The sequence below is a fragment of the Oncorhynchus masou genome, chromosome 23, assembly GCF_036934945.1.
Source record: "Oncorhynchus masou masou isolate Uvic2021 chromosome 23, UVic_Omas_1.1, whole genome shotgun sequence".
Lineage (NCBI taxonomy): Eukaryota > Metazoa > Chordata > Actinopteri > Salmoniformes > Salmonidae > Oncorhynchus > Oncorhynchus masou.
Window position 1 is genome coordinate 11125706 of NC_088234.1, and position 72089 is coordinate 11197794.

A 72089-nucleotide genomic window follows, 5' to 3' on the forward strand; every position below is an offset into this window, starting at 1 on the left:
TTTTGTGAACGTAATGAGACAACACCAGAATACTATTTTACCCTAGAACCCAGACCAAGTCGACCCCCAACTCTCTGAATGTCCCGATAGGACTATCTAAGTGGATGAACTTGGACTATCCACAACGAGAAAACACCTTTTAACCCCCAACCAAGCCAATCCCAAGTATCCTGATGACCTGTGGGCCTCTGGGTGGGTCCACTGCCCCCCTCTGGTGGTGACTGGGGTGTAGTCCAGGTCCAGCCAGGACCTCCAGACCCCAGGGGACCATCCCAGGATGGGAACCCCAGGAGGAGTAGCCTTACTGGGGGGCTTTGGTTCTTCCACCACGCCCTCTCTGGAGATGGGGGGCTGGATGGTCTGGCCAGGGGGGAATAACTCCACCTACCGTGGACTAAACCAGAGTCTACCCTGGGGTCCGGGGACGGGGGAGCGGACACCAACCTGTCATTGGGATCACCGGCGGAGGCGGTGTTGAGAGCATCGCCCATGAAGGTCAGACGGTTTAACTGTGTTTTTGTATTGTTTTTATTTGTCTCTGTTATTAATATTATTATTATAGATTGTTAATGCTGTTGCTACGGAATGTGCTATATATAGAAAAACTATCACTTCAATACCAGGGTAGGTATTTTGAGTGTACCCATTAGTTTACCAGTTATCTGCCATGGTCAAAGGTTCAGATGTTCTATGACTGCTCTCGTCATCACATCAAATCAAATCACATTTTATTTGTCACATACACATGGTTAGCAGATGTTAATGCGAGTGTAGCGAAATGCTTGTGCTTCTAGTTCCGACAATGCAGTAATAACCAACGAGTAATCTAACCTAACAATTTCACAACAGCTACCTTAAACACACAAGTTTAAAGGGATGAAGAATAAGTACATAAAGATATATGAATGAGTGATGGTACAGAACGGCATAGGCAAGATGCAGTAGATGATATAGAGTACAGTATATACATATGAGATGAGTAATGTAGGGTATATAAACATTATATTAAGTGGCATTATTTAAAGTGGCTAGTGATACATCTATTACATAAAGATGCAGTAGATGGTATAGAGTACAGTATATACATATGAGATGAGTAATATAGGGGATGTAAACCTTATATTAAGTGACATTGTTTAAAGTGGCTAGTGATACATTTTTTACATGTATTGGCAGCAGCCACTCAATGTTAGTGATGGCTGTTTAACAGTCTGATGGCCTTGTGATTGAAGCTGTTTTTCAGTCTCTCGGTCCCTGCTTTGATGCACCTGTACTGACCATTCTAGTCATTCTATTTCTATGGTGCAAGCTATACAAATGAAGTTTGGTTGTATTTTGAAGGAGAAGAACTGGCCGGCGCTTCTCATCCTCGTCATCATCGCGCTGACGGTGGGCGGAAACATCCTGGTGATTCTGGCCGTCTCACTGGAGAAGAAGCTTCAGAACGCTACAAACTTCTTCCTGAGGTCGTTGGCCGTGGCCGACATGCTGGTGGGGATACTGGTGATGCCAATATCACTGATCAACATACTCTATGGTGAGTACAACTACTTCAGTCATAAACCCATCAGCCCTTATCTTGGGGAAACTACAGTACCCATAGACATGCTGGTGGGGATACTAGTGATGCCAATATCACTGATCTATATACTATATCCCCCATACTCACTGGTGGGGATACTAGTGATGCATACATCACTGATCTATATACTATATCCCCCATACTCACTGGTGGGGATACTAGTGATGCCAATATCACTGATCTATATACTATATCCCCCATACTCACTGGTGGGGATACTAGTGATGCATACATCACTGATCTATATACTATATCCCCCATACTCACTGGTGGGGATACTAGTGATGCCAATATCACTGATCTATATACTACATCCCCCATACTCACTGGTGGGCAGCGGTCCGGATCTGGACCCAGAACCCCGGTCCCGACTATTTTTTTTTTTGTTGGGGGCAGGGGGGACTGGGTCGGGCTTCGACCCCTGGTATCATATAAACACACACGTGTGTCGAACTGCAGGAAATGAGCTTTAAAACTGCACCATTTTCTCTGCGCCAACAAGAGGTGTGTGAACAGTTTGGCGTGCCATGGGTTGTGAGGTGGGGGTTTGGTACTAGGCCGATAAATTACAATATCCATCCGGGCCTTCTCAAATAGTACTTGAGAATCCCTGTAATACATGGTTAGAAGGACTACAATACCCATAATCCCTGTAATATATGCTTAAGGACTACAATACCCATAACCCCTGTATTATATGGTAAAGAGGACTACAATGCCTAGAACCCCTGTACTATACGGTAAAGATGGACTACAATACCCACATACTGTATGGTAAAGGACTACAATACCCATACTCCCTGGACTATATGACAGAGAAGGACTACAATACCCATAACCCCTGTACTATATGGTAAAGAAGGACTACAATACCCATAACCTCCTATCTCTCTCATCTGATGGTACATTCACATTGTCCTTGGTCCATCTCGTATTTTCCAGTTGGGGGATTTGTAAATGCAAGATGAGCTCGTTGAAGTGCTTTTGAAGTTGGAACAACTAACATCGTAAGTTAGCTAGCTTGCTCTCCTTGTCAATATGTCAAACCAACTTCCGTCAATACTTGGACGCAGTGTGGGTGAGTAAAGGTCGTTACCCTAGCCATATCTCTTAATCTCAGCCAAGACCATTAGGCTACATTAGGATGTGATCCTTTGCCTAGTCAAAACAGATCAGTCTGTTGGAGGATTACCCGTGGTGGCCCTGCTAAATGTTAGACTTGGGAGTACTCTGTTGTGTGTTGACTGTCTGTCTGTGTCTCTCTCAGTATCCCCCTGTCTGTCTGTCTGTCTGTCTGTCTGTCTGTCTGTCTGTCTGTCTGTCTGTCTGTCTGTCTGTCTGTCTGTCTGTCTGTGTCTCTCTCAGTATCCCCCTGTCTGTCTGTCTGTCTGTCTGTCTGTCTGTGTCTCTCTCAGTATCCCCCTGTCTGTCTGTCTGTCTGTCTGTCTGTCTGTCTGTCTGTCTGTCTGTCTGTCTGTGTCTCTCTCAGTATCCCCCTGTCTGTCTGTCTGTCTGTCTGTCTGTCTGTCTGTCTGTCTGTCTGTCTGTGTCTCTCTCAGTATCCCCCTGTCTGTCTGTCTGTCTGTCTGTCTGTCTGTCTGTCTGTCTGTCTGTGTCTCTCTCAGTATCCCCCTGTCTGTCTGTCTGTCTGTCTGTCTGTCTGTCTGTCTGTCTGTCTGTCTGTCTGTCTGTCTGTCTGTCTGTGTCTCTCTCAGTATCCCCCTGTCTGTCTGTCTGTCTGTCTGTCTGTCTGTCTGTCTGTCTGTCTGTCTGTCTGTCTCTCTGTCTGTCTGTCTGTCTGTCTGTCTGTCTGTCTGTCTGTGTCTCTCTCAGTATCCCCCTGTCTGTCTGTCTGTCTGTCTGTCTGTCTGTATGTCTGTCTGTCTGTCTGTCTGTCTGTCTGTGTCTCTCTCAGTATCCCCCTGTCTGTATGTCTGTCTGTCTGTCTGTCTGTCTGTCTGTCTGTCTGTCTGTCTGTATCTCTCTGTATCTCTCTCTCTCTCTGTATCTCTCTCTCTCTGTATCTCTCTGTCTGTGTCTCTCTCTCTCAATTGAATTCAATTGAATTCAAGGGCTTTATTGGCATGGGAAACATGTGTTAACATTGCCAAAGCAAGTGAGGTAGATAATATATAAAGTGAATATATAAAGTGAAATAAACAATAAAAATTAACAGTAAACATTACACATACAGAGGTTTCAAAACAATAAAGACATTACAAATGTCATATTATATATATACAGTGTTTTAACAATGTACAAATGGTTAAAGGACACAAGATAACATAAATAAGCATAAATATGGGTTGTATTTACAATGGTGTTTGTTCATCACTGGTTGCCCTTTTCTCGTGGCAACAGGTCACAAATCTTGCTGCTGTCATGGCACACTGTGGAATTTCACCCAGTAGAAATGGGAGTTTATCAAAATTGGATTTGTTTTCAAATTCTTTATGGATCTGTGTAATCTGAGGGAAATATGTCTCTCTAATATGGTCATACATTGGGCAGGAGGTTAGGAAGTGCAGCTCAGTTTCCACCTCATTTTGTGGGCAGTGAGCACATAGCCTGTCTTCTCTTGAGAGCCATGTCTGCCTACGGCGGCCTTTCTCAATAGCAAGGCTATGCTCACTGAGTCTGCACATAGTCAAAGCTTTCCTTAATTTTGTGTCAGTCACAGTGGTCAGGTATTCTGCCACTATGTACTCTCTGTGTAGGGCCAAATAGCATTCTAGTTTGCTCTGTTTTTTTGTTAATTCTTTCCAATGTGTCAAGTAATGATCTTTTTGTTTTCTCATGATTTGGTTGTGTCTAATTGTGCTGCTGTCCTGGGGCTCTGTAGGGTGTGTTTGTGTTTGTGAACAGAGCCCCAGGACCAGCTTGCTTAGTGGACTCTTCTCCAGGTTCATCTCTCTGTAGGTGATGGCTTTGTTATGGAAGGTTTGGGAATTGCTTCCTTTTAGGTGGTTATAGAATTTAACGTCTCTTTTCTGGATTTTGATAATTAGTGGGTATCGGCCTAATTCTGCTCTGCATGCATTATTTGGTGTTCTACGTTGTACACGGAGGATATTTTTGCAGAATTCTGCGTGCAGAGTCTCAATTTGGTGTTTGTCCCATTTGGTGAAGTCTTGGTTGGTGAGCGGACTCCAGACCTCACAACCATAAAGGGCAATGGGCTCTATGACTGATTCAAGTATTTTTAGCCAAATCCTAATTGGTATGTTGAAATTTATGTTCCTTTTGATGGTACAAAATGCCCTTCTTGCCTTGTCTCTCAGATCGTTCACAGCTTTGTGGAAGTTACCTGTGGCGCTGATGTTTAGGCCAAGGTATGTATAGTTTTTTGTGTGCTCTAGGGCAACAGTGTCTAGATGGAATTTGTATTTGTGGTCCTGGTGACTGGACCTTTTTTGGAACACCATTATTGTGGTCTTACTGAGATTTACTGTCAGGGCCCATGTCTGACAGAATCTGTGCATAAGGTCTAGGTGCTGCTGTAGGCCCTCCTTGGTTGGTGACAGAAGCACCAGATCATCAGCAAAACATTTGACTTCGGATTCTAGTAGGGTGAGGCCGGGTGCTGCAGATTTTTCTAGTGCCCGCGCCAATTCGTTGATATATATGTTGAAGAGGGTGGGGCTTAAGCTGCATCCCTGTCTCACCCCACCCACAACCCTGTGTGAAGAAATTTGTGTGTTCTTTGCCAATTTTAACCGCACACTTGTTGTTTGTGTACATGGCTTTTATAATGTTGTATGTTTTCCCCCAACACCACGTTCCATCAGTTTGTATAGCAGACCCTCATGCCAAATTGAATCGAAGGCTTTTTTTAAATCAGCAAAGCATGAGAAGACTTTGCCTTTATTTTGGTTTGTTTGGTTGTCAATTAGGGTGTGCAGGGTGAATACATGGTCTGTTGTACGGTAATTTGGTAAAAAGCCAATTTGACATTTGCTCAGTACATTGTTTTCATTGAGGAAATTTTAGAGTCTGCTGTTAATGATAATGCAGAGGATTTTCCCAAGGTTACTATTGATGCTGTTAGTTATTGGGGTCAAATTTGTCTCCACTTTTGTGGATTGGGGTGATCAGTCCTTTGTTCCAAATATTGGGGAAGATGCCAGAGCTAAGGATGATGTTAAAGAGTTTTAGTATAGCCAATTGGAATTTGTTGTCTGTATATTTGATCATTTCATTGAGGCTACCATCAACACCACAGGCCTTTTTGGGTTGGAGGGTTTTTATTTTGTCCTGTAACTCATTCAAAGTAATTGGAGAATCCAGTGGGTTATGGTAGTCTTTAATAGTTGATTATAAGATCTGTATTTGATCATGTATATGTTTTTGCTCTTTATTCTTTGTTATAGAGCCAAAAAGATTGGAGAAGTGGTTTACCCATACATCTCCATTTTGGATAGATAATTCTTCGTGTTGTTGTTTGTTTAGTGTTTTCCAATTTTCTCTCTCTCTCTCTCTCTCTCTCTCTCTCTCTCTCTCTCTCTCTCTATCTCTCTCTGTATCTCCCTGTCTGTGTCTCTCTCTGTCTGTGTCTCTTGCTGTCTGTCTCTCTGTCTTTCTCAGTATCCCCCTGTCTGTCTCTCTCTCTCTCTCTGTATTTCTCTCTGTTTCTCTCAGTATCTCTGTCTGTCTTTCTTTCTCTCAATTCAATTCAATAGGTTTCCCTGGCATGGGAAACATATGTTAACATTGCCAAAGCAAGTGAAGTAGATACAGAGAGAGAGACAGAGAGATCTCTCTCTCTCTCTCCCTCTGTCTCTGTCTGTTTCTCTCTGTCTGTGTGTCTGTCTCTGTAGGACTATATTAGTGAAGTAGTGCATGTACATGTGTGTTGAAGGATTACCTGGTGGCCCAACTAGCTGCTAGACTTGGGGTGCTACAGTATGTCAGGTTGTAGTGCTCAATGGTCTATGAGTACCCTATCTAAATAATCTGTTAGTGCTAAACATTATATTAGTGCTATGTACCCTGTCTAAACATTATGTTAGTGATATGTACCCTGTCTAAACATTATGTTAGTGCTATGTACCCTGTCTAAACATTATGTTAGTGCTATGTACCCTGTCTAAACATTATGTTAGTGATATGTACCCTGTCTAAACATTATGTTAGTGCTATGTACCCTGTCTAAACATTATGTTAGTGATATGTACCCTGTCTAAACATTATGTTAGTGCTATGTACCCTGTCTAAACATTATGTTAGTGCTATGTACCCTGTCTAAACATTATGTTAGTGCTATGTACCCTGTCTAAACATTATGTTAGTGATATGTACCCTGACTAAACATTATATTCGTGATATGTACCTTATCTAAACATTCTGTTATGTTAGTGATATCTACCCTGTCTAAACATTCTGTTAGTGATATGTACCCTGTCTAAACATTATATTAGTGATATGTACCCTGTCTAAACATTATGTGCGTGCTCTGTGCCCTATCTAAACAGTATGTTATTTCTATGTAATAGTAGTGATATGTACCCTATCTAAACATTATGTTGGTGATATGTACCTGGTCTAAACATTCTGTTAGTGTAGTGTACACTATCTAAATGTTCTGTTAGTGTAGTGTACACTATCTAAATGTTCTGTTAGTGTACACTATTTAAATGTTCTGTTAGTGTACACTATCTAAATGTTCGGTTAGTGCAGTGTACACTATCTAAATGTACTGTTAGTGTAGTGTACACTATCTAAATGTTATGTTAGTGTAGTTTATACTATCTAAATGTTCTGTTAGTGTAGTGTACACTATCTAAATGTTCTGTTAGTGTAGTGTACACTATCTAAATGTTCTGTTAGTGTACACTATCTAAATGTTCTGTTAGTGTACACTATCTAAATGTTCTGTTAGTGTAGTGTACACTATCTAAATGTTCTGTTAGTGTACACTATCTAAATGTTCTGTTAGTGTACACTATCTAAATGTTATTTTAGTGTAGTGTACACTATCTAAATGTTCTGTTAGTGTACACTATCTAAATGTTCTGTTAGTGTAGTGTACTCTATCTAAATGTTCTGTTAGTGTAGTGTACACTATCTAAATGTTCTTTTAGTGTAGTGTACACTATCTAAATGTTCTTTTAGTGTAGTGTACACTATCTAAATGTTCTGTTAGTGTACACTATCTAAATGTTCTGTTAGTGTAGTGTACACTATCTAAATGTTCTTTTAGTGTAGTGTACAGTATCTAAATGTTCTGTTAGTGTAGTGTACACTATCTAAATGTTCTGTTAGTGTACACTATCTAAATGTTATTTTAGTGTAGTGTACACTATCTAAATGTTCTGTTAGTGTACACTATCTAAATGTTCTGTTAGTGTAGTGTACACTATCTAAATGTTCTGTTAGTGTACACTATCTAAATGTTCTTTTAGTGTAGTGTACACTATCTAAATGTTCTGTTAGTGTAGTGTACACTATCTAAATGTTCTGTTAGTGTAGTGTACACTATCTAAATGTTCTGTTAGTGTAGTGTACACTATCTAAATGTTCTGTTAGTGTAGTGTACACTATCTAAATGTTATGTTAGTGTAGTGTACACTATCTAAATGTTCTGTTAGTGTAGTGTACACTATCTAAATGTTCTGTTAGTGTAGTGTACACTATCTAAATGTTATGTTAGTGTACACTATCTAAATGTTCTTTTAGTGTAGTGTACACTATCTAAATGTTCTGTTAGTGTACACTATCTAAATGTTCTGTTAGTGTAGTGTACACTATCTAAATGTTCTGTTAGTGTAGTGTACACTATCTAAATGTTCTGTTAGTGTAGTGTACACTATCTAAATGTTCTGTTAGTGTACACTATCTAAATGTTCTGTTAGTGTAGTGTACACTATCTAAATGTTCTGTTAGTGTACACTATCTAAATGTTCTTTTAGTGTAGTGTACACTATCTAAATGTTCTGTTAGTGTACACTATCTAAATGTTCTGTTAGTGTAGTGTACACTATCTAAATGTTCTGTTGGTGTAGTGTACACTATCTAAATGTTCTGTTAGTGTCGTTTGTGTAAACTGTCTCTGTCTCTGTGAGTGCATTAAGGTGTTGGTGTCACTTTGGGATATTGGATCATTATTTCTGTACTGTCTGTCTCTCTCTCTGTTGCTCTATTCAATTCAATTTGCTTTATTGGTATGACGTAAGAATGTACATATTGCCAAAGCGTACATTGTCAATGGGACAGTCAGTAACAATAGTAATCAATAGTCTCTGTTCCTCTCCCTCTGTTTCTCTCTTGTTTTTTCTCCCTCTGTTCTCTCTCTTGTTTTCTCTCCCTCTGTTTTCTCTTATTTTCTCTCCCTCTGTTCTCTCTCTTGTTTTCTCTCCCTCTGTTCTCTCTTGTTTTCTCTCCCTCCATTTCTCTCTCTTGTTTTCTCTCCCTCTGTTCTCTCTCGTTTTCTCTCCCTCTATTTATCTTTCTTGTTTTCTCTCCCTCCATTTCTCTCTCTCTTGTTTTCTCTCTGTTCTCTCTTGTTTTCTCTCTATTTCTCTTTCTTGTTTTTTCTCTCTCTCTGTTCTCTCTTGTTTTCTCTCCCTCCATTTCTCTCTCTTGTTTTCTCTCCCTCTGTTCTCTCTTGTTTCCTCTCCCTCCATTTCTCTCTGTTTTTTCTCCCTCGATTTCTCTTTCTCGATTTCTATCTCTGTGTTTCTGTCTGTCAGTCTCTCCCTGTTTCTCTCTCTGTTTGTTTGTTTCTCTCTCTGTTTCTGTCTGTCAGTCTCTCCATGTTTCTCTCTCTGTTTGTTTGTTTCTCTCTCTCTGTTTCTGTCTGTCAGTCTCTCCCTGTTTCTCTCTCTGTTTGTTTGTTTCTCTCTCTCTGTTTCTGTCTGTCAGTCTCTCCCTGTTTCTCTCTCTGTTTGTTTGTTTCTCTCTCTCTGTTTCTGTCTGTTATTCTCTCCCTGTTTCTCTCTCTCTCTCTGTTTCTCTCTCTCTCTGTTTCTGTCTGTTATTCTCTCCCTGTTTCTCTCTCTCTCTCTGTTTCACTCTCTCTCTGTTTCTCTCTCTCTCTGTTTCTCTCTCTGTTTCTGTCTGTTATTCTCTCCCTGTCTCTCTCTCTCTGTTTCTCTCCCTGTCTCTCTGTTTCTCTCTCTCTCTCTCTCTCTCTCTCTCTCTCTCTCTGTTTCTCTCTCGCTGTTTCTCTCGCTGTTTCTCTCTCTGTGTTTCTGTCTGTTAGTCTCTCCCTGTCTCTCTGTTTCTCTCTGTTTATGTCTGTTTCTCTCTATGTTTCTCTCTCTCGTCTCCCCCTATCTCTCTCTCTCTCTCTCTCTCTCTATCTCTGTCTGTCTATCCCTGTCTGTCTATCTATCTACCCGTTGGATGGATAATGTATCTAGGATGGATAATGTACCTAAAATGGTAGTGTGGGAGCTATGGGAGAACAGAACACACACACACACACACACACACACACATACACATACGCACACACACACTATGTCTTGTAACACACACACTGAAACACAGACACATACAGCATTGCAATCCACCTGCTACGACTTCAATTGAAAAACAAAACAAATTAAATTAAATTATCACATGCAGTATCACATCACAGTATCACATCACAGTATCACATCACAGTATCACATCACAGTATCACATCACAGTATCACATCACAGTATCACATGCAGTATCACATCACAGTATCACATCACAGTATCACATCATAGTATCACATCACAGTATCACATGCAGTATCACATCACAGTATCACATCACAGTATCACATCACAGTATCACATCACAGTATCACATGCGCCGATACAAGAGGTTCAGACCTGACCGTGAAATGCTTATTACAAACCCTTAACCAACAATTCAGTTCAAGAAATAGAGTTAATAAAATATTTACGAAATAAACTAAAGTTAAAAAAAAATCAAATCAATCAAAAAGTAAAACAAGAAATGTACATAACATTAACGAGGCTAAATTCAGGTGGGTGCTGGTACCGTGTCAATATGCGGGGGTGCAGGTTAATCAAGGTCATTTGTAAAGTGACTATGCATAGATAATAAAAAGCAAGTAGCATCAGTGTAAAAACAAAGGGGGTAGTGGCCATTTGATTAGTTTAGTAATTCAGCAGTCTGATGGCCTGGGGGTAGAGGCTGTTAAGGAGTCTTTTGGTCTTAGACTTGGCGCTCCGGTAGCCATAAGGGCTTCATAGCATATTGATGTTAACCACTGTACCATGTCCTGCAGACACCCCTAACACACACACACACACACACACACACAGCTCGTCCTGCAATGACCCAGGCAGATGTGTGTTATCCCATCATCCATATTAAATGGTCTTACATGGCTGATTACTAAAATGGCCCGTGTGTGTGTGTGTGTGTGTGTGTGTGTGTGTGTGTGTGTGTGTGTGTGTGTGTGTGTGTGTGTGTGTGTGTGTGTGTGTGTGTGTGTGTGTGTGTGTGTGTGTGTGTGTGTGTGTGTGTGTGTGTGTGTGTGCGTGCGTCTTTCTCTCTCTGCTCAGCCACTCAGCCAAAGCCTTGATTAAATAATGACTTTAATTAGGAAATTATGTTTCTGTCTGAACAAATGGAGGGACAAAGAGAGTTCACAGTGTGTGTCTGTGTGTGACAGGTGGTTGTACACACACACACTGTGTAGGTTAGTTCATTAGGATCCACATTGGCACATGCAGCATCTTCCTGGTGTCCAGATAAAGCATATAAACACATGACAGAGTCCAGACAAGTTGTAGATGAGAACAACATCAGATATTACATTAACTTCTTGGATTACCCATCCCGTTAGCGGGATCATTTTCATTAACATCCGCTGAATTGCAGAGCGCCAAATTCAAATTAAATTACCAAAAATATTTTAATTTTCATGAAATCACAAGTGGAATATACCAAAACACTGTTTAGCTTGTTGGTAATCAAATCAAATCACATTTATTTATATAGCCCTTCGTACATCAGCTGATATCTCAAAGTGCTGTACAGAAACCCAGCCTAAAACCCCAAACAGCAAGCAATGCAGGTGTAGAAGCACGGTGTCTAGGAAAAACTCCCTAGAAAGGCCAAAACCTAGGAAGAAACCTAGAGAGGAACCAGGCTATGATTGGTGGCCAGTCCTCTTCTGGCTGTGCTGGCTGGAGATTATAACAGAACATGGCCAAGATGTTCAAATGTTCATAAATGACCAGCATGGTCAAATAATAATAATCACAGGCAGAACAGTTGAAACTGGAGCAACAGCACGGCCAGGTGGACTGGGGACAGCAAGGAGTCATCATGTCAGGTAGTCCTGAGGCATGGTCCTAGGACTCAGGTCCTCCGAGAGAGAGAAAGAAAGAGAGAAAGAGATAATTAGAGAGAGCATACTTAAATTCACACAGGACACCGGATAGGACAGGAGAAGTACTCCAGATATAACAAACTGACCCGAGCCCCCCCCGACACATAAACTACTGCAGCATAAATACTGGAGGCTGAGACAGGAGGAGTCAGGAGACACTGTGGCCCCATCCGAGGACACCCCCGGACAGGGCCAAACAGGAAGAATATAACCCCACCCACTTTGCCAAAGCACAGCCCCCACACCACTAGAGGGATATCTTCAACCACCAACTTACCATCCTGAGACAAGGCCGAGTATAGCCCACAAAGATCTCCGCCATGGCACAACCCAAGGGGGGGCGCCAACCCAGACAGGAAGATCACATCAGTGACTCAACCCACTCAAGTGACACACCCCTCCTAGGGACGGTATGAAAGAGCCCTAGTAAGCCAGTGACTCAGCCCCTGTAATACGGTTAGAGGCAGAGAATCCCAGTGGAAAGAGGGGAGAGACAGCAAGGCGGTTCGTTGCTCCAGAGCCTTTCCGTTCACCTTCCCACTCCTGGGCCAGACTACACTCAATCATTTGACCCACTGAAGAGATGAGTCTTCAGTGAAGACTTAAAGGTTGAGACCGAGTTTGCGTCTCTCACATGGATAGTTAGACCATTCCATAAAAATGGAGCTCTATAGGAGAAAGCCCTGCCTCCAGCTGTTTGCTTAGAAATTCTAGGGACAATTAGGAGGCCTGCGTGTTGTGACCGTAGTGTACGTGTAGGTATGTACGGCAGGACCAAATGAGAGAGATAGCTAGGAGGAAGCCCATGTAATGCTTTGTAGGTTAGCAGTAAAACCTTGAAATCAGCCCTTGCCTTGACAGGAAGCCAGTGTAGAGAGGCAAACACTGGAGTAATATGATAAAAAAATGGGTTCTAGTCAGGATTATAGCAGCCGTATTTAGCACTAACTGAAGTTTATTTAGTGCTTTATCCAGGTAGCCGGAAAGTAGAGCATTGCAGTAGTCTAACCTAGAAGTGACAAAAGCATGGATTCATTTTTTTGCATCATTTTTGGACAGAAAGTTTCTGATTTTTGCAATGTTACATAGATGGAAAAAAGCTGTCCTTGAAAAAGTCTTCATATGTTCTTTAAAAGAGAGATCAGGGTCCAGAGTTACGCGTCTCTCACATGTTAATCCACCTGGCCTGTCAGATTTCAAAAAAGCTTTACAGCGAAAGAAAACCAAACATTTATGTGAGGACATCGCTCTCAGCAGACAACATTACAAACAGCAAAGTAGATTGGTCACGAAAGTCCGAAAAGCAATAAAATGAATCACTTACCTTGGATTATCTTCGGATGTTTGCACTCACGAGACTCCCAGTCACACAATAAATGTTCCTTTTGTTCGATAAAGATTATTTTTTATATCCAAAAACCTCCATTTGGTTGGCACGTTTTGTTTAGGAATCCTGAGGCTCGTGCAGATCACGACGGGCAGAAGAAAATTCCAAATAGTAAAGTTCGTAGAAACATGTCAAACGTTTTTTATAATCAATCCTCAGGTTGTTTTTACAATAAATAATAAATAATATTTCAACCGGACGGTAGCTTTTTCAATAGGAGAGAGAGAGAGAAAAGGTCTGCTCCATGCTGCTCGTGCATGCAAAACTCTGGGTACACCCAGCTATCTACTGACGCAATGTGATCATTCTCGCTCATTTTTCAGAATAAAAGCCTGAAACTATGTCTAAAGACTGTTCACACCTTGTGGAAGCTATAGGGAAAGTAATCTGGTTGATATCCCTTTAAATGGAGGGAAGGCATGCAATGGAACAGAGAGTTTTCAGATTAACAGCACTTACTGGTTGGATTTTCCTCCGATTTTTGCCTGCAATATCAGTTCTGTTATACTCACAGACAATATTTTGACAGTTTTGGAAACTTTAGAGTGTTTTCGATTCTAATCTGCCAATTATATAAATATTCTAGCTTCTGGGCCTGAAAAATAGGCAGTTTCATTTGGGCATGTTTTTCATCCAAACATCAAAATACTGCCCCTTAGTCTCAAGAAGTTAAATACAAATAAGAAAATGATAGTTATGTATTGGAAATACACCAAAATTATGACATACATATTCATATAGTTATATGCATAGTAATATTGTTATATTTAAATTAAATTAGAACTTTAGAGAGAGGAGAGGTGCTGTTTTTAAAGCGAAACTTGTTTTTTGCCTCTGGTGACAGAGCATTCCACCATGACATGGCTCTATACATAATTAAGCAACGCATTAAGTCTGTTTTTGTTTTGGGTACCGTGAAGAAACCCATAGTGGCCTGTCTGGTGGGGTATCTATGTCTGTTTTGAATGTATGCAAATAGATTGTACAAGTTGTTAGGCATTTTTCAATACACAAATGTTTCTTAAAAAGACTAGGAGAGAAGCAGTTAGTTTCTCCTCAACCCTCAACCATGAAAGACTATCATGCATGTTCAAATCAAATCAAACTTTATTTGTCAAATGCGCTGAGAACAACCTTACTGTGAAATGCTTACTTACAAGCCCTTAACCAACAATGCAGCTCAAGGAAGTGTGGAGGCTATATACAGGGGGTACCAGTACCGAGTCAGTGTGGAGGCTATATACAGGGGGTACCGGTATCGAGTCAGTGTGGAGGCTATATACAGGGGGTACCGGTACCGAGTCAGTGTGGAGACTATATACAGGGGGTACCGGTACTGAGTCAGTGTGGAGGCTATATACAGGGGGTACCGGTAGTGAGTCAGTGTGGAGACTATATACAGGGGGTACTGGTACCGAGTCAGTGTGGAGGCTATATACAGGGGGTACCGGTACCGAGTCAGTGTGGAGGCTATATACAGGGGGTACTGGTACCGAGTCAGTGTGGAGGCTATATACAGGGGGTACCGGTAGTGAGTCAGTGTGGAGGCTATATACAGGGGGTACCGGTACTGAGTCAGTGTGGAGGCTATATACAGGGGATACCGGTAGTGAGTCAGTGTGGAGGCTATATACAGGGGGTACCGGTACTGAGTCAGTGTGGAGGCTATATACAGGGGATACCGGTAGTGAGTCAGTGTGGAGGCTATCAAAGTCATTTGTACTTGTAGGTAGGGGTGAAGTGACAATGCATAGACAATAAACAGTGAGTAGCAGCAGTGTAAAAACAAATGTAAATAGTCCAGGTGGCCATTTGATTAATTGTTCAGCAGTCGAATGACTTGGGGGTAGAAGCTGTTAAGGAGCCTTTCGGCCCTATACTTGGCGCTCCGGTACCGCTTGCCGTGTGTTAGCAGAGAGAACAGTCTATGACTTGGGTGACTGGAGACAAATTTTGGGTGTTTCTTCTGACACCGTCTAGTGTATAGGTTCTGGATGGCAGGAAGCTTGGCCCCAGTAATGTACTGGGCCGTGCGCACAACCCTCTGTAGCGCCAAGCAGTTGTCATACCAGGCAGTGATGCAACCGATCAGGATGCTCTCGATGGTGCAGCTTCAGAACTTTTTGAGGATCTGGGGACCCATGCCAAATCTTTTCAGTCTCCTGAGGGGGGAAAAGTGTTGTCGTGCTCCTCTTCACAACGGTCTTGGTGTGTTTGGACCATGAAAGTTTCTTGGTGATGTGGACACCAAGGATGATGTGTTTGCTGTTAAGGGCAAAGCATGCTGCTTGGTTTTGAGCCAGCTGCAGCTTTGCAAGGTCTTTCTTTGTTGCACCTGACCATATTACTGGACAGATGATGGGACAAGATCCTGAACAACTGTTGATCTTTGTGTCAAAAAACACAGAATATAATTTTTGTTCCAGACGTACCTCTCCCCGTCTTCACAACGTCTTTGTCAATATGACTTGACCAATGATAACTCACCATCCAATGTTACTCCTGGGAGTTCAGCTTCTTCAACTTGGTCAATGGTCACGCCCTTTTATCTACAACTCCAGTTGAGGTTTAGGTCTTAGAGAATGTTTTGAACCAATCACAATGCTTTTGGTTTTCGATGTTTTTAAGACCAGTGTATTGTTAATGACCCATTCTGATACTGACTGTAACTCCTTGCTAAGAGTCTCAGTGAGCGCACTGGCTGTAGGTGCTGATGTGTATAGTGTACAATCATAAGCATACATAGTCATTTTATCTTCTTGAAAGACAAGTGGAAAATCATTTGTTAAAATAGAGAAGAGTAACGGCCCGAGGCAACCGCCCTGATGGACACCTCACTCTACATATCTGACGTTAGAGAAGCTTACATTGAAGAAGACTCTCTGGGTTCTACTGGATAAAAAAACTTTCCAACCATGTGATAGTAGGGGGATGTAAAGCCGTGACAAGTGAGTCTTTTTCCATAACATCAAAGGCTGCACTGAAATCTAACAAAACAGCTCCAACTATCATCTTATTATCCATTTATTTTAGCCAATCATCAGTCATCTGAGTCAGTGCAGTGCAAGTGGTGTGCCTTTCTCTATATGCATGCAGAAAGTCAGTAGTTAATTTGTTCTCTATAAAGTGACATTGTATTTGTTCAAATACAATTCTCTAAGTCAAGTTTACTAAGAACAGGCAGGAAACTGATTGGTCGGCTGTTAGAGACAGCAAAGGGGGCTTTACTATGTTTAGGTAGTGGAATTACTTTAGCTTCCTTCCCCACCTGTGGACACACTCCTTTCAGGCTTTAGTTAAAGACATGGTGGCAATACAGTCTGCTACCATGCTCAATAGTTTCTCATCTATGTTGTCTGTATCAGGTGGTAATACAGTCTGCTACCATTCTCAATAGTTTCTCATCTATGTTGTCTGTATCAGGTGGTAATACAGTCTGCTACCATTCTCAATAGTTTATCATCTATGTTGTCTGTATCAGGTGGTAATACAGTCTGCTACCATTCTCAATAGTTTCTCATCTATGTTGTCTATATCAGGTGCTAATACAGTCTGCTAGCATTCTCAATAGTTTCTCATCTATGTTGTCTGTATCAGGTGGTAATACAGTCTGCTACCATTCTCAATAGTTTCTCATCTATGTTGTCTGTATCAGGTGGTAATACAGTCTGCTACCATTCTCAATAGTTTCTCATCTATGTTCTCTGTATCAGGTGGTAATACAGTCTGCTACCATTCTCAATAGTTTCTCATCTATGTTGTCTATATCAGGTGGCTGATTGTTATTGATCGATAACCATAGTTTTTCCACCTCTTCCACACAAACTTGACCGAATTCAAACAACGGTGAAATGATCATTAAAATGATTGTAAACCAGTTGTGTTAACTTCAATGAACGATGGAGTTGGATTTCCAGCCCATAATATCATTAATATATATAATATCATTAGCACTCTAAAGTCTTTTCCCAGCGGTTTTCTTCTGTCATTTATCTTGTTAACATATTACACACAAGGTAGCGGAACAGCAGTAATATTGATACTCTTAGAGACGAGAGAGAGAGAGAGAGAGAGAGAGAGAGAGAGAGAGAGAGAGAGAGAGATCACGCTTTAAATGGAGGCTGAACTTCCTGATTTAGCCTTGGTTTCAATTCTCTTCATTAAGAAATGCCACTGAGAACGATATTTGGATCTTTGGGGGCGTGCTTTGATGTCGTGTCTCTTGTGTGTGTGTTTGAACGTGGGAAGCGTTTGGACATTCACACTGCCAAAACAGTACACAGTTATAGTCACTTTCCCTTCTAGATAATTTGTAACAGTGTAGCAAGCTAGCCAACTTCTTTAGCCAATTAGCTTCAGCCGGCCGGTGTGCAACCGTGGCAAAATTGGTTTAACATTGAATAGCCCATCTACGGGACTAGTAAAGAACCCTCAATAAATTTTACAGTACAAATGGTACAATATCTTCATGTTGTACATGTTTTAATGGTTTCATTTAATGCTTTCAATTCATTTTGATCATTTATACACTGAGTATACAAAGCATAAAGGACAGCTGCTCTTTCCATGACATAGACGGACCAGGTGAATCCAGGTGAAAGCTATGATGCCTTATTGATGTCACTTGTTAAATCCACTTCAATCAGTGTAGATGAAGGGGAGGAGACAGGTCTCTAGGGTCTGTGGAAGGCTAGCGTCCCACCTGGCCAACATCCAGTGAAATTGCAGACCGCCAAATTCAAATACACAAATACTCATTAGAAAAATTCAGAAAAGATACAACTATTTTACATAGGTTTAAAGATTAACTTCTTGTGAATCCAACCACGGTGTCAGATTACAAAAAGGCTTTACGGCGAAAGCATACCTTACAATTATTTGAGAACATAGCCCAGCAGACAAATCATTACAAACAGTAACCAGTCAAGTAGAAGAGTTACACAAGTCAGAAATAGAGATAAAATGAATCACTTACCTTTGATGATCTTCATATGGTTGCACTCAGAAGACATTCATTTATTCAATAAATGTTCATTTTTGTTCGATAAAGTCTCTCTTTATATCCGAAAACCTCAGTTTTGTTCACGTGTTTTCTTCAGTAATCCACAGGCTCAAACACAGTCACAGCAGGTAGACAAAAAGTCCAAATTGTATCCGTAAAGTTTATAGGAACACGTCAAATGATGTTTATATTCAGGTTGTTTTTAGCCTAAATAATTGATCATATTTAAACTGGACAATAACTGCTTATTGTAGGCTTGATATATTATTATATATATTTTCAAAGAAGCTTGGATCATTGTTTTTTGGACCGTATAGATTAACCTGTCTAGGACTGGTAACCCCTTCCGCTAGCGGAACCCCCATGCAGGGCGCCAAATTCAAAACAACAAAAATCTCATAATTAAAATTCCTCAAGCATAAAAGTATTTTACACCATTTCAAAGATCAAATTCTCGTTAATCCAGCCACCGTGTCTGATTTCAAAAAGGATTTACAGCGAAAGCACTACAAACGATTATGTTCGGTCACCACCAAGCCACAGAAAAACACAGCCATTTTTTTCCAGCCAAAGAGTCACAAAAAGCAGAAATAGAGATTAAATTAATCACTAACCTTTGATGATCTTCATCAGATGACACTCAAAGGACTTGATGTTATGTTTTGTTTGATAAAGTTCATATTTATATAAAAAAATCTGAGTTTACATTGGCTCGTTACGTTCAGTAGTTCTAACACATGCGGTGATTGTGCAGAGAGCCACATCAAATGACAGAAATAGTCATAATAAACATTGATGAAGATATGACTATTGTACATGGAACTTTAGATAAACTTCTCCTTATTGCAACCGCTGTGTCAGATTTAAAAAAACTTAGAATTCTTTATGGAGAAAGCAAACCATGCAATAACCTGAGTGCAGCCTTTAGACAACAAAGCAGCCAAAAAGATACCCGCCATATTGGGTAGTCAACATTACTCAGAAATAGCATTTTAAATATTCACTTACCTTTGATGATCTTCATCAGAATGCACTCCCAGGAATCCCAGTAGCTACCTTTCACGTGAGTGCGCCAGACCGAGGCTGTGGCACTCTGCCAGACCACTCACTGAAAGAGCCCTTATGAGCCCCTCCTTTAGAGTAGAATCCTCAAAACAGGTTCTAAACACTGTTGACATCTAGTTGAAGCCTTGGGAAGTGAAACATAACAAATATCCCACAGAAAAACTACAAACCTCAGATGTCCCACTTCCTGGTGTTTTTTCCCCCAGTTTTTTGCCTGCCATATGAGTTCTGTTAAACTCACAGACAACATTCAAACAGTTTTAGAAACGTCAGTGTTTTCTATTTCTATTCTTTCAAATTGACTAATTATATGCATATTCTAGCTTTTACAGCTGAGTAGCAGGCAGCTTAATTTGGGCATGTTTTTCATCCAAGCTACCCAATACTGCTCCCTTCCCCAAAGAAGTTAGTGAGACACATCTGTTTATGGTCCAATAACATATTTAAAATCATCCATCTACCTTGAGGATCTGTTTGAACAATTTGCAAATTCGGATCACTGTTAATTAATTTCATCACCCCTCTTGAGTCCCCCCCCCCCCGCGCCGCAGTCCTTTCTCCACACAACTTCATTAAATAGTTGAATGAGTTTTCTGTAAATAATATATATTAGAATAAATGTTTCTGACTCATATCGATGCCACATAAGCCGTTTGCAAAAGGATCAATTGCTTATTATCTTCACTTGCACTTTAAGGAAAATTGGAAAGATGCTTTTACACAAACACACACACAGGCACACACACACACACAGGCACACACAGGCACACACACACACAGGCACACACACACACACACAGGCACGAACACACCCACACCCGCACACATGCACGAACACACACACACACACAGGCACACACAGGCACACACACAGGCACGAACACACACACACACACACACTGAGGAACACAATCTCACACATCCACACACACACACATCATCAAACAGTGTGACCTTGGAGGCCAACTCAATCAACACTATCCCCGCCTCTAAACACCACCTTGGTGACACACAAACACACACACACACACACACACACTTAGGAACACACACATCTACACACACAAACAGTGTGACCTTGGAGGCCGACTCAATCAACCCTATTGGCCGATTATCTCCGCCTGGAAAACACCAAAACCCACATTGGACACACACACACACACACACTGCTGGACATCTCCCATTGTGTCAGATATAGTTGAAGCTTGGCGCTTGATAATAATAAATAATAAAACCTTTAATTTACACACGGCTCTGGAACTGTGTGTGTGTGTGTGTGTGTGTCTCAGTCACCAAATGTCAACGTTGAACACCAAATGATAGAATTTCTCATGGAAGAACGGTGTTGCATCCCTCCAATAGAGTTCCAGACACCTGTAGAATCTATGCCAAGGTGCACCAAAGTTGTTCTGGCTCATGGTGGCCCAACGCCCTATTAAGATGCTGGGGTTTCCTTCATTTTGGCAGTTACCTACTGTATTAAGATGCTGGGGTTTCCTTCATTTTGGAAGTTACCTACTGTACTAAGATGCTGGGGTTTCCTTCATTTTGGCAGTTACCTACTGTATTAAGATGCTGGGTTCCTTCATTTTGGTAGTTATTTACTGTATTAAGATGCTGGGATTCCTTAATTTTGGTAGTTACCAACTGTATTAAGATGATGGGTTTCCTTCATTTTGGCAGTTACCAACTATATTAAGATGCTGGGGTTTCCTTCATTTTGGCAGTTACCAACTATATTAAGATGCTTGGATTCCTTAATTTTGGCAGTTACCAACTATATTAAGATGCTGGGATTCCTTAATTTTGTCAGTTACCAACTGTATTAAGATGCTGGGGTTTCCTTCATTTTGGTAGTTATCTGTATGTTACAGTCCCTCCAGGATTTCTCTGAGTTGCTAGGTTTTTTTTATCAGACATTTGCAGTCAAAAACACTTGCTGTAATTCTGGCATTTTGCATGGCAATATGCACTGATGTCCTATTTGTCACGAAAACGGGCTGACAAGGTTATGTAGTGCGGTGATTAGTCAGTTTTATGCTGTAATCTTGCGGTGATTGGTCAGTTTTATGCGGTAATCATGCGGTGATTGGTCAGTTTCATGCGGTAATCATGCGGTGATTGGTCAGTTTCATGCGGTAATCATGCGGTGATTGGTCAGTTTTATGCGGTAATCATGCGGTGATTGGTCAGTTTCATGCGGTAATCATGCGGTGATTGTTCAGTTTCATGCGGTAATCATGCGGTGATTGGTCAGTTTCATGCGGTAATCATGCGGTGATTGGTCAAATTTGCCCTGACATAATATGGAAGGGACTGGTCAGAGGGAGAGGGATGAACTGGAGGGAAAATGTATATTTTAGAGGAATAAATTAGTGAGGAAGGCAGACAGAGAGAGAGAAAAAGAGGGATGAGAGAGGTAGGTGATTAAGTACATTGGTAACATGTTTCATCATGCATGAACCTTTTAAATGCAATTAAATAAATATTGTATGATGTTTCAAATCAAATCAAATTTTATTTGTCACATACACATGGTTAGCAGATGTTAATGCGAGTGTAGCGAAATGCTTGTGCTTCCAGTTCCGACAATGCAGTAATAACCAACAAGTAATCTAACTAACAATTCCAAAACTAATATCTTATACACAGTGTAAGGGGATAAAGAATATGTACATAAAGATATGAATGAGTGATGGTGCAGAGCAGCATAGGCAAGATACAGTAGGTGGTATCGAGTACAGTATATACATATGAGATGAGTATGTAAACAAAGTGGCATAGTTAAAGTGGCTAGTGATACATGTATTAGATAAGGATGCAGTAGATGATAGAGTACAGTATATACGTATACATATGAGATGAATAATGTAGGGTATGTAAACATTATATTAGGTAGCATTGTTTAAAGTGGCTAGTGATATATTTTACATCCTTTCCCATCAATTCCCATTATTGAAGTGGCTGGAGTTGAGTCAGTGTGTTGGCAGCAGCCACTCAATGTTAGTGGTTGCTGTTTAACAGTCTGATGGCCTTGAGATAGAAGCTGTTTTTCAGTCTCTCGGTCCCAGCTTTGATGCCGCTGTACTGACCTCGCCTTCTGGATGATAGCGGGGTGAACAGGCAGTGGCTCGGGTGGGTGTTGTCTTTGATGATCTTTATGGCCTTCCTGTAACATCGGGTGGTGTAGGTGTCCTGGAGGGCAGGTAGTTTGCCCCCGGTGATACGTTGTGCAGACCTCACTACCCTCTGGAGAACCTTACGGTTGTGGGCGGAGCAGTTGCCGTACCAGGCGGTGATACAGCCCGCCAGGATGCTCTCGATTGTGCATCTGTAGAAGTTTGTGAGTGTTTTTGGTGACAAGCCGAATTTCTTCAGCCTCCTGAGGTTGAAGAGGCGCTGCTGCGCCTTCTTCACAATGCTGTCTGTGTGAGTGGACCAATTTAGTTTGTCTGTGATGTGTATGCCGAGGAACTTAAAACTTACTACCCTCTCCACTACTGTTCCATCGATGTGGATAGGGGGTGTTCCCTCTGCTGTTTCCTGAAGTCCACAATCATCTCCTTAGTTTTGTTGACGTTGAGTGTGAGGTTATTGTCCTGACACCACACTCCGAGGGCCCTCACCTCCTCCCTGTAGGCTGTCTCGTCGTTGTTGGTAATCAAGCCTACCACTGTTGTGTCGTCCGCAAACTTGATGATTGAGTTGGAGGCGTGCGTTGCCGCGCAGTCGTGGGTGAACAGGGAGTACAGGAGAGGGCTCAGAACGCACCCTTGTGGGGCCCCAGTGTTGAGGGTCAGATGTGGAGATGTTGTTGCCTACCCTCACCACCTGGGGGCGGCCCGTCAGGAAGTCCAGTACCCAGTTTCACAGGGCGGGGTCGAGACCCAGGGTCTCGAGCTTGATGACGAGCTTGGAGGGTACTATGGTGTTAAATGCCGAGCTGTAGTCGATGAACAGCATTCTCACATAGGTATTCCTCTTGTCCAGATGGGTTAGGGCAGTGTGCAGTGTGGTTGAGATTGCGCCGTCTGTGGAACTATTTGGGCGGTAAGCAAATTGGAGTGGGTCTAGGGTGTCAGGTAGGGTGGAGGTGATATGGTCCTTGACTAGTCTCTCAAAGCACTTCATGATGACGGAAGTGAGTGCTACGGGGCGGTAGTCGTTTAGCTCAGTTACCTTAGCTTTCTTGGGAACAGGAACAATGGTGGCCCTCTTGAAGCATGTGAGAACAGCAGACTCGTATAGGGATTGATTGAATATGTCCGTAAACACACCAGCCAGCTGGTCTGCGCATGCTCTGAGGGTGCGGCTGGGGATGCCGTCTGGGCCTGCAGCCTTGCGAGGGTTAACACGTTTAAATGTTTTACTCACCTCGGCTGCAGTGAAGGAGAGACCGCATGTTTCCGTTGCAGGCCGTGTCAGTGGCACTGTATTGTCCTCAAAGCGGGCAAAAAAGTTATTTAGTCTGCCTGGGAGCAAGACATCCTGGTCCGTGACTGGGCTGGATTTCTTCCTGTAGTCCGTGATTGACTGTAGACCCTGCCACATACCTCTTGTGTCTGAGCCGTTGAATTGAGATTCTACTTTGTCTCTGTACTGACGCTTAGCTTGTTTGACAGCCTTACGGAGGGAATAGCTGCACTGTTTGTATTCAGTCATGTTACCAGTCACCTTGCCCTGATTAAAAGCAGTGGTTCGCGCTTTCAGTTTCACGCGAATGCTGCCATCAATCCACGGTTTCTGGTTAGGGAATGTTTTAATCGTTGCTATGGGAACGACATCTTCAACGCACGTTCTAATGAACTCGCAGACCGAATCAGCGTATTCGTCAATGTTGTTGCCTGACGCAATACGAAACATGTCCCAGTCCACGTGATGGAAGCAGTCTTGGAGTGTGGAATCAGCTTGGTCGGACCAGCGTTGGACAGACCTCAGCGTGGGAGCTTCTTGTTTTAGTTTCTGTCTGTAGGCAGGGATCAGCAAAATGGAGTCGTGGTCAGCTTTTCCGAAAGGGGGGCGGGGCAGGGCTTTATATGCGTCGCGGAAGTTAGAATAACAGTTTTTATTTATATGTACTTAAACAGGGATATCCCATTATACAGGTGTTTATTTGAGAACTCGGGCATGTACAGTATATTCATTTATATTTGTGTGTGTGTGTGTTCTCATTCCATAATCTGGCCCTTGTCATCTCTAGCACAGTGTGTCCATCTCTCTCTCTCTCTCTCTCTCTCTCTCTCTCTCTCTCTCTCTCTCTCTCAATTCAATTCAATTTAAGGGGCTTTATTTCTCCCCCTCTGTGTGGTTTATCTCAAACAACAGCTGTGCATTATAATCCAGAGAATAGAAGATCATCACCTTTTATCCCCATAATCCCACTCAGAACTCTCTCACACACACACGCGCACACACACACACACACAGAAGCCTTTAGCATTTTGGTTGAACTAAGCGAGATTTGGTTGGTATGTGAGTGAGAGTGACCCCCTGGAGGTCAGGGCCCCTGGAGGTCAGGCCCCTGGAGGTCAGGCCCCTGGAGGTCAGGCCCCTGGAGGTCAGGGCCCTTGGAGGTCAGGGCCCCTGGGCACGTGCCTTTGCGTGCCCGATCAGTCATTCGGCCATTAATGTTAAAAGTTGTATATGCTAGATTATTTTACCTTGCAATCTATAAAATGTTACAAGGTTATTATGCTAGACTATTAAATGTTACAAGGTTCATATGCTAGACTATTAAATATTACAAGGTTCATATGCTAGACTATTAAATGTTACAAGGTTCATATGCTAGACTATTAAATGTTACAAGTTGTATATTCTAGACTATTTTACCTTGCAATCTATAAAATGTTACAAGGTACATATGCTAGACTATTAAATGTTACAAGGTTCATATGCTAGACTATTAAATGTTACAAGGTTCATATGCTAGACTATTAAATGTTACAAGGTACATATGCTAGACTATTAAATGTTACAAGTTGTATATTCTAGACTATTTTACCTTGCAATCTATAAAATGTTACAAGATACATATGCTAGACTATTAAATGTTACAAGGTTTATATGCTAGACTATTAAATGTTACAAGGTACATATGCTAGACTATTAAATGTTACAAGTTTTATATGCTAGACTATTAAATGTTACAAGGTACATATGCTAGACTATTAAATGTTACAAGGTTCATATGCTAGACTATTAAATGTTACAGGGTTTATATGCTAGACTATTAAATGTTACAAGTTGTATATTCTAGACTATTTTACCTTGCAATCTATAAAATGTTACAAGGTTTATATGCTCGACTATTAAATGTTACAAGGTTTATATGCTAGACTACTTTACCTTGCAATCTATAAAATGTTACAAGGTTTATATGCTCGACTATTAAATGTTACAAGGTTTATATGCTCGACTATTAAATGTTACAAGGTTTATATGCTCGACTATTAAATGTTACAGGGTTTATATGCTCGACTATTAAATGTTACAAGGTTCATATGCTAGACTATTAAATGTTACAAGGTTTATATGCTTGACTATTAAATGTTACAAGGTTTATATGCTAGACTATTAAATGTTACAGGGTTTATATGCTCGACTATTAAATGTTACAAGGTTCATATGCTAGACTATTAAATGTTACAAGGTTCATATGCTAGACTATTAAATGTTACAGGGTTCATATGCTAGACTATGAAATGTTACAGGGTTCATATGCTAGACTATTAAATGTTACAAGGTACATATGCTAGACTATTAAATGTTACACGTTGTATATTCTAGACTATTTTACCTTGCAATCTATAACATTTTACAAGGTACATATGCTAGACTATTAAATGTTACAAGGTTTATATGCTAGACTATTAAATGTTACAAGGTTTATATGCAAGACTATTAAATGTTACAAGGTACATATGCTAGACTATTAAATGTTACAAGGTTTATATGCTAGACTATTAAATGTTACAAGGTTCATATGCTAGACTATTAAATGTTACAAGGTTTATATGCAAGACTATTAAATGTTACAAGGTACATATGCTAGACTATTAAATGTTACAAGTTTTATATGCTAGACTATTAAATGTTACAAGGTACATATGCTAGACTATTAAATGTTACAAGGTTCATATGCTAGACTATTAAATGTTACAGGGTTTATATGCTAGACTATTAAATGTTACAAGTTGTATATTCTAGACTATTTTACCTTGCAATCTATAAAATGTTACAAGGTTTATATGCTCGACTATTAAATGTTACAAGTTTTATATGCTAGACTACTTTACCTTGCAATCTATAAAATGTTACAAGGTTTATATGCTCGACTATTAAATGTTACAAGGTTCATATGCTAGACTATTAAATGTTACAAGGTTCATATGCTAGACTATTAAATGTTACAGGGTTTATATGCTCGACTATTAAATGTTACAAGGTTCATATGCTAGACTATTAAATGTTACAGGGTTTATATGCTAGACTATTAAATGTTACAGGGTTTATATGCTAGACTATTAAATGTTACAAGGTTCATATGCTAGACTATTTAATGTTACAAGGTTCATATGCTAGACTATTAAATGTTACACGGTTCATATGCTAGACTTTTAAATGTTACAGTGTTTATATGCTAGACTATTAAATGTTACAAGGTTCATATGCTAGACTATTAAATGTTACACGGTTCATATGCTAGACTTTTAAATGTTACAGGGTTTATATGCTAGACTATTAAATGTTACAAGTTTCATATGCTAGACTATTAAATGTTACAAGGTACATATGCTAGACTATTAAATGTTACAAGTTGTATATTCTAGACTATTTTACCTTGCAATCTATAAAATGTTACAAGGTACATATGCTAGACTATTAAATGTTACAAGGTTCATATGCTAGACTATAAAATGTTACAAGGTTCATATTCTAGACTATTAAATGTTACAAGGTACATATGCTAGACTATTAAATGTTACAAGTTGTATATTCTAGACTATTTTACCTTGCAATCTATAAAATGTTACAAGGTACATATGCTAGACTATTAAATGTTACAAGGTTTATATGCTAGACTATTAAATGTTACAAGGTACATATGCTAGACTATTAAATGTTACAAGGTTCATATGCTAGACTATTAAATGTTACAGGGTTTATATGCTAGACTATTAAATGTTACAAGTTGTATATTCTAGACTATTTTACCTTGCAATCTATAAAATGTTACAAGGTTTATATGCTCGACTATTAAATGTTACAAGGTTTATATGCTAGACTACTTTACCTTGCAATCTATAAAATGTTACAAGGTTTATATGCTCGACTATTAAATGTTACAAGGTTTATATGCTCGACTATTAAATGTTACAAGGTTTATATGCTCGACTATTAAATGTTACAGGGTTTATATGCTCGACTATTAAATGTTACAAGGTTCATATGCTAGACTATTAAATGTTACAAGGTTTATATGCTTGACTATTAAATGTTACAAGGTTTATATGCTAGACTATTAAATGTTACAGGGTTTATATGCTCGACTATTAAATGTTACAAGGTTCATATGCTAGACTATTAAATGTTACAAGGTTCATATGCTAGACTATTAAATGTTACAGGGTTCATATGCTAGACTATGAAATGTTACAGGGTTCATATGCTAGACTATTAAATGTTACAAGGTACATATGCTAGACTATTAAATGTTACACGTTGTATATTCTAGACTATTTTACCTTGCAATCTATAAAATTTTACAAGGTACATATGCTAGACTATTAAATGTTACAAGGTTTATATGCTAGACTATTAAATGTTACAAGGTTCATATGCTAGACTATTAAATGTTACAAGTTTTATATGCTAGACTATTAAATGTTACAAGGTACATATGCTAGACTATTAAATGTTACAAGGTTCATATGCTAGACTATTAAATGTTACAGGGTTTATATGCTAGACTATTAAATGTTACAAGTTGTATATTCTAGACTATTTTACCTTGCAATCTATAAAATGTTACAAGGTTTATATGCTCGACTATTAAATGTTACAAGTTTTATATGCTAGACTACTTTACCTTGCAATCTATAAAATGTTACAAGGTTTATATGCTCGACTATTAAATGTTACAAGGTTCATATGCTAGACTATTAAATGTTACAAGGTTCATATGCTAGACTATTAAATGTTACAGGGTTTATATGCTCGACTATTAAATGTTACAAGGTTCATATGCTAGACTATTAAATGTTACAGGGTTTATATGCTCGACTATTAAATGTTACAAGGTTCATATGCTAGACTATTAAATGTTACAGGGTTTATATGCCAGACTATTAAATGTTACAAGTTTTATATGCTAGACTATTAAATGTTACAAGGTACATATGCTAGACTATTAAATGTTACAAGGTTCATATGCTAGACTATTAAATGTTACAGGGTTTATATGCTAGACTATTAAATGTTACAAGTTGTATATTCTAGACTATTTTACCTTGCAATCTATAAAATGTTACAAGGTTTATATGCTCGACTATTAAATGTTACAAGTTTTATATGCTAGACTACTTTACCTTGCAATCTATAAAATGTTACAAGGTACATATGCTAGACTATTAAATGTTACAAGGTTTATATGCTAGACTATTAAATGTTACAAGGTACATATGCTAGACTATTAAATGTTACAAGTTTTATATGTTAGACTATTAAATGTTACAAGGTACATATGCTAGACTATTAAATGTTACAAGGTTCATATGCTAGACTATTAAATGTTACAGGGTTTATATGCTAGACTATTAAATGTTACAAGTTGTATATTCTAGACTATTTTACCTTGCAATCTATAAAATGTTACAAGGTTTATATGCTCGACTATTAAATGTTACAAGGTTTATATGCTCGACTATTAAATTTTACAAGGTTTATATGCTCGACTATTAAATGTTACAGGGTTTATATGCTCGACTATTAAATGTTACAAGGTTCATATGCTAGACTATTAAATGTTACAAGGTTTATATGCTTGACTATTAAATGTTACAAGGTTTATATGCTAGACTATTAAATGTTACAGGGTTTATATGCTCGACTATTAAATGTTACAAGGTTCATATGCTAGACTATTAAATGTTACAAGGTTCATATGCTAGACTATTAAATGTTACAGGGTTCATATGCTAGACTATGAAATGTTACAGGGTTCATATGCTAGACTATTAAATGTTACAAGGTACATATGCTAGACTATTAAATGTTACACGTTGTATATTCTAGACTATTTTACCTTGCAATCTATAAAATTTTACAAGGTACATATGCTAGACTATTAAATGTTACAAGGTTTATATGCTAGACTATTAAATGTTACAAGGTTCATATGCTAGACTATTAAATGTTACAAGGTTTATATGCGAGACTATTAAATGTTACAAGGTACATATGCTAGACTATTAAATGTTACAAGTTTTATATGCTAGACTATTAAATGTTACAAGGTACATATGCTAGACTATTAAATGTTACAAGGTTCATATGCTAGACTATTAAATGTTACAGGGTTTATATGCTAGACTATTAAATGTTACAAGTTGTATATTCTAGACTATTTTACCTTGCAATCTATAAAATGTTACAAGGTTTATATGCTCGACTATTAAATGTTACAGGGTTTATATGCTAGACTATTAAATGTTACAAGGTTCATATGCTAGACTATTAAATGTTACAGGGTTTATATGCTAGACTATTAAATGTTACAAGTTGTATATTCTAGACTACTTTACCTTGCAATCTATAAAATGTTACAAGGTTTATATGCTCGACTATTAAATGTTACAAGGTTCATATGCTAGACTATTAAATGTTACAAGTTGTATATTCTAGACTATTTTACCTTGCAATCTATAAAATGTTACAAGGTTTATATGCTCGACTATTAAATGTTACAAGTTTTATATGCTAGACTACTTTACCTTGCAATCTATAAAATGTTACAAGGTTTATATGCTCGACTATTAAATGTTACAAGGTTCATATGCTAGACTATTAAATGTTACAAGGTTCATATGCTAGACTATTAAATGTTACAGGGTTTATATGCTCGACTATTAAATGTTACAAGGTTCATATGCTAGACTATTAAATGTTACAGGGTTTATATGCTAGACTATTAAATGTTACAGGGTTTATATGCTAGACTATTAAATGTTACAAGGTTCATATGCTAGACTATTTAATGTTACAAGGTTCATATGCTAGACTATTAAATGTTACACGGTTCATATGCTAGACTTTTAAATGTTACAGTGTTTATATGCTAGACTATTAAATGTTACAAGGTTCATATGCTAGACTATTAAATGTTACACGGTTCATATGCTAGACTTTTAAATGTTACAGGGTTTATATGCTAGACTATTAAATGTTACAAGTTTCATATGCTAGACTATTAAATGTTACAAGGTACATATGCTAGACTATTAAATGTTACAAGTTGTATATTCTAGACTATTTTACCTTGCAATCTATAAAATGTTACAAGGTACATATGCTAGACTATTAAATGTTACAAGGTTCATATGCTAGACTATAAAATGTTACAAGGTTCATATTCTAGACTATTAAATGTTACAAGGTACATATGCTAGACTATTAAATGTTACAAGTTGTATATTCTAGACTATTTTACCTTGCAATCTATAAAATGTTACAAGGTACATATGCTAGACTATTAAATGTTACAAGGTTTATATGCTAGACTATTAAATGTTACAAGGTACATATGCTAGACTATTAAATGTTACAAGGTTCATATGCTAGACTATTAAATGTTACAGGGTTTATATGCTAGACTATTAAATGTTACAAGTTGTATATTCTAGACTATTTTACCTTGCAATCTATAAAATGTTACAAGGTTTATATGCTCGACTATTAAATGTTACAAGGTTTATATGCTAGACTACTTTACCTTGCAATCTATAAAATGTTACAAGGTTTATATGCTCGACTATTAAATGTTACAAGGTTTATATGCTCGACTATTAAATGTTACAAGGTTTATATGCTCGACTATTAAATGTTACAGGGTTTATATGCTCGACTATTAAATGTTACAAGGTTCATATGCTAGACTATTAAATGTTACAAGGTTCATATGCTAGACTATTAAATGTTACAAGGTTTATATGCTAGACTATTAAATGTTACAGGGTGTATATGCTCGACTATTAAATGTTACAAGGTTCATATGCTAGACTATTAAATGTTACAAGGTTCATATGCTAGACTATTAAATGTTACAGGGTTCATATGCTAGACTATGAAATGTTACAGGGTTCATATGCTAGACTATTAAATGTTACAAGGTACATATGCTAGACTATTAAATGTTACACGTTGTATATTCTAGACTATTTTACCTTGCAATCTATAAAATTTTACAAGGTACATATGCTAGACTATTAAATGTTACAAGGTTTATATGCTAGACTATTAAATGTTACAAGGTTCATATGCTAGACTATTAAATGTTACAAGGTTTATATGCGAGACTATTAAATGTTACAAGGTACATATGCTAGACTATTAAATGTTACAAGTTTTATATGCTAGACTATTAAATGTTACAAGGTACATATGCTAGACTATTAAATGTTACAAGGTTCATATGCTAGACTATTAAATGTTACAGGGTTTATATGCTAGACTATTAAATGTTACAAGTTGTATATTCTAGACTATTTTACCTTGCAATCTATAAAATGTTACAAGGTTTATATGCTCGACTATTAAATGTTACAAGGTTTATATGCTAGACTACTTTACCTTGCAATCTATAAAATGTTACAAGGTTTATATGCTCGACTATTAAATGTTACAAGGTTCATATGCTAGACTATTAAATGTTACAAGGTTCATATTCTAGACTATTAAATGTTACAGGGTTTATATGCTCGACTATTAAATGTTACAAGGTTCATATGCTAGACTATTAAATGTTACAAGGTTTATATGCTAGACTATTAAATGTTACAAGTTTCATATGCTAGACTATTAAATGTTACAAGGTTTATATGCTAGACTATTAAATGTTACAAGTTTCATATGCTAGACTATTAAATGTTACAAGGTTTATATGCTAGACTATTAAATGTTACAAGGTTTATATGCTAGACTATTAAATGTTACAAGGTTCATATGCTAGACTATTAAATGTTACAGGGTTTATATGCTAGACTATTAAATGTTACAGGGTTTATATGCTAGACTATTAAATGTTACAAGGTTCATATGCTAGACTATTAAATGTTACAAGGTTCATATGCTAGACTATTAAATGTTACACGGTTCATATGCTAGACTTTTAAATGTTACAGGGTTTATATGCTAGACTATTAAATGTTACAAGGTTCATATGCTAGACTATTAAATGTTACACGGTTCATATGCTAGACTTTTAAATGTTACAGGGTTTATATGCTAGACTATTAAATGTTACAAGTTTCATATGCTAGACTATTAAATGTTACAAGGTTTATATGCTAGACTATTAAATGTTACAAGTTTCATATGCTAGACTATTAAATGTTACAAGGTTTATATGCTAGACTATTAAATGTTACAAGGTTTATATGCTAGACTATTAAATGTTACAAGGTACATATGCTAGACTATTAAATGTTACAAGGTTCATATGCTAGACTATTAAATGTTACAGGGTTTATATGCTAGACTATTAAATGTTACAAGTTGTATATTCTAGACTATTTTACCTTGCAATCTATAAAATGTTACAAGGTTTATATGCTCGACTATTAAATGTTACAAGGTTCATATGCTAGACTATTAAATGTTACAGGGTTTATATGCTAGACTATTAAATGTTACAGGGTTTATATGCTAGACTATTAAATGTTACAAGGTTCATATGCTAGACTATTAAATGTTACAAGGTTCATATGCTAGACTATTAAATGTTACACGGTTCATATGCTAGACTTTTAAATGTTACAGGGTTTATATGCTAGACTATTAAATGTTACAAGGTTCATATGCTAGACTATTAAATGTTACACGGTTCATATGCTAGACTTTTAAATGTTACAGGGTTTATATGCTAGACTATTAAATGTTACAAGTTTCATATGCTAGACTATTAAATGTTACAAGGTACATATGCTAAACTATTAAATGTTACAAGTTGTATATTCTAGACTATTTTACCTTGCAATCTATAAAATGTTACAAGGTACATATGCTAGACTATTAAATGTTACAAGGTTTATATGCTAGACTATTAAATGTTACAAGTTTCATATGCTAGACTATTAAATGTTACAAGGTTTATATGCTAGACTATTAAATGTTACAAGGTTTATATGCTAGACTATTAAATGTTACAAGGTACATATGCTAGACTATTAAATGTTACAAGGTTCATATGCTAGACTATTAAATGTTACAGGGTTTATATGCTAGACTATTAAATGTTACAAGTTGTATATTCTAGACTATTTTACCTTGCAATCTATAAAATGTTACAAGGTTTATATGCTCGACTATTAAATGTTACAAGGTTTATATGCTAGACTATTAAATGTTACAAGGTTTATATGCTAGACTATTAAATGTTACAAGTTGTATATTCTAGACTATTTTACCTTGCAATCTATAAAATGTTACAAGGTTTATATGCTCGACTATTAAATGTTACAAGGTTTATATGCTCGACTATTAAATGTTACAAGGTTCATATGCTAGACTATTAAATGTTACAGGGTTTATATGCTAGACTATTAAATGTTACAAGGTTTATATGCTTGACTATTAAATGTTACACGGTTCATATGCTAGACTTTTAAATGTTACAGGGTTTATATGCTAGACTATTAAATGTTACAAGTTTCATATGCTAGACTATTAAATGTTACAAGGTACATATGCTAGACTATTAAATGTTACAAGTTGTATATTCTAGACTATTTTACCTTGCAATCTATAAAATGTTACAAGGTACATATGCTAGACTATTAAATGTTACAAGGTTCATATGCTAGACTATTAAATGTTACAGGGTTTATATGCTAGACTATTAAATGTTACAAGGTTTATATGCTAGACTATTAAATGTTACAAGGTTTATATGCTAGACTATTAAATGTTACAAGGTACATATGCTAGACTATTAAATGTTACAAGGTTCATATGCTAGACTATTAAATGTTACAGGGTTTATATGCTAGACTATTAAATGTTACAAGTTGTATATTCTAGACTATTTTACCTTGCAATCTATAAAATGTTACAAGGTTTATATGCTCGACTATTAAATGTTACAAGGTTCATATGCTAGACTATTAAATGTTACAGGGTTTATATGCTAGACTATTAAATGTTACAGGGTTTATATGCTAGACTATTAAATGTTACAAGGTTCATATGCTAGACTATTAAATGTTACAAGGTTCATATGCTAGACTATTAAATGTTACACGGTTCATATGCTAGACTTTTAAATGTTACAGGGTTTATATGCTAGACTATTAAATGTTACAAGGTTCATATGCTAGACTATTAAATGTTACACGGTTCATATGCTAGACTTTTAAATGTTACAGGGTTTATATGCTAGACTATTAAATGTTACAAGTTTCATATGCTAGACTATTAAATGTTACAAGGTACATATGCTAAACTATTAAATGTTACAAGTTGTATATTCTAGACTATTTTACCTTGCAATCTATAAAATGTTACAAGGTACATATGCTAGACTATTAAATGTTACAAGGTTTATATGCTAGACTATTAAATGTTACAAGTTTCATATGCTAGACTATTAAATATTACAAGGTTTATATGCTAGACTATTAAATGTTACAAGGTTTATATGCTAGACTATTAAATGTTACAAGGTACATATGCTAGACTATTAAATGTTACAAGGTTCATATGCTAGACTATTAAATGTTACAGGGTTTATATGCTAGACTATTAAATGTTACAAGTTGTATATTCTAGACTATTTTACCTTGCAATCTATAAAATGTTACAAGGTTTATATGCTCGACTATTAAATGTTACAAGGTTTATATGCTAGACTATTAAATGTTACAAGGTTTATATGCTAGACTATTAAATGTTACAAGTTGTATATTCTAGACTATTTTACCTTGCAATCTATAAAATGTTACAAGGTTTATATGCTCGACTATTAAATGTTACAAGGTTTATATGCTCGACTATTAAATGTTACAAGGTTCATATGCTAGACTATTAAATGTTACAGGGTTTATATGCTAGACTATTAAATGTTACAAGGTTTATATGCTCGACTATTAAATGTTACACGGTTCATATGCTAGACTTTTAAATGTTACAGGGTTTATATGCTAGACTATTAAATGTTACAAGTTTCATATGCTAGACTATTAAATGTTACAAGGTACATATGCTAGACTATTAAATGTTACAAGTTGTATATTCTAGACTATTTTACCTTGCAATCTATAAAATGTTACAAGGTACATATGCTAGACTATAAAATGTTACAAGGTTCATATTCTAGACTATTAAATGTTACAAGGTACATATGCTAGACAATTAAATGTTACAAGTTGTATATTCTAGACTATTTTACCTTGCAATCTATAAAATGTTACAAGGTACATATGATAGACTATTAAATGTTACAAGGTACATATGCTAGACTATTAAATGTTACAAGTAGTATATTCTAGACTATTAAATGTTACAAGTTTCATATGCTAGACTATTAAATGTTACAAGGTTTATATGCTAGACTATTAAATGTTACAAGTTTCATATGCTAGACTATTAAATGTTACAAGGTTTATATGCTAGACTATTAAATGTTACAAGTTTCATATGCTAGACTATTAAATGTTACAAGGTTTATATGCTAGACTATTAAATGTTACAAGGTTTATATGCTAGACTATTAAATGTTACAAGGTTTATATGCTAGACTATTAAATGTTACAAGGTACATATGCTAGACTATTAAATGTTACAAGGTTCATATGCTAGACTATTAAATGTTACAGGGTTTATATGCTAGACTATTAAATGTTACAAGTTGTATATTCTAGACTATTTTACCTTGCAATCTATAAAATGTTACAAGGTTTATATGCTCGACTATTAAATGTTACAAGGTTCATATGCTAGACTATTAAATGTTACAGGGTTCATATGCTAGACTATTAAATGTTACAGGGTTTATATGCTAGACTATTAAATGTTACAAGTTTCATATGCTAGACTATTAAATGTTACAAGGTTTATATGCTAGACTATTAAATGTTACAAGTTTCATATGCTAGACTATTAAATGTTACAAGGTTTATATGCTAGACTATTAAATGTTACAAGTTTCATATGCTAGACTATTAAATGTTACAAGGTTTATATGCTAGACTATTAAATGTTACAAGGTTTATATGCTAGACTATTAAATGTTACAAGGTACATATGCTAGACTATTAAATGTTACAAGGTTCATATGCTAGACTATTAAATGTTACAAGTTGTATATTCTAGACTATTTTACCTTGCAATCTATAAAATGTTACAAGGTTTATATGCTAGACTATTAAATGTTACAAGGTACATATGCTAGACTATTAAATGTTACAAGGTTCATATGCTAGACTATTAAATGTTACAAGTTGTATATTCTAGACTATTTTACCTTGCAATCTATTAAATGTTACAGGGTTTATATGCTCGACTATTAAATGTTGCAAGGTTCATATGCTAGACTATTAATTGTTACACGGTTCATATGCTAGACTTTTAAATGTTACAGGGTTTATATGCTAGACTATTAAATGTTACAAGGTTCATATGCTAGACTATTAAATGTTACACGGTTCATATGCTAGACTTTTAAATGTTACAGGGTTTATATGCTAGACTATTAAATGTTACAAGTTTCATATGCTAGACTATTAAATGTTACAAGGTTTATATGCTAGACTATTAAATGTTACAAGTTTCATATGCTAGACTATTAAATGTTACAAGGTTTATATGCTAGACTATTAAATGTTACAAGGTTTATATGCTAGACTATTAAATGTTACAAGGTACATATGCTAGACTATTAAATGTTACAAGGTTCATATGCTAGACTATTAAATGTTACAGGGTTTATATGCTAGACTATTAAATGTTACAAGTTGTATATTCTAGACTATTTTACCTTGCAATCTATAAAATGTTACAAGGTTTATATGCTTGACTATTAAATGTTACAAGGTTCATATGCTAGACTATTAAATGTTACAGGGTTTATATAATAGACTATTAAATGTTACAGGGTTTATATGCTAGACTATTAAATGTTACAAGGTTCATATGCTAGACTATTAAATGTTACAAGGTTCATATGCTAGACTATTAAATGTTACACGGTTCATATGCTAGACTTTTAAATGTTACAGGGTTTATATGCTAGACTATTAAATGTTACAAGGTTCATATGCTAGACTATTAAATGTTACACGGTTCATATGCTAGACTTTTAAATGTTACAGGGTTTATATGCTAGACTATTAAATGTTACAAGTTTCATATGCTAGACTATTAAATGTTACAAGGTACATATGCTAAACTATTAAATGTTACAAGTTGTATATTCTAGACTATTTTACCTTGCAATCTATAAAATGTTACAAGGTACATATGCTAGACTATTAAATGTTACAAGGTTTATATGCTAGACTATTAAATGTTACAAGTTTCATATGCTAGACTATTAAATGTTACAAGGTTTATATGCTAGACTATTAAATGTTACAAGGTTTATATGCTAGACTATTAAATGTTACAAGGTACATATGCTAGACTATTAAATGTTACAAGGTTCATATGCTAGACTATTAAATGTTACAGGGTTTATATGCTAGACTATTAAATGTTACAAGTTGTATATTCTAGACTATTTTACCTTGCAATCTATAAAATGTTACAAGGTTTATATGCTCGACTATTAAATGTTACAAGGTTTATATGCTAGACTATTAAATGTTACAAGGTTTATATGCTAGACTATTAAATGTTACAAGGTTTATATGCTAGACTACTTTACCTTGCAATCTATAAAATGTTACAAGGTTTATATGCTCGACTATTAAATGTTACAAGGTTCATATGCTAGACTATTAAATGTTACAGGGTTTATATGCCAGACTATTAAATGTTACAAGGTTTATATGCTCGACTATTAAATGTTACACGGTTCATATGCTAGACTTTTAAATGTTACAGGGTTTATATGCTAGACTATTAAATGTTACAAGTTTCATATGCTAGACTATTAAATGTTACAAGGTACATATGCTAGACTATTAAATGTTACAAGTTGTATATTCTAGACTATTTTACCTTGCAATCTATAAAATGTTACAAGGTACATATGCTAGACTATTAAATGTTACAAGGTTCATATGCTAGACTATAAAATGTTACAAGGTTCATATTCTAGACTATTAAATGTTACAAGGTACATATGCTAGACAATTAAATGTTACAAGTTGTATATTCTAGACTATTTTACCTTGCAATCTATAAAATGTTACTAGGTACATATGCTAGACTATTAAATGTTACAAGGTTTATATGCTAGACTATTAAATGTTACAAGGTACATATGCTAGACTATTAAATGTCACAAGGTTCATATGCTAGACTATTAAATGTTACAGGGTTTATATGCTAGACTATTAAATGTTACAAGTTGTATATTCTAGACTATTTTACCTTGCAATCTATAAAATGTTACAAGGTTTATATGCTCGACTATTAAATGTTACAAGGTTCATATGCTAGACTACTTTACCTTGCAATCTATAAAATGTTACAAGGTTTATATGCTAGACTATTAAATGTTACAAGGTACATATGCTAGACTATTAAATGTTACAAGGTTCATATGCTAGACTATTAAATGTTACAAGGTTTATATGCTCGACTATTAAATGTTACAAGGTTTATATGCTAGACTATTAAATGTTACAAGGTTTATATGCTCGACTATTAAATGTTACAAGGTTTATATGCTAGACTATAAAATGTTACAAGGTTTATATGCTCGACTATTAAATGTTACAAGGTTTATATGCTAGACTACTTTACCTTGCAATCTATTAAATGTTACAAGGTTTATATGCTCGACTATTAAATGTTACAAGGTTTATATGCTAGACTATTAAATGTTACAAGGTTTATATGCTCGACTATTAAATGTTACAAGGTTTATATGCTCGACTATTAAATGTTACAGGGTTTATATGCTCGACTATTAAATGTTACAAGGTTCATATGCTAGACTATTAAATGTTACAAGGTTTATATGCTTGACTATTAAATGTTACAAGGTTTATATGCTAGACTATTAAATGTTACAGGGTTTATATGCTCGACTATTAAATGTTACAAGGTTCATATGCTAGACTATTAAATGTTACAAGGTTCATATGCTAGACTATTAAATGTTACAAGGTTTATATGCTCGACTATTAAATGTTACAAGGTTTATATGCTCGACTATTAAATGTTACAGGGTTTATATGCTCGACTATTAAATGTTACAAGGTTCATATGCTAGACTATTAAATGTTACAAGGTTTATATGCTTGACTATTAAATGTTACAAGGTTTATATGCTAGACTATTAAATGTTACAGGGTTTATATGCTCGACTATTAAATGTTACAAGGTTCATATGCTAGACTATTAAATGTTACAAGGTTCATATGCTAGACTATGAAATGTTACAGGGTTCATATGCTAGACTATTAAATGTTACAAGGTACATATGCTAGACTATTAAATGTTACACGTTGTATATTCTAGACTATTTTACCTTGCAATCTATAAAATTTTACAAGGTACATATGCTACACTATTAAATGTTACAAGGTTTATATGCTAGACTATTAAATGTTACAAGGATCATATGCTAGACTATTAAATGTTACAAGTTTCATATGCTAGACTATTAAATGTTACAAGGTTTATATGCTAGACTATTAAATGTTACAAGGTTTATATGCTAGACTATTAAATGTTACAAGGTACATATACTAGACTATTAAATGTTACAAGGTTCATATGCTAGACTATTAAATGTTACAGGGTTTATATGCTAGACTATTAAATGTTACAAGTTGTATATTCTAGACTATTTTACCTTGCAATCTATAAAATGTTACAAGGTTTATATGCTCGACTATTAAATGTTACAAGGTTCATATGCTAGACTATTAAATGTTACAGGGTTTATATGCTAGACTATTAAATGTTACAGGGTTTATATGCTAGACTATTAAATGTTACAAGGTTCATATGCTAGACTATTAAATGTTACAAGGTTCATATGCTAGACTATTAAATGTTACACGGTTCATATGCTAGACTTTTAAATGTTACAGGGTTTATATGCTAGACTATTAAATGTTACAAGGTTCATATGCTAGACTATTAAATGTTACAAGTTTCATATGCTAGACTATTAAATGTTACAAGGTACATATGCTAAACTATTAAATGTTACAAGTTGTATATTCTAGACTATTTTACCTTGCAATCTATAAAATGTTACAAGGTACATATGCTAGACTATTAAATGTTACAAGGTTTATATGCTAGACTATTAAATGTTACAAGTTTCATATGCTAGACTATTAAATGTTACAAGGTTTATATGCTAGACTATTAAATGTTACAAGGTTTATATGCTAGACTATTAAATGTTACAAGGTACATATGCTAGACTATTAAATGTTACAAGGTTCATATGCTAGACTATTAAATGTTACAGGGTTTATATGCTAGACTATTAAATGTTACAAGTTGTATATTCTAGACTATTTTACCTTGCAATCTATAAAATGTTACATGGTTTATATGCTCGACTATTAAATGTTACAAGGTTTATATGCTAGACTATTAAATGTTACAAGGTTTATATGCTAGACTATTAAATGTTACAAGGTTTATATGCTAGACTACTTTACCTTGCAATCTATAAAATGTTACAAGGTTTATATGCTCGACTATTAAATGTTACAAGGTTCATATGCTAGACTATTAAATGTTACAGGGTTTATATGCTAGACTATTAAATGTTACAAGGTTTATATGCTCGACTATTAAATGTTACACGGTTCATATGCTAGACTTTTAAATGTTACAGGGTTTATATGCTAGACTATTAAATGTTACAAGTTTCATATGCTAGACTATTAAATGTTACAAGGTACATATGCTAGACTATTAAATGTTACAAGTTGTATATTCTAGACTATTTTACCTTGCAATCTATAAAATGTTACAAGGTTCATATGCTAGACTATTAAATGTTACAAGGTTCATATGCTAGACTATAAAATGTTACAAGGTTCATATTCTAGACTATTAAATGTTACAAGGTACATATGCTAGACAATTAAATGTTACAAGTTGTATATTCTAGACTATTTTACCTTGCAATCTATAAAATGTTACAAGGTACATATGCTAGACTATTAAATGTTACAAGGTTTATATGCTAGACTATTAAATGTTACAAGGTACATATGCTAGACTATTAAATGTTACAAGGTTCATATGCTAGACTATTAAATGTTACAGGGTTTATATGCTAGACTATTAAATGTTACAAGTTGTATATTCTAGACTATTTTACCTTGCAATCTATAAAATGTTACAAGGTTTATATGCTCGACTATTAAATGTTACAAGGTTCATATGCTAGACTACTTTACCTTGCAATCTATAAAATGTTACAAGGTTTATATGCTAGACTATTAAATGTTACAAGGTACATATGCTAGACTATTAAATGTTACAAGGTTCATATGCTAGACTATTAAATGTTACAAGGTTTATATGCTCGACTATTAAATGTTACAAGGTTTATATGCTAGACTATTAAATGTTACAAGGTTTATATGCTCGACTATTAAATGTTACAAGGTTTATATGCTAGACTATAAAATGTTACAAGGTTTATATGCTCGACTATTAAATGTTACAAGGTTTATATGCTAGACTACTTTACCTTGCAATCTATTAAATGTTACAAGGTTTATATGCTCGACTATTAAATGTTACAAGGTTTATATGCTAGACTATTAAATGTTACAAGGTTTATATGCTCGACTATTAAATGTTACAAGGTTTATATGCTCGACTATTAAATGTTACAGGGTTTATATGCTCGACTATTAAATGTTACAAGGTTCATATGCTAGACTATTAAATGTTACAAGGTTTATATGCTTGACTATTAAATGTTACAAGGTTTATATGCTAGACTATTAAATGTTACAGGGTTTATATGCTCGACTATTAAATGTTACAAGGTTCATATGCTAGACTATTAAATGTTACAAGGTTCATATGCTAGACTATTAAATGTTACAAGGTTTATATGCTCGACTATTAAATGTTACAAGGTTTATATGCTCGACTATTAAATGTTACAGGGTTTATATGCTCGACTATTAAATGTTACAAGGTTCATATGCTAGACTATTAAATGTTACAATGTTTATATGCTTGACTATTAAATGTTACAAGGTTTATATGCTAGACTATTAAATGTTACAGGGTGTATATGCTCGACTATTAAATGTTACAAGGTTCATATGCTAGACTATTAAATGTTACAAGGTTCATATGCTAGACTATTAAATGTTACAGGGTTCATATGCTAGACTATGAAATGTTACAGGGTTCATATGCTAGACTATTAAATGTTACAAGGTACATATGCTAGACTATTAAATGTTACACGTTGTATATTCTAGACTATTTTACCTTGCAATCTATAAAATTTTACAAGGTACATATGCTAGACTATTAAATGTTACAAGGTTTATATGCTAGACTATTAAATGTTACAAGGTTCATATGCTAGACTATTAAATGTTACAAGGTTTATATGCGAGACTATTAAATGTTACAAGGTACATATGCTAGACTATTAAATGTTACAAGTTTTATATGCTAGACTATTAAATGTTACAAGGTACATATGCTAGACTATTAAATGTTACAAGGTTCATATGCTAGACTATTAAATGTTACAGGGTTTATATGCTAGACTATTAAATGTTACAAGTTGTATATTCTAGACTATTTTACCTTGCAATCTATAAAATGTTACAAGGTTTATATGCTCGACTATTAAATGTTACAAGTTTTATATGCTAGACTACTTTACCTTGCAATCTATAAAATGTTACAAGGTTTATATGCTCGACTATTAAATGTTACAAGGTTCATATGCTAGACTATTAAATGTTACAAGGTTCATATGCTAGACTATTAAATGTTACAGGGTTTATATGCTCGACTATTAAATGTTACAAGGTTTATATGCTCGACTATTAAATGTTACAAGGTTCATATGCTAGACTATTAAATGTTACAAGGTTCATATGCTAGACTATTAAATGTTACAGGGTTTATATGCTCGACTATTAAATGTTACAAGGTTCATATGCTAGACTATTAAATGTTACAGGGTTTATATGCTCGACTATTAAATGTTACAAGGTTCATATGCTAGACTATTAAATGTTACAGGGTTTATATGCCAGACTATTAATTGTTACAAGTTTTATATGCTAGACTATTAAATGTTACAAGGTACATATGCTAGACTATTAAATGTTACAAGGTTCATATGCTAGACTATTAAATGTTACAGGGTTTATATGCTAGACTATTAAATGTTACAAGTTGTATATTCTAGACTATTTTACCTTGCAATCTATAAAATGTTACAAGGTTTATATGCTCGACTATTAAATGTTACAAGTTTTATATGCTAGACTACTTTACCTTGCAATCTATAAAATGTTACAAGGTTTATATGCTCGACTATTAAATGTTACAAGGTTCATATGCTAGACTATTAAATGTTACAAGGTTCATATGCTAGACTATTAAATGTTACAGGGTTTATATGCTCGACTATTAAATGTTACAAGGTTCATATGCTAGACTATTAAATGTTACAGGGTTTATATGCTCGACTATTAAATGTTACAAGGTTCATATGCTAGACTATTAAATGTTACAGGGTTTATATGCTAGACTATTAAATGTTACACGGTTCATATGCTAGACTTTTAAATGTTACAGGGTTTATATGCTAGACTATTAAATGTTACAAGGTTCATATGCTAGACTATTAAATGTTACACGGTTCATATGCTAGACTTTTAAATGTTACAGGGTTTATATACTAGACTATTAAATGTTACAAGTTTCAAATGCTAGACTATTAAATGTTACAAGGTACATATGCTAGACTATTAAATGTTACAAGTTGTATATTCTAGACTATTTTACCTTGCAATCTATAAAATGTTACAAGGTACATATGCTAGACTATTAAATGTTACAAGGTTTATATGCTAGACTATTAAATGTTACAAGTTTCATATGCTAGACTATTAAATGTTACAAGGTTTATATGCTAGACTATTAAATGTTACAATGTTTATATGCTAGACTATTAAATGTTACAAGGTACATATGCTAGACTATTAAATGTTACAAGGTTCATATGCTAGACTATTAAATGTTACAGGGTTTATATGCTAGACTATTAAATGTTACAAGTTGTATATTCTAGACTATTTTACCTTGCAATCTATAAAATGTTACAAGGTTTATATGCTCGACTATTAAATGTTACAAGGTTCATATGCTAGACTATTAAATGTTACAGGGTTCATTTGCTAGACTATTAAATGTTACAAGGTTTATATGCTAGACTATTAAATGTTACAAGGTTTATATGCTTGACTATTAAATGTTACAGGGTTCATATGCTAGACTATTTTACCTTGCAATCTATAAAATGTAGGCTAATTGATCGACTGTCAGTGGCTGACGTTAAAAATAAGTAAAACTGCTGATGTGCTTCCAAATTAAAAAATTGCACATTGTGTATTCCAATAGCCTATCTCACAACAGTAAATTGAGACTATTGAGGGCACCATAGTGGTCAGGTATAGGCACAGGCACCACTGCACAGTCTCACACACACTTGTCACACCATTAGGTTCTCATTGATTCCCATTCAGCTGTGAAGACAGAATTGGAATGCTTGAGCTCTGAAACCAGGAATGAAAGAAAGAAAGAAAGAGTGATGATGGGAGGAGAAGAAGAGAGGGGGAGCGTAGGAGGAGAGGAAGAGAGGGGGAGCGTAGGAGGAGAGGAAGAGAGGGGGAGCGTAGGAGGAGAGGAAGAGAGGGGAGCGTAGGAGGAGAGGAAGAGAGGGAAGCGTAGGAGTAGAGGAAGAGAGGGGGAGCGTAGGAGGAGAGGAAGAGAGGGGGAGCGTAGGAGGAGAGGAAGAGAGGGGGAGCGTAGGAGGAGAGGAAGAGAGGGGGAGCGTAGGAGGAGAGGAAGAGAGGGGGAGCGTAGGAGGAGAGGAAGAGAGGGGGAGCGTAGGAGTAGAGGAAGAGAGGGGGAGCGTAGGAGGAGAGGAAGAGAGGGGGAGCGTAGGAGGAGAGGAAGAGAGGGGGAGCGTAGGAGGAGAGGAAGAGAGGGGGAGCGTAGGAGTAGAGGAAGAGAGGGGGAGAGGAAGAGAGGGGGAGAGGAAGAGAGGGGGAGCGTAGGAGGAGAGGAAGAGAGGGGGAGCGTAGGAGGACAAAATGGGAAAGTCCCTTGAGGCCATCTGTATCTGAAAGTAGATATCTTTGTGTCTCAGCTGTCCCTCCTGCTCTCTCTCTTTCACCTCTTCTGCCTAGCGCTCGGTGTCATATCCAGATGTACCTGTATATATCTAACCTGCCCTTCAACCTCTCTCTCCCTCCTCTTCCTTTCTCTCTGCCCCTCAACTTCTTTCTCTCCCTCTTCTCTCCCCCTCTCTCTCCCCTCCTCTCCCCCCTCGCTCCCCCTCTTCCTCTCTCTCTCTCCCCCCTCTCCCCATCTCTCTCCCCCATCCCTCCCTCTGTCTCCCCTCCTCTCCCCCCTTCTCTCTCTCTCTCTCTCTCTCTCTCTCTCGCTCTCTCCCTCCTCTCCCTCTCTTTCTCTCTCCCCCCTCTCCCTCTCTCCCTCTTTCTCTCTCCCCCTCTCCTCTCTCCCTCTTCTCTCTCTCTCATTCCCCCCTCCTCTCCCCCTCTCCCCCGCTCTCTCCCCCATCCCTTCCTCTGTCTCCCGTCCTCTCCCCCCTCTCCCTCTATCTCTGTCCCTCTCTCTCTCTCCCCATTCCTCTCCCCCTCTCTCCCCCTCTCCCTCTCTCTCTGTCCCTCTCTCGCTCTCTCTCCCCTCCCTCTCCCTCTCTCTCCCCTCCTCTCCCCCTCTGTCTTCTCCCCCTCCTCTCCCCCTCTCACTCCTCCCTCCTCTCCCTCTCTCTCCCCTCCTCTCCCTCTCTCTCCCCTCCTGTCTCCCTCCCTCTCCCTCTCTCTCTCCCCCTCCTCCCCCCTCTCTCTCCCCTCCTCTCCCCCTCTCTCTCCCCTCCTCTCCCCTCTGTCTTCTCCCCCTCCTCTCCCCCTCTCACTCCCCCTCTCCCCTCTCTCTCTCTCCCTCTCTCTCCCCTCCTCTCCCTCTCTCTCCCTCCTCTCCCCTCCCTCTCCCTCTCTCTCTCTCCCCTCCTCTCCCTCTCTCTCTCTCCCCTTTTCCTCTCCCTCTCTCTCTCCCCCTCCTCTCCCCCTCTCTCTCCCCTCCTCCCCCTCTCTCTCTCCCCTCCTCTCTCCCTCTCTCTCCCCTCCTCTCCCTCTCCCTCTCCCCTCCTCTCCCTCTCGCTCCTCTCTCCCTCCCCTCCTCTCCCCCTCTCTCTCCCCTCCTCTCCCCCTCTCACTCCTCCCTCCTCTCCCTCTCTCTCTATATATCTCCCTCTCTCTCCCCTCCTCCCCTCCTCTCCCCTCCTCTCCCCCTCCCCTCCCTCTCCCCTCCTCTCCCCCCTCTCTCTCCCCCTCCTCTCCCCTCTCACTCTCCCCTCCTCTCTCCCTCCTCTCTCCCCTCCTCTCCCCTCTCTCTCTCCTCTCTCCCTCTCTCTCTCTCCCCTCCTCTCCCCCTCTCTCTCCCCTCCTCTCCCCCTCTGTCTTCTCCCCCTCCTCTCCCCCTCTCACTCCCCCTCCTCTCCCTCTCTCTCTCCCCCCATTCCTCTCCCCCTCTCTCCCCCCTCTCCCTCTCTCTCTGTCCCTCTCTCGCTCTCTCTCCCTTCCTCTCCCCCTCTCTCTCCCCCTCCTCTCCCCCTCTGTCTTCTCCCCTCCTCTCCCCCCTCTCACTCCTCCCTCCTCTCCCTCTATCTCCCTCTCTCCCCTCCTCTCCCTCTCTCTCCCCTCCTCTCCCTCCCTCTCCCTCTCTCTCTCTCTCCCCCTCCTCTCCCCCTCTCTCTCTCCCCTCCCCTCCTCCCCTCTCTCTCTCCCCCCCTCTCCCTCTCTCTCTCTCCCCTCCTCTCCCTCTCTCCCTCTCTCTCTCCCCCTCCTCTCCCCCTCTCTCCCCCCTCCTCTCCCCCTCTGTCTTCTCCCCTCCTCTCCCCTCTCACTCCCCCTCCCTCTCTCCTCTCTCTCTCTCTCTCCCTCTCTCTCCCCTCCTCCCCTCTCTCTCCTCCTCTCCCCCTCCCTCTCCCTCTCTCTCTCTCTCCCCTCCTCCCGCTCTCTCTCTCTCCCCTCCTCTCCTCTCCCTCTCTCTCTCTCCCCCCTCCTCTCCCTCCTCTCTCTCCCCTCCTCTCCCCTCTCTCTCTCCCCTCCTCTCTCCTTCTCTCTCCCCTCCTCTCCCTCTCTCCCTCTCCCCCTCCTCTCCCTCTCTCGCTCTCTCTCTCCCCTCCTCTCCCCCCTCTCTCCCCTCCTCTCCCCTCTAACTCCTCCCTCCTCTCCCTCTCTCTCTCTATATCTCCCTCTCTCTCCCCCTCCTCTCCCTCTCTCTCCCCCCTCCCCCCTCCCTCTCCCTCTCTCCCCTCCTCTCCCCCCTCTCTCTCCCCTCCTCTCCCCCTCTCTCTCTCCCCTCCTCTCTCCGTCTCTCTCTCCCCTCCTCTCCCTCTCTCTCTCTCCCTCTCCCTCTCTCTCTCCCCTCCTCTCCCCCTCTCTCCTCCCCTCCCTCTCCCCCTCTGTCTTCTCCCCTCCTCTCCCCCTCTCACTCCCCCTCCTCTCCCTCTCTCTCTCTCTCCTCTCTCTCTCCCTCTCCTCCCTCCTCTCCCTCTCTCTCCCCTCCTCTCCCCCTCCCTCTCCCTCTCTCTCTCTCCCCTCCTCTCCCTCTCTCTCCCCCCTCCTCTCCCCCTCTCCCCCCTCCTCTCTCCCTCTCTCTCCCCCCTCCTCTCCCTCTCTCCCTCTCTCTCTCCCTCCTCTCCCTCTCTCCCCTCTCTCCCTCTCTCTCTCCCCCCTCCTCTCCCTCTCCCTCCTCTCCCCTCTCTTTCCCCCTCCTCTCCCCCTCTCTCTCTCTCTCCCCTCCTCTTGCCCTCTGTCTTCTCCCCCCTCCTCTCCCCCTCTCACTCCCCCTCCTCTCCCTCTCTCTCTCCCCCTCTCTCTCTCCCTCTCTCCCCTCCCCCCCTCCCTCTCCCTCCTCCCCCCTCCCACTCCCTCTCTCTCTCCCCCTCCCTCTCCCTCTCTCTCTCTCCCCTCCTCTCCCCCCTCTCTCTCCCCTCCTCTCTCCCTCTCTCTCTCTCCCCTCCTCTCCCTCTCCCCTCTCCCTCTCTCTCTCCCTCCTCTCCCTCTCTCCCTCTCTCCCTCTCTCTCCCCCTCCTCTCCCTCTCCCCTCCTCTCCCCCCTCTCTTTCCCCCTCCTCTCCCCCTCTCTCTCCCCCCTCCTCTCCCCCTCCTCTCCCCATTCCTCTCCCTCTCTCACTCCCCTCCTCTCCCCACTCCTCTCCCTCTCTCTCCCCCTCCTCTCCCCACTCCTCTCCCCCCTCTCTCTCCCCCTCCTCTCCCCACTCCTCTCCCTCTCTCTCTCCCCCTCCTCTCCCCACTCCTCTCCCCCTCTCTCTCTCCCCCTCCTCTCCCCACTCCTCTCCCTCTCTCTCTCCCCTCCTCTCCCCACTCCTCTCCCCCTCTCTCTCTCCCCTCCTCTCCCCACTCCTCTCCCTCTCTCTCTCCATCCAGACTATGCGTGGCCCCTGCCCAGTGCTCTGTGTCCTATCTGGATCTACCTGGACGTCCTCTTCTCCACATCGTCTATTATGCATCTGTGTGCCATATCTCTGGATCGATATGTGGCTATAAGGAATCCCATTGAACACAGCCGCTTCAACTCTAGAACCAAGGCCATGATGAAGATAGCAGCCGTATGGACCATATCAATAGGTATGTACAGTACATTGGGGAAAAAATTCTGTCTTGACTTTTTCCAAATTTTGCTACCTAACAGCCTTATTATAAAATATATAAAATAATTTCATTTATCCTCATCAATCTAAAAACAATACTCGAAAACAGTTTTTTTTCCACATTTTTGCGAATGTATATCAAATAAAAACAGAAATACTTTATTTACATAAGTATTCAGACCGTTTGCTATGAGACTCGAAATGGACCTGTGGTAAATTCTATTGATTGGACATGATTCTGAAGAGCACACACCTGTCTATATAAGGTCCCACAGTTGACAGTGCAAGTCAGAGAAAAGAATCAAGCCATGAGGTTGAAGGACTTGTCTGTAGAGCTCTGAGACAGGATTGTGTCGAGGCACAGATCTGGGGAAGGATATCAAAACATTATGCAGCATTGAAGGTCCCCAAGAACAGAGTGGCCTCCATCATTATTAATGATGGGGGCGGCAGGGTAGCCTAGTGGTTAGAGCGTTGGACTAGTAACCGGAAGGTTGCAAGTTCAAATCCCCGAGCTGACAAGGTTCAAATCTGTCGTTCTGCCCCTGAACACTAACCCACTGTTCCTAGGCTGTCATTGAAAATAAGAATTTGTTCTTAACTGACTTGCCTAGTAAAATAAGGGTAAAATAAGGGTAAAATAAGGGTAAAATAAGGGTAAAATAAATAATAAATAAATAAAAAGTGAAAGAAGTTTGGAACCACCAAGACTCTTCCTAGTGTTTGTCGCCCGGCCAAACCAGACTCTGGTCACTCTCACTCTGACAGAGCTCTAGAGTTCCTCTGTGGAGATGGAAGACTATCTCTGCAGCACTTCACCAATCAGGCCTCAGTGGCCCAAGTCTGACAGAATCCATGTACACACGCTGACAGAGGTTGTATCAGTTTCCTGATATTCTGAGTTTCCACCCTTTACAGAGAGCTGGTATGCTCTGATCGTGCCATGCCAAGGGTTACTGTAATGTGACGACCTCTGCACAGAGGAAAGCCATGGTGCAGGGGGTGGGGGAGACTGTGATGTGATGACCTCTGCACAGAGGAAAGCCATGAGGCAGGGGGTGGGGGAGACTGTGATGTGATGACCTCTGCACAGAGGAAAGCCATGGTGCAGGGGGTGGGGAGACTGTGATGTGATGACCTCTGCACAGAGGAAAGCCATGAGGCAGGGGTGGGGGAGACTGTGATGTGATGACCTCTGCACAGAGGAAAGCCATGGTGCAGGGGGTGGGGGAGACTGTGATGTGATGACCTCTGCACAGAGGAAAGCCATGTGGCAGGGGGTGGGGGAGACTGTGATGTGATGACCTCTGCACAGAGGAAAGCCATGAGGCAGGGGGTGGGGAAGACTGTGATGTGATGACCTCTGCACAGAGGAAAGCCATGGTGCAGGGGGTGGGGGAGACTGTGATGTGATGACCTCTGCACAGAGGAAAGCCATGAGGCAGGGGGTGGGGAAGACTGTGATGTGATGACCTCTGCACAGAGGAAAGCCATGAGGCAGGGGTTGGAGGAGACTGTGATGTGATGACCTCTGCACAGAGGAAAGCCATGGTGCAGGGGGTGGGGAAGACTGTGATGTGATGACCTCTGCACAGAGGAAAGCCATGGGGCAGGGGGTGGGGAACACTGTGATGTGATGACCTCTGCACAGAGGAAAGCCATGGTGCAGGGGGTGGGGAAGACTGTGATGTGATGACCTGTGCACAGAGGAAAGCCATAGGGCAGGGGGTGGGGAAGACTGTGATGTGATGACCTCTGCACAGAGGAAAGCCATGGTGCAGGGGGTGGGGGAGACTGTGATGTGATGACCTCTGCACAGAGGAAAGCCATGGGGCAGGGGGTGGGGGAGACTGTGATGTGACGACCTCTGCACAGAGGAAAGCCATGGTGCAGGGGGTGGAGGAGACTGTGATTCTCCTCTGCCATTGTTGGGCTCAAGGGTTTTTACACATCTCACTTCAGTGCTAATTGAAGTTGATGCCAGGTCTGTTCTGTCCTAGCAGCTTGGTAACTTAGCCTTATTTACTTAGGTTTATAACACAATTACCTAGAGATTGCTATATTTTACTTTTTGGTAAGTAGCTTCGGACTGAACATTACTCAGTTTTGGGTTGGATGGTACAGTATTTCCAGGTTTTTGCTGTGTTTCTTCTGCAGGTTTTGGTGTCTTATAAGTTTTGTCTTGATAGTCCTTGGTCGTAAGAATCCCTCCAGATAATTTTGGCCAAAATCAAGGTTTTAGGTTTGTAATTTTGATTTGGAGTGAAGGTTTTGATGTAGAGAGTAGTATCCTTTATAAGTCCTTACAAAACAATCCAAGTGTATCTACGATTATCCAGGAGCTCATGACCTCTCACTCTCTCTATCTATCTCTTTCTCTATCTCTATCTATCTCTATCTATCTCTTTCTCTCTCTATCTCTGTCTATCTATCTATATCTCTTTCTCTCTATGTCTCTATCTATCTCTATCTCTTTCTCTCTCTATCTCTGTCTATCTATCTATCTATCTATCTATATCTCTTTCTCTCTATATATCTCTTTCTCTCTCTTTCTCTCTCTATCTCTGTCTATCTATCTATCTTTCTATCTATCTATCTAGTAAACACTACACTCACAATAGTTTCAAAATAATGTACATTTCAAATGTTATATTATTGTCTATGTACAGTGTTGTAACAATGAGCACATAGTTGAAGTATGAGAGGGAAGATAAATGCACTGATACATATATGTTGTATTTACAATGTCCTCTGGTTGCCCCTTTCTCATGGCAACGGGACACACATCTGGCTGCTGTGATGCACACTGTGGTATTTCTCCTAATATTTGGAGTTTATCAAAATTGGGTTTGTTTTCAAATGATTTGTGGATCTGTGTAATCTGAGGGAAATATGTGTCTCTAATATGGTCGTACATAAGGCAGGAGGTTAGGAAGTGCAGCTCAGTTTCCACCTCATTTTGTGGGCAGTGAGCACATAGCCTGTCTTCTCTTGAGAGCCATGTCTGCATATGGCTGCCTTTCTCAATAGCAAGGCTATGCTCACTGAGTCTGTACATAGTCAAAGCTTTCCTTAAGTTTGGGTCAGTCACAGTGGTCAGGTATTCTGCCGCCATGTACTCTCTGTGTAGGGCCAAATAGCATTCTAGTTTGCTCTGTGTTCTTGTTAATTCTTTCCTATTTATCAAGTAATCACCTTATTTTTGTTTTCTCATAATTTGGTTGGGTCTGATTGTGCTGCTGTCCTGGGGCTCTGTGGGGTCTGTTTGTGTTTGTGAACAGAGTAGCAGCTTGCTTAGGGGACTCTTTTCCAGGTGAATCTCATTCTCTTTCACTCAAATCAATTCATTTCAAGAGGGGCTTTATATGTTTAGATTTAAATAAACAATTAACAAAAGTGACGAACCAAATCCATGAGGACTAGATAATAATAACAAGAAAAACAATACTCAGTGACATTACAGTACTAATTCTATCATGATAGAGACATAGGTTCTAATGTTATTGGTCTGATTGGTCGTTCCACTGGCTGTACCTGCTGGTGTGGCAGGAAGCTATGTACTTTGCTGCAAATGTTCCTTAAAAGGGGTTTTCTCCCAATAGATATGGGATTTTCTCCTTTCTCTCTCTCACTCATACAGATAAGTAATGTGAATAGGACAGCCAGGTAAGAGGGTGACAGGTCAGGTTGTGTGTCCAGTGTGTGTGTGTCCAGTGTTTGTGTCCAGTGTTTGTGTGTGTGTGTGTGTGTCCAGTGTATGTTTGTGTGTGTGTGTGTGTGTGTGTGTGTGTGTGTGTGTGTGTGTGTGTGTGTGTGTGTGTGTGTGTGTGTGTGTGTGTGTGTGTGTGTGTGTGTGTGTGTGTGTGTGTGTCCAGTGTGTGTGTCCAGTGTGTGTGTGTCCAGTTTGTGTGTGTCCAGTGTGTGTGTGTCCAGTGTGTGTGTGTCCAGTGTGTGTGTGTGTGTGTCCAGTGTGTGTGTGTCCAGTGTGGGTGTGTCCAGTGTGTGTGTCCAGTGTTTGTGTGTGTGTGTCCAGTGTGTGTGTGTGTGTGTGTGTGTGTGTGTGTGCGTGTGACCAGTGTATGTTTGTGTGTGTGTGTGTGCGTGTGTCCAGTGTATGTTTTTTAGTTTGTTTGTGTGTGTGTGTGTGTGTGTGTGTGTGTGTGTGTGTGTGTGTGTGTGTGTGTGTGTGTGTGTGTGTGTGTGTGTGTGTGTGTGTGTCCAGTGTCTGTGTGTGTGTGTGTGTGTCCAGTGTGTATGTGTGTGTGTGTGGGTGTGTCCAGTGTGTGTATGTGGGTGTGTTTGTGTCCAGTGTTTGTGTGTGTGGGCGTGTCCAGTGTGTGTGTGTGTCCAGTGTTTGTGTGTGTGTGTGTGTGTCCAGTGTATGTTTGTGTGTGTGTGTGTGTGTGTGTGTGTGTGTGTGTGTGTGTGTGTGTGTGTGTGTGTGTGTGTGTGTGTGTGTGTGTGTGTGTGTGTGTGTGTGTGTGTGTGTGTCCAGTGTGTGTGTCCAGTGTGTGTGTCCAGTGTGTGTGTGTCCAGTTTGTGTGTGTCCAGTGTGTGTGTGTCCAGTGTGTGTGTGTCCAGTGTGTGTGTGTGTGTGTCCAGTGTGTGTGTGTCCAGTGTTTGTGTGTGTGTCCAGTGTGTGTGTCCAGTGTTTGTGTGTGTGTGTCCAGTGTGTGTGTGTGTGTGTGTGTGTGTGTGTGTGCGTGTGACCAGTGTATGTTTGTGTGTGTGTGTGTGCGTGTGTCCAGTGTATGTTTGTTTGTTTGTGTGTGTGTGTGTGTGTGTGTGTGTGTGTGTGTGTGTGTGTGTGTGTGTGTGTGTGTGTGTGTGTGTGTGTGTGTGTGTGTGTGTGTGCGTCCAGTGTCTGTGTGTGTGTGTGTGTGTCCAGTGTGTATGTGTGTGTGTGTGGGTGTGTCCAGTGTGTGTATGTGGGTGTGTTTGTGTCCAGTGTTTGTGTGTGTGGGCGTGTCCAGTGTGTGTGTGTGTCCAGTGTGTGTGTGTGTGTGCGTGTGTGTGTGTGTCCAGTGTTTGTGTGTGTGTCCAGTGTGTGTGTGTGTGTGTGTGTGCGTCCAGTGTGTGTGTGTGTCCAGTGTTTGTGTGTGTTTGTTTGTGTGTGTGTGTCCAGTGTGTGTGTGTGTCCTGTGTGTGTCCTGTGAGTGTGTGTGTGTGTGTGTGTGTGTGTGTGTGTGTGTGTGTGTGTGTGTGTGTGTGTGTGTGTGTGTGTGTGTGTGTGTGTGTGTGTGTGTGTGTGTGTGTGTGTGTGTGTGTGTGTGTGTGTAGGCAGATAACAAGGTAACAGGTCAGGTTGTGGGTTCAGAACAATCAGAGGATCCGATCACATCAGATGAAAGATTAATTAGAGATTATTTCGATAAGAGATTAGAGTAAATGAAGTAATCTAATCCCTATCTCTGTCTGTCTGTTGACCGGTCTCTCTCTCTTTCTCTCTCACTGCGTACCAGAGGAGGCTGGTGGGTGGAGATATAGGAGGACGGGCTCATTGTAATGCCTGGAATGGAATCAATTGAATGGTACCAAACACATCAAACACATGGAAACGTGTTTGACTCCATTCCAGCCATTAGAAAGCTCCTCCCACCAGCCTCCTCTGCTACATACCCCTCTCTCTCTCTCTTTACTTTCGGTTTTCCCCTCCCCTCTCTCTCTCTCTTTACTTTCGGTTTGTTACCCCTCCCCCCTCTCTCCCTCTTTTCTCTACTCCCCTCTCTACATTCTTCTCTTGTCCTTTTCTCTAGATTTATTGATAGCTATTTGGGCTGCACAACAAGGACAAACACTTCATCACTCTCCTCCCTCCCATCATTCTCTTTTTCTCTCCTTCTCTTTGTGTCTCTGGCTCTCTCCACATTGTGTCCACGCATTTCCCAGTCATTAGCCTCCACAGTGTACATCTGTCTCTCTCCCCTCTCCCTCCTTCCCTCCATGTGTTCTCTCCTTCTCTCATCCCTCTCTTTTGTTCTGTGGTATCGTTAGCCTCCACAACAAGGACAAAATGTTAATCTCTCTCTTCCCCCAGGTTCTACCATCCTCTCTTCCCCCAGGTTCTACCATCCTCTCTTCGCCCAGGTTCTACCATCCTCTCTTCCCCCAGCTTCTTACCATCCTCTCTTCCCCCAGCTTCTACCATCCTCTCTTCCCCCAGCTTCTACCATCCTCTCTTCCCCCAGCTTCTACCATCCTCTCTTCCCCCAGCTTCTACCATCCTCTCTTCCCCCAGCTTCTACCCTCCCCTCTTCCCCAGCTTCTTACCATCCTCTCTTCCCCCAGCTTCTTACCATCCTCTCTTCCCCAGCTTCTTACCATCCTCTCTTCCCCCAGGTTCTACCATCCTCTCTTCCCCAGCTTCTACCCTCCCCTCTTCCCCAGCTTCTTACCATCCTCTCTTCCCCCAGCTTCTTACCATCCTCTCTTCCCCCAGCTTCTACCCTCCCCTCTTCCCCAGCTTCTTACCATCCTCTCTTCCCCCAGCTTCTTACCATCCTCTCTTCCCCCAGCTTCTACCCTCCCCTCTTCCCCAGCTTCTTACCATCCTCTTCCCCAGCTTCTTACCATCCTCTCTTCCCCAGCTTCTTACCATCCTCTCTTCCCCCAGCTTCTTACCATCCTCTCTTCCCCCAGCTTCTACCATCCTCTCTTCCCCCAGCTTCTTACCATCCTCTCTTCCCCCAGCTTCTTACCATCCTCTCTTCCCCCAGCTTCTTACCATCCTCTCTTCCCCAGCTTCTTACCATCCTCTCTTCCCCCAGCTTCTTACCATCCTCTCTTCCCCCAGCTTCTTACCATCCCCTCTCATTGCAGCCCTTTTTTCTCACTCCAAAAGTCCTCCATAACAACAATGACTCATCCATCTCTCTCTCCTTCTCTCTCTCCTTCTCTCTCTCTCTCTCCTCCCTTCTCTCTGTCTCTGTCTCTCTCTCCTTCTCTCTGTCTCTCTCTCTCCCCTTTTCTCTGTCTCTCTCTCTCTCGCTCTCTCTCTCCTTCTGTCTCTCGCTCTCTCTCTCCTTCTCTCTGTCGCTCTCTGTCTCTCTCTCTCCTCTCTGTCGCTCTCTCTCTCTCATTCTCTCTCTCTCTCTCTCTCTGTCTCTCTCTCTCTTCTCTGTCTCTCTCTCTCTCCTTCTCTCGTCCCTCTCTCATCTCTCTCTCTGTCTCTCCTTCTCTCTGTCTCTCTGTCTCTCATTGTCTCTGTCTGTCTGTCTGTCTGTCTGTCTGTCTGTCTGTCTGTCTGTCTGTCTGTCTGTCTGTCTGTCTGTCTGTCTGTCCTTCTCTTCTCCTACAAGTGTCCATCCCCATGCCTGTCATTGGCCTTCACAACAAGGTTTTCATCCCTCCTTCCCTTCCTCTCTAATCCCACCCCCTTCTCTAATGACTACTTATCTTCTCACCCCCTCTCTTTCTCTCTCTCATTCTCTTCCTTTCTCTCTCTCTCTCCCTCTCCCTCTATTCTAGGTGTGTCCATGCCTATCCCGGTGACTGACCTTCACAACAAGGACAAGGTGTTCCTGCCTCTCTAATCACTTTCTCTCTATTTTCATCCATCTCTCCTATAGGTGTGTCCATGCCTATCCCGGTGATCGGCCTTCACAACAAAGACAAGGTGTTTGTCAACGGCAGCTGTGTTCTGAACGAGGAGCGCTTCATGCTGGTTGGCTCCTTCGTGGCTTTCTTCATCCCATTGGTCATCATGGTTGTGTCCTACTGCCTCACCATACAGGTCAGAGAGTGTTTTGATTGGCTAGCCAATGTATTCCTCCAGCCTCTGATTGAATCCCATTGGTCATCATGTTAGTTTTCTAGTGCCTTACTATACAGGTCTGTCAGACAGGAAATATAACACAGACCCACTTTGTTGGTGACAACCGCATTAGAGTCTGTGTTTTGATAAACTAGCGATGTACTGGTCCATGTATTTGTCAGAAACAACTGGTCAAAGGGCAGACAGGCTGGTCCATCTTTAGTTGTTGCAGGGAATTATTATTATTTGACTAATAATGGTATGTCTGTCAGTGGTCCATCATGACATCACACGTGTCTTCCCTCCCAGGTCCTCCAGCGCCAGGAGACCGTCTTCCTCTACGAGAGGAAAACTTCCTCCCAGCAGCCACTGCAGCCTCAGGCCACTCCCTCAAACCACCAGTCCCCGCCTCCAAATTTCCTAGGCCTGCCCATAAACATTGAGGCTCCTCCTCCTAGCAGACAGGGAAGTCTGAGCTGCCTGAAAGGGGCGGAGCCTGACCGGCAGTCCGGCCTCCTAAGCAGTTCCCCCTCGGAGAGCATCAGTATGATTCCGAGTTCGGGGGTGGCGTCCCAGCTGAGCTCTCCGGCAGGGCGTGATGCACGGGACAGTCACGGGAGGCGGGGGATGATGCAGGCGATCAAGAATGAGAGGCGGGCCTCCAAGGTGAGGATGAACTGTAGACATCGAGCAGCTTCTCCTCTTAATGTCTCTTCTCTTCTGTTTCTTTCCTTTCCATTCTGTCCTATTGCATTCCATCGCCTCTCATACACCACTGATCTACTCTGTTCTAGGTTCTGAGGATCTCGTTCTCCAATCTCCTCTGTTCTAGTGTGGTCTCTGTTCTCCAATCTCCTCTGTTCAAGTGTGGTCTCTGTTCTCCAATCTACTCTGTTCTAGTGTGGTCTCTGTTCTCCAATCTACTCTGTTCTAGTGTGGTCTCTGTTCTCCAATCTATTCTGTTCTAGTGTGGTCTCTGTTCTCCAATCTCCTCTGTTCAAGTGTGGTCTCTGTTCTCCAATCTACTCTGTTCTAGTGTGGTCGCTGTTCTCCAATCTCCTCTGTTCTAGTGTGTTCGCTGTTCTCCAATCTACTCTGTTCTAGTGTGGTCGCTGTTCTCCAATCTACTCTGTTCTAGTGTGTTCGCTGTTCTCTAATCTACTCTGTTCTAGTGTGGTCTCTGTTCTCCAATCTACTCTGTTCTAGTGTGGTCTCCGTTCTCCAATCTACTCTGTTCTAGTGTGTTCGCTGTTCTCCAATCTACTCTGTTCTGGTGTGGTCTCTGTTCTCCAATCTCCTCTGTTCTAGTGTGGTCTCTGTTCTCCAATCTACTCTGTTCTAGTGTGTTCGCTGTTCTCCAATCTCCTCTGTTCTAGTGTGGTCTCTGTTCTCCAATCTCCTCTGTTCAAGTGTGGTCTCTGTTCTCCAATCTACTCTGTTCTAGTGTGGTCTCTGTTCTCCAATCTCCTCTGTTCTAGTGTGGTCTCTGTTCTCCAATCTCCTCTGTTCTAGTGTGGTCCATGTTCTCTGTTCTGTGTTGTAGGTGCTGGGGATCGTGTTCTTCCTGTTTCTGATCATGTGGTGCCCCTTCTTCATCACCAATGTCACTTACGTCCTCTGTCAGGGTTCCTGCAACGAGCCTTTACTGGCTGAGCTCCTCAACGTCTTTGTGTGGGTGGGATACATCTCCTCTGGAGTCAACCCATTGGTCTATACGTTGTTTAACAAGACGTACAGAAGGGCCTTTTCCAGCTATATACGTTGTCAGTATAACACAGGGCCGATGGCAGGGGTTAGTAGTAGATCGCTAGCTGTTCCCACCATACAGTGTCCGTCTCATGCGGCCACGCCCATATTTGGACATCATGGAGGGAATGGGAAGAAGGGAAGTGTGGACCGGAATAGCAACTGTCGGAATGGTGGTGGAGGGGGCGGGGCCGACGGTAACGGGATGATCAGAGGGGTGGAGCCTGACGATCCTACAGATGACGGGATGAGGATGGATATGGAATGCCCCGGGATGATGTCGGATTTGGAACCCAGAATGTCGGAGCTGAAGCTATCTGTCGACAGCTTCTGCCACGCTCACCTGGAGCGCACCAGCAGCGTCTGATTGGTTGATTGGATAATTGGATTACGCCAGCTCTGCGGCTCATTGGCTGATGATGGACGGGCGGACATGAAGTAATGCGAGGGAGGGAAGGACTGTAGTGGGCATGTGTCAAATAACACCCTATTCACTGTGTAGGGCACTACCCTGAACAAAACTCCCTATTCAGGCAGCTCTCTGTAGGGCTATGGTCAACACTAGTGCACTACATGGGGAATAGGGTAAAATTTGAGACACAACCACAGTGGGTGGTGTGGACACTTCTGGAAGAATGTATCATGGAAGGACTTACCTTGATTCTTAACCCTTGACCTGGGTGTCATAGACTTGTACAATTTAGAACCCCACAGAAGGAGAAGGAGAAGAAGGAGGAAGAGGAGAAGTGGGAGAAGAAGGAGGAGAAGGGGGAGGAGAAGGAGATGAAGGAGGAGGAGAAGGAGATGAAGGAGGAGGAGAAGGAGATGAAGGAGGAGGAGAAGGAGATGAAGGAGGAGAAGGAGATGAAGGAGGAGGAGAAGGAGATGAAGGATAAGGAGGAGAAGGAGGAGAAGAAGGAGGAGAAGGAGATGAAGGAGGAGGAGAAGGAGATGAAGAAGGAGGAGAAGGAGATGAAGGAGATGAAGGAGGAGGAGAAGGAGATGAAGGAGGAGGAGAAGGAGATGAAGGAGGAGGAGAAGGAGATGAAGGATAAGGAGGAGAAGGAGGAGAAGAAGGAGGAGAAGGAGATGAAGGAGGAGGAGAAGGAGATGAAGAAGGAGGAGAAGGAGATGAAGGAGGAGGAGAAGGAGATGAAGGAGGAGGAGAAGGAGATGGAGGAGGAGAAGAAGACATGATTCAAAGCTGAACAGAGAGAAACTCGAGACTTCATAGTGTATGTCCCGAATGGCACCCTATTCCCTACACAGAGCACTACATTTGATCCACTACATAGGGAATAGGGTTCCATGTCAGACGCTGCCATAGTCAAATGCAGTCTAACTTATTGTGTAATGGATCTTAGTAACAATTCAGCACCATGGACAAGACATAACAATACAACAGGTCTGAATGGAGCTTTTTCCAGTGTGTATAAACAAGTCTATAATGGTTACTAGGGAGACTGGTACTGGTGACTGGAGAAATGAAATGGAACACAACTGAACTATATCTCCAATGACCGCCACAGTGCCACCTTGTGGTGAGACAGGGGGTAGCACCAAGAACCCACCTCATTAAAATGAGTAGACTGTGTAGGTAGCAGTCAATGGCCCTGACCACTGATACAGGGTCAAATTATTGGGAGTTTGGTAACCTGATCCTAGATCTGAGGTTAGGATTGACTTATTTTAATGCTTACATGAGGGTGGATGAAGGGGTTGGAAACACTGGTCTCAGTACAATGGATCTCTCTCACACATCATAATGTATTACCTCATACTGATGGCCACGGCAGGCAGTCCTTGAGAAGACGGATGAAACCCAGTCCAGTGAAGGATGATCAGCACTCATACTCTGAGAGGCTTTCTGAATGCAGGTCTCAGAGGGATTGTTTTGGTCCCTCACCGCCATCCTAACTCCAGGCCTTGACCAGAACATAACCCCAACACTGCCATTGGCACAACCATACAGATGCAGGATCTTAATTCGAGAACTCTTTTGTTGCTGATCATTTTCCTGCTCAAGGTTTAAAAAATGCTTCTAAAGTTTGTAATGTCCACTTTAAAATGTCCAGATTTGATTTGCCCTAACAAAAAAATGATTAACTCTTACAAAAAAAATGTCCATTAATTATAATCCATATAATAATTCACACTTGCTATTGCTGCAGTATTATTTTCCTACTCTGTCAAACTGGCTCAAATTAAGATCCTACATTTGTAGCTGTGATCACAACTCAACTATAAGCATAGGCTATAACCCTATCATAGAGCAAACCTCACCATAACCCAAATCTACATTATATGAGTAACCCTATGGGCCTATATAACCCACATACACCCTGAAAGTTATCCCTACGACTCATACTCAACGCTGCCACAACCACAACCACAACACCAGAGCACCTGACTGAATGTACTACCTATGACAACCATCTGACCCCTCTACACAGGTCACACACAGGTCCATTTTTTTTATTTTAACACACTTTGGCTACGCCTCAAATGGCACCCTATTTCCTATATAGTGCACTACTTTTCACCAGTGACCGTAGGGCTCTGATAAAAGTAGTGCCCCATGTAGGGAATAGGGTGCCATTTAAGATGCACACTGTCTAGCTCCTAAGTAAGGAAGATGGAACAGTAGGCCTGACCGATCACTAGGAACGTTGGAGCTTTTTCCAGACAAAAGACAGAGGTCAATAGGACTATACAGGCCCTTTGCCACGTTTGACATGAAGTTGAGCAAAAAAACACAAAACAAAACTAAAACTAATGAAGAGGAGTGAGTGCAGAGAGAAGGGGACGCCGAGAGAAAAACCCCTTGAAAGAATCGGGTTTTTGGTTTGATCCGAAACCAGTTTGCTTAAACGATGTATTTTAAGCTGTGTATGTGATCCGTAACCGTGTGTGTAGGATAGAGCTCTGGCCCAGGGCATTAGAGCTCCCTCTTCTCAGCGTTGCCAAACTGATGGAATCTTTCAAAGTCGGAACTAAGGGCATACGACTGGGAAAAATCCAGTTTGAACGGCCCTCTAACTGGTAACTACTAGTGGGAAATACTTTTTAAATCCACTTGAACGGCCCTCTAACTGGTAACTACTAGTGGGAAATACTTTTTAAATCCACTTGAACGGCCCTCTAACTGGTAACTACTAGTGGGAAATACTTTTTAAATCCACTTGAACGGCCCTCTAACTGGTAACTACTAGTGGGAAATACTTTTTAAATCCACTTGAACGGCCCTCTAACTGGTAACTACTAGTGGGAAATACTTTTTAAATCCACTTGAACGGCCCTCTAACTGGTAACTACTAGTGGGAAATACTTTTTAAATCCAGTTTGAACGGCCCTCTAACTGGTAACTACTAGTGGGAAATACTTTTTAAATCCAGTTTGAACGGCCCTCTAACTGGTAACTACTAGTGGGAAATACTTTTTAAATCCACTTGAACGGCCCTCTAACTGGTAACTACTAGTGGGAAATACTTTTTAAATCCACTTGAACGGCCCTCTAACTGGTAACTACTAGTGGGAAATACTTTTAAATCCACTTGAACGGCCCTCTAACTGGTAACTACTAGTGGGAAATACTTTTAAATCCACTTGAACGGCCCTCTAACTGGTAACTACTAGTGGGAAATACTTTTTAAATCCACTTGAACGGCCCTCTAACTGGTAACTACTAGTGGGAAATACTTTTTAAATCCAGTTTGAACGGCCCTCTAACTGGTAACTACTAGTGGGAAATACTTTTTAAATCCAGTTTGAACGGCCCTCTAACTGGTAACTACTAGTGGGAAATACTTTTTAAATCCAGTTTGAACGGCCCTCTAACTGGTAACTACTAGTGGGAAATACTTTTTAAATCCAGTTTGAACGGCCCTCTAACTGGTAACTACTAGTGGGAAATACTTTTTAAATCCAGTTTGAACGGCCCTCTAACTGGTAACTACTAGTGGGAAATACTTTTTAAATCCAGTTTGAACGGCCCTCTAACTGGTAACTACTAGTGGGAAATACTTTTTAAATCCAGTTTGAACGGCCCTCTAACTGGTAACTACTAGTGGGAAATACTTTTTAAATCCACTTGAACGGCCGTCCAACTGGTAACTACTAGTGGGAAATACTTTTTAAATCCAGTTTGAACGGCCCTCTAACTGGTAACTACTAGTGGGAAATACTTTTTAAATCCAGTTTGAACGGCCCTCTAACTGGTAACTACTAGTGGGAAATACTTTTTAAATCCACTTGAACGGCCGTCCAACTGGTAACTACTAGTGGGAAATACTTTTTAAATCCAGTTTGAACGGCCCTCTAACTGGTAACTACTAGTGGGAAATACTTTTTAAATCCACTTGAACGGCCGTCCAACTGGTAACTACTAGTGGGAAATACTTTTTAAATCCAGTTTGAACGGCCCTCTAACTGGTAACTACTAGTGGGAAATACTTTTTAAATCCACTTGAACGGCCCTCTAACTGGTAACTACTAGTGGGAAATACTTTTTAAATCCAGTTTGAACGGCCCTCTAACTGGTAACTACTAGTGGGAAATACTTTTTAAATCCAGTTTGAACGGCCCTCTAACTGGTAACTACTAGTGGGAAATACTTTTTAAATCCACTTGAACGGCCCTCTAACTGGTAACTACTAGTGGGAAATACTTTTTAAATCCAGTTTGAACGGCCCTCTAACTGGTAACTACTAGTGGGAAATACTTTTTAAATCCACTTGAACGGCCCTCTAACTGGTAACTACTAGTGGGAAATACTTTTTAAATCCAGTTTGAACGGCCCTCTAACTGGTAACTACTAGTGGGAAATACTTTTTAAATCCACTTGAACGGCCGTCCAACTGGTAACTACTAGTGGGAAATACTTTTTAAATCCAGTTTGAACGGCCCTCTAACTGGTAACTACTAGTGGGAAATACTTTTTAAATCCAGTTTGAACGGCCCTCTAACTGGTAACTACTAGTGGGAAACTCATCCATCATCCCTGAGCTACGACTTCTCCCACATGCTGACCTCTGACCTCTGACGTCACCTACTAAGGAAATGACCTAAATAACAGCATTTTCAGCAGCTAAATGCAACAACAAAGCATCATTTAATTTAACTAATTTAAAAAATCTCTGGATATGTTTGTTGAACATTGTAATTTGTTGACGAGCATGATGGCTGTACTTTTAGTCTACGGTTGATACAACTTGTTTGCCGTTAGCCGATTGGCGTTCTTAACTAGCTCAAAGCATGTGAACGCACACTGCTGGTTGCTCCCAGTTTACAAGTAGTGTTTTCAGAGTTTACCACTTGTTATGAAACCAGCACAATGCCCGGGCCAGAGTTAGAGGTCTTTTATGTGTCAATCCCTTACGTTACAATCAAATCCATCGCCATTTTTTAGACCATTTACTTGTGAATATCCGTCAATGACACCTCTCATGTTTTTACTACTTTTGTCATCCACACGACAATGTTTTTTATTTCATTTCTGTGTGATGCTGCTATTTATTTATTATTAAAATATCATTCTAATGTGTGCACAAAGTCTCCCTTCAGCTTGATGGATGGATGGATGGATGGATGGAGGGAGGGAGGGAGGGAGGGGGGGGAGGGAGGGAGGGAGGGAGGGAGGGAGGGAGGGAGGGAGGGAGGGAGGGAGGGAGGGAGGGAGGGAGGGAGGGAGGGAGGGAGGGAGGGAGGGAGGGAGGGAGGGAGATACTCTGAGGACTGCTGTTAGTTTGTCAAATTTTAATATATGGTAATTTTGTATGTCCAAATATGAATATTCAATTACATTGAAATCAATGAGTTTTCAGGTGGTGTATAGTGCAATATCCCTGAAAATGGTTCTTACATTTTAAGTGATCCAGGTTCTTCCACCATGTTCCCCACATGTTCAGAATACACTTTTAGATAAAAAATGACAAATTGTGAGTATTATCATGACAAATTATTGGTATTATTTTATAGACCACCATAAGTCTGAAAATTGATTCATTGACCCCAATGGAATGTAGTTTAACCAATTAATGTTGCCTAAAATGGTGTGTTGTCAACAATTCAATCATATTTTTCACCAAAATAAGTATTTTCTAAAATAATAAATGTACTCTATTAATTTTTTGCTATGATTTTTTTTTATTTTGTGCACCTTGACGCCTCCTTCGTGATTTCATGTTCTCAGTATGTAATGTGCGCATGAGTGATTTAAGCACCATGGACAGAGACGGACAGGCACGCGGTCGGTCTGGAAGAAAACAAGTGTTTGTGAAAGTTAACTACAATGCGTCACACAACAACAGTGAGTCTGTTTTCCTACAGAATAAGTTATTAGTGCTTTGATTCAGTATCAGCGTGACAATAGCATCGGAACTGAGCAGACGTCTCGTGCCATGTATCCTAAATGTCACCAGCACTTCGTTGTCAGAGCCAGGAGAGAGCAGCATCGTTCCAATTCCAATCCTTCGCAGTCCAGCCTACCGGTATGTTACAAATCTGTGTCAGTAGTACGCCTATGTGGATAAGTAAAGAAAGGAACAACGACCTATAGCACCAAGCCGATGCTGAAGCTTATAGAGTCGTATAGATAGGCTGCTGTCTTCAGCCCTACACAGTGAAGCGTGTGCATGCGGCTTGCTCTACATGCTTCCTCCTAAATAAACCGACGGAAGTACACACACATATTTAGCCTATTCCTCATCACTGTGCAGTAAAACAAAACAGCGAGAGAGGCAGGGAGCGCGTGAAACATCTTGCTTATTTCGATCGAGGTTATTATAACCTGTGTTCGGTCTTGTCTCGACGTTTTTTCGGTGAAGCGCATGCGCACTAACATGTCTGGAATCTGCTGCAGCTCGCACTACAGGGCTGAAGGGTCGACGCTGCCTTGGTAACGTAACAACACACCGACTGGGCAAGAGTTGGGGACCCAGATATCCTTACATCAAAGGCTCCTTCCTCCTCATTTCCTCTCCATCCATCCATCCCTCCGTCCCTGTTTCTCCCATCAGCCGAATCTGGGCGGCTGTTCCTCCGCTGTTATGGACCCGTGGATATGAAGTCCAGACAGGACAGAAAAATCTACAAAAATAAGAAAGAGAAGCTACATTGGTGAGTTAAATCCCGCTTTGCTTGTCATTTGTAACGGACCGGGGGAAATAGTGAGTTTGACGTTAAGCAGCAGCAACAACAGGGGAATAGCACGTTGTTATTATGGTCGTCATGCATTAGTAAGCGTGGATGTATCATTCACTTTGCCATGGAGCAGTAGCACTTCCCGTGAGAAAATGTATACGTTTGGTTACAGATTCATCATGCAATGAACTCAAACAAGCATAATCAGAAACCGAGTATCGTTTGATTGACACGTTCTGTTTCGCCTATTTACACTGATTGATATTTTAATGTAAATCGACACGAAAGCTCTGCTCGGGTTATCTTCCTATCTAAATGGATGTATTGATCGTGGCTGCCTATATAGATAGACAGCTCTAGGATATTTTTGTAGTGTGTGGAATTGACAGTTTGCCTATGCGAAACAACTGGCCAACGTTTTAGCCTAGAACAGACTAGTAATGTAACGGCTGGTTGTGATACAGCCTGGAATCGTACCCGTGTCTGGTGTGACGCCTCTAACGCTGAGATGCAGTGCCTTAGACCACTGCGCCTCTCGGGGAGCCACTCGGGAACTAGGGTTCTGTCCCAAATGGAACCCTATTCACTATATAGTACACTACTTTTAACCAGGAAGCATAGGGCTCTTGTCAAAAGTAGAACACTATATAGGGAATAGGATTCCATTTGGGACAAGCAGTGACTATCAGTGTTTCACCACCCACTGAGCACAGACATCAATACAACTTCTATGCCATGTTAGTTCAATGTAATTTGTGGAAACAACATTGATTGAACCAGTGTGTGCCCAGTTGGCGACTTGATTCTAGGGTTTAGTCCAATGATATATATATATATATATATATATATATAAACCCTGGATTGCTGACGCTAGTATTGACCATTGGGAGGCTTTGAAGACACTGGTTGGCCATATTGGCTCTCCACAGTTGGAGCAGTCCTCCATGCATTAGTGTAGTCATTTAGCAGATGTTCTCATCCAGAGCCACTTACAGGACCAATTACAGATAAGTGCCGTGCTCAAGGGCACATAGGCAGATTTTTCTCATCAAGTCAACTCTGGGATTTGAACCAGCAACATTTTGGATACTGGACCAATGCTCTTAACCACTAAGCTACCTACAGTGAAAACAGAATTCAAATATTTCACTAAAATATGTATTTATGTAAAAAAAAAAATTGTAGTGGGGACAGTAACATTAGTACATGCTGGAAAAATATTCATTAAGGAAAATATTTTTCTATACTATTGAATTGTTTTGTTGTTTATCTCACATAATATAATTGAACAGTATCCATTAAGGTGTTTGTAATAGAACAAATGTGGCAAAATTGAAAAAACTTTGAATAACCTTTTTCAAGATCTTGTATATTATGTGTGTAAAATAATGCCATGTTGTCATTTTGTTATTACAGGTTAGTTACAATATACTTTGCTTGAGTGAAAGGACATTCAAACTGCTTGATATTATCTCAGTCGTTTTGTAGGCTGCCGAGACGGCACTTAAACTTGACTTGAAGCTTAAAGATCTGGATTAGTGGATAGTCCAGTAAGTACAAGAGGATGAAAAGATGTCTTTGGTTACAGTACTAAACTTGTAACAGTTGAAGACAGTGATCAAACAGTCGTGTCATTATTGATTGGAGGCAATTTCTCATTTTAAATGGATGAACTGAATGTTTTATGATGTTAGGCCTTTGTAGAACTGTATACACAGAGAGAGATGAGAGAGAGAGAGAGAGAGAGAAAGATGAAGAGAGGGAGAGGGGGAGAAAGACAGAGGGAGTGGGAGAGAGATGAGAGAGAAAGACAAAGATGAAGAGAGGGAGAGGGGGAGAGAGACAGAGGGAGTGGGAGAGAGATGAGAGAGAAAGACAAAGATGAAGAGAGGGAGAGGGGGAGAAAGACAGAGGGAGTGGGAGAGAGATGAGAGAGAAAGACAAAGATGAAGAGAGGGAGAGGGGGAGAGAGACAGAGGGAGATGAGAGAGAAAGACAAAGACAAAGATGAAGAGAGGGAAAGGGGGAGAGAGACAGAGGGAGTGGGATGAGAGAGAGAGAGAGAGAAAAAGACAAAGATGAAGAGAGGGAGAGGGGGAGAGAGACAGAGGGAGATGAGAGAGAGAGAAAGACAAAGACAAAGATAAAGATGAAGAGAGGGAGAGGGGAGAGAGACAGAGGGAGATGAGAGAGAGAGAAAGACAAAGACAAAGATAAAGATGAAGAGAGGGAGAGGGGGAGAGAGACAGAGGGAGTGGGATGAGAGAGAGGGAGAGAGAGAGAAAGACAAAGATGAAGAGAGGGAGAGGGGGAGAAAGACAGAGGGAGTGGGAGAGAGATGAGAGAGAAAGACAAAGATGAAGAGAGGGAGAGGGGGAGAGAGACAGAGGGAGTGGGATGAGAGAGAGAGAGAGAAAGACAAAGACAAAGACAAAGATAAAGATGAAGAGAGGGAGAGGGGGTGAGAGACAGAGGGAGATGAGAGAGAGAGAAAGACAAAGATAAAGATGAAGAGAGGGAGAGGGGGAGAGAGACAGAGGGAGTGGGATGAGAGAGAGAGAGAGAGAAGAGTAGTAGTAGGCAGTCTGAATCCAATCACATTGTATTTGTCACATGCTTTGTAAATAACAGTGAAATGCTTACTTTTGTGTCATTTCCCAACAATACAGAGTTAAATATTTATATATAAAACATTTAAATAGTGACATGAGGGATAAATACACAATGAATAATGAATAGTAAAAAAATAACATGGTTATATCCAGGTTTTGCAGGGGTAGGGGTACGAGGTAGTTGTGGTAGTTACAGTATGTGCAGGTAGGGGTACGAGGTAGTTGTGGTAGTTACAGTATGTGCAGGTAGGGGTACGAGGTAGTTGTGGTAGTTACAGTATGTGCAGGTAGGGGTATGAGGTAGTTGTGGTAGTTACAGTATGTGTAGGTAGGGGTACGAGGTAGTTGTGGTAGTTACAGTATGTGTAGGTAGGGGTACGAGGTAGTTGTGGTAGTTACAGTATGTGTAGGTAGGGGTACGAGGTAGTTGTGGTAGTTACAGTATGTGTAGGTAGGGGTACGAGGTAGTTGTGGTAGTTACAGTATGTGTAGGTAGGGTACGAGGTAGTTGTGGTAGTTACAGTATGTGTAGGTAGGGGTATGAGGTAGTTGTGGTAGTTACAGTATGTGTAGGTAGGGGTACGAGGTAGTTGTGGTAGTTACAGTATGTGTAGGTAGGGGTACGAGGTAGTTGTGGTAGTTACAGTATGTGCAGGTAGGGTACGAGGTAGTTGTGGTAGCTACAGTATGTGTAGGTAGGGTACGAGGTAGTTGTGGTAGTTACAGTATGTGCAGGTAGGGGTACGAGGTAGTTGTGGTAGTTACAGTATGTGTAGGTAGGGTACGAGGTAGTTGTGGTAGTTACAGTATGTGCAGGTAGGGGTATGAGGTAGTTGTGGTAGTTACAGTATGTGTAGGTAGGGTACGAGGTAGTTGTGGTAGTTACAGTATGTGCAGGTAGGGGTACGAGGTAGTTGTGGTAGTTACAGTATGTGTAGGTAGGGGTACGAGGTAGTTGTGGTAGTTACAGTATGTGCAGGTAGGGTACGAGGTAGTTGTGGTAGCTACAGTATGTGTAGGTAGGGGTACGAGGTAGTTGTGGTAGTTACAGTATGTATAGGTAGGGGTACGAGGTAGTTGTGGTAGTTACAGTATGTGTAGGTAGGGGTACGAGGTAGTTGTGGTAGTTACAGTATGTGCAGGTAGGGTACGAGGTAGTTGTGGTAGCTACAGTATGTGTAGGTAGGGGTACGAGGTAGTTGTGGTAGTTACAGTATGTGCAGGTAGGGTACGAGGTAGTTGTGGTAGCTACAGTATGTGTAGGTAGGGGTACGAGGTAGTTGTGGTAGTTACAGTATGTGCAGGTAGGGGTACGAGGTAGTTGTGGTAGTTACAGTATGTCCAGGTAGGGGTACGAGGGAGTTGTGGTAGTTACAGTATGTGTAGGTAGGGGTACGAGGGAGTTGTGGTAGTTACAGTTTGTGCAGGTAGGGGTACGAGGGAGTTGTGGTAGTTACAGTATGTCCAGGTAGGGGTACGAGGTAGTTGTGGTAGTTACAGTATGTGCAGGTAGGGTACGAGGTAGTTGTGGTAGTTACAGTATGTGTAGGTAGGGGTACGAGGTAGTTGTGGTAGTTACAGTATGTGTAGGTAGGAGTACGAGGGAGTTGTGGTAGTTACAGTTTGTGCAGGTAGGGGTACGAGGGAGTTGTGGTAGTTACAGTATGTGTAGGTAGGGGTACGAGGGAGTTGTGGTAGTTACAGTATGTGTAGGTAGGGGTACGAGGGAGTTGTGGTAGTTACAGTATGTGTAGGTAGGGATACGAGGTAGTTGTGGTAGTTATGATACAAGTAAAAGGAGGGCTGTGATTGGTTATATTGCCTACTATGTCATAAAATGGGCCATATTTTTTTAAACAAGCAGAGATCCCATTCTGGAACTTTGACATGCCCTTATATATGAGTATATACTGCTCAACAATATATTTTAAAAAAAATGACAAATCCCTAAATGTATATTTAAAATGTTCACGTTGATATTTTTCCATATTCATAATTTCATGTAAAATACTCATATTACCGAGCTAAAGGTAAAGCTTCATATGACACCAATGTTTGCTTTGTAGCTCTTACAGATGAAACATGATGGAGTCTAAAAGGTGGCCTGGCGAAGGCCGTAATGGAGAAAAATATGCCACATTTCAGAAATTATAATGTTTTTAGATACACTGGTCTAATATATGTCAGCAGTCCTTCCTCCAAAGGGTTGTTCTATGGATTACACCCAAAACCATGTACACTTCATTACTTCACCCAAAACCATGGTCATGTTTGGTCTGGGTTTCCTGAGGAATCACTCTATGGTGAGTGACACCTGTCTGTGTGAAGGTAGACTATTTTATAGTCACGATTTGTTTTGGTGCATGAGAGGCATACAGGCAAATACATACATACGGACACCTGAAGCAGTCATATGTTTAATCTGTGATATTCACACTTTGTCCGTTGTCACATTGATCAATTTATTTTATTTTACCCTTATTTTACAAGTCAGTTAAGAAGAAATTCTTATTTTCAATGATGGCCTACGACATCATAGAACGACAGATTTGTACCTTGTCAGCTCGGGGATTTGAACTTACAACCTTTTGGTTACTAGTCCAACCCTCTAACCACTAGGCTATCCTGACGCCCCAATCAATAAGGCTGGGTGTTGGTCCAATGTGATTATAGATCTATCAATCAGAGTCATTGATCTGCTGCAGATATCTGTCATCTATCTCAGTCCATATATGGACAGCATCTGTTCAGCTGATCAACCTCCAATCTGAACATTTACCATTATGGAGAAATACTCTAGACCCCTGAAACTCAACTCTGGACCTGGAAGCCAGATCCACTTTGTGTTTTCTTTGTTCCCCTCTAATCGGGCACTAATTTAGATGTGGGACACCAAGGTGGGTGCAATTAATGATCAGGTAAACCAGCAGGCTCCGGACCTTGTAGGGTTGAAAACCGCTGCTCTAGACTGACCTTGGATCGTTGTCTAAGACTGACTTCATCAGTCCACATGAGCATTTATGGCCATCATATGGCTGATCTGGGAGCAGTTTAACACTTCCTAACCTAAGTAATTATTATGGAGAGAAACCCAAACTGTACATGACTCTTTATGGTGCACATCTG

The 72089-nt window shown here is 40.2% G+C and overlaps 1 protein-coding gene and 1 pseudogene across 1 annotated transcript; both read left to right on the plus strand.

Annotated features, from left to right (window-relative positions):
• The first annotated feature begins 419 nt into the window (after nucleotides 1-419).
• Nucleotides 420-59955, plus strand: LOC135510299 (5-hydroxytryptamine receptor 2C-like). The gene is made up of 6 exons (XM_064931112.1): nucleotides 420-495; nucleotides 1342-1537; nucleotides 49489-49689; nucleotides 57281-57444; nucleotides 57775-58131; nucleotides 59009-59955. The coding sequence occupies exons 1-6, from the start codon at nucleotides 490-492 to the stop codon at nucleotides 59576-59578; spliced, it is 1494 nt and encodes a 497-aa protein (XP_064787184.1). The 5' UTR covers nucleotides 420-489; the 3' UTR covers nucleotides 59579-59955.
• A 6010-nt stretch (nucleotides 59956-65965) lies between these two features.
• LOC135510300 (actin-binding protein WASF3-like) overlaps nucleotides 65966-72089 on the plus strand; it is an 87368-nt pseudogene continuing 81244 nt past the window's right edge.

Coding starts and splice junctions, on each gene's coding strand:
- LOC135510299 (XM_064931112.1), top strand. Junction 1,538..49,488: donor ACTGATCAACATACTCTATG/GTGAGTACAACT, acceptor CTCTCCATCCAG/ACTATGCGTGGCCCCTGCCC. Junction 58,132..59,008: donor ATGAGAGGCGGGCCTCCAAG/GTGAGGATGAAC, acceptor TCTGTGTTGTAG/GTGCTGGGGATCGTGTTCTT.